Source organism: Tamandua tetradactyla, chromosome 4 (genome assembly GCF_023851605.1).
Source record: "Tamandua tetradactyla isolate mTamTet1 chromosome 4, mTamTet1.pri, whole genome shotgun sequence".
In the NCBI taxonomy this organism is placed as follows: Eukaryota; Metazoa; Chordata; class Mammalia; order Pilosa; family Myrmecophagidae; genus Tamandua; species Tamandua tetradactyla.
This window is the reverse complement of record NC_135330.1, coordinates 82,281,789-82,353,877: the sequence shown is the minus strand read 5'-3', so window position 1 is coordinate 82,353,877 and position 72,089 is coordinate 82,281,789.

The following is a 72,089-nucleotide window of genomic DNA, read 5'->3' as shown; positions in this document are numbered from 1 at the left end:
CTCAGAAAATAATTTACTTTGAAGTCATCGAATCCATGTTAACATCCTCTAAACTTCTAGGGATTGACAAGGTTTCACTATCAAATGGCATTGTCAAATTTCAAGAGTTTCTCTTCTCCCTACATTTTCTACCTATAAAACTCACATGCTGTATTAGTCAGGGTAGGCTAAATTTTGACACAGGGTTGATAGGTACAACAAATCCCCACGTCCCAAAGGCTTACTTTTCACTCTCATCACAGTATGACACAGGTAAGATGGGTCACTTCCATCTTACAACTTTGTTATCTTTGCTTCCAACTATAGGGGCAGGAAAAAGACCTTGCATCTAACTCATATCCCTTCTTTACCTCCCCAGACAGGAAATACTACATATTATTTTCACTCATATTCATGCCCATGAACTAGAATTAGTCATAGTCACATTAATGCAAGGGAGGCTGGGAAATATGGGGATGCTTATAGAATAGTGGCGCACACTATGTTTATACCACACATTTCTTGAGTGTTATTATTTGTGTAGCCCTGTATAACTCAGGCAGGAGTTCAAAAACAAGGAAAAAATTCATCCAACAAATTTATCAGGTTTCATTACATAGAGACCCAAAGATAAATAAGAGCTAGGTCCCGCCCAAGGAATTCACAGTTGGGGGTAGGAAGGGATGCAAATGTGTAAATTACTGGGTAATACATAGGTGACCAAATGTATAAATGCAGTGTGTGGAAAGAGAGAGGAGGAGTGATAAAGGCTGAGTCAAGTAAGGCTCAACACAGGAGTTGTCTTGAAAGCTGTTACCAGGTTGTGGTTTGGGGTGGGGAATTCCAAAGTAGAGAAAAAGCTTAGGGTTTGACTCTCTTTCTTTTACACCAAAGCCAGTGGGGCAGATTCCTTCAGTCCACTGGGTTAGAGCTGTGCTTCTGCTTTTTGTTGTTGTTGTTTGTTTGTTTTACATTTTGTTAGAGAGGTTATGGTTTTATAGGGCAATCATGATATAATAAAGGATTCCCATAAACTACCCCCCCACCAATACCTTGCACTGAAGTGGAATCTTTATTACAACTGATAGCATATTATTGTATTTGTATTATTAATTAACTTTCAAGGTTTAAATTGGGTTTCACTGTGTAGTGTATCTTCATGGATTTTACAAAAATTTTATTTTACTATAAACACAATCTAATACTTCCCCTTTTCATCATGTTCAGATACATATTTCAGTGCTCTTAACAGCACTCACAATGCTGTGGTACCATCACCACCATCCATTCTCAAAACAGTTCCGTCAATCCACATAAGAAGCCTGTACATTTTAAGCCTTAACTTCACATTCCGTATCCTCACTGCATCCCCTGGTAATCTAGATTCTAGATTCTGACTCTATGAATTTGCTTATTCTAATTGTATCAAAACAGTGAGATCAAACAAATATTTGTCCTTCTGTATGACTTATTTCACTGAACATGACATCATCAAGGTTCATCTAAGCTCTTAAATGTATTAGCACTTAATTCTTTTTTACAACTGAATCATTTTCCATTGTGTGTGTCTATATATATAAACTTTTGTTTACCCATTCATCCATAGATGGACACTTGAGTTGCTTCCATCTTCTGGGAATTGTGAATAATGCTGCTATGAATGTTGTTAAGCAAGCATCTCTTCGAGACTATATTTTTAATTTTGGGGGTATATACCTAGTAGCAGAATTGCCAGATCATATGGTGGTTCTATTCTTAGCTTTCTGAAGAACTACCAAACTGTCTTCCAGAGAAACTGCACCACTTTACATTGCCACCAGCAATGAGTGAGTGTTCCTATTTCTCTGCATCCTCGCCAACATTGTTATTTTCTGTTTTTTAAAAATAGGAGCCATTCTAATGGGTGTGAAATGGCATCTCATTGTGGTTTTGACTTGCATTCCCCTAATGGGTAATGATATTCTGCATCTTTTCAGGTGCTTTATGGCCATTTATAGATCTTCTTTGGAGAGATGTCTGTTCAAGATTTTTGTCCATTTTTAAATTTTATTTTGTCCAGTTTTTCATTGAGTTGTATGTTTGTTGTTAACTTGAAGGATTGCTTTATATGTTCTGGATATTGATCTTTTATCAGATATGTGGTTTTCAAATATTTTCTCCCATTGGACAAAGTTGTCATTTTAATTTCATGATAAAGTCCTTCGAGGAACACAATTTTTAAAATTTTGATGAGGTTCCATTTATCTATTTTTTCTTTTGTCATTTGTGCTTTGAGTGTAAAGTCTATACAATACCATTGTCTAACACAGGCTGTGAAGATGCTTCCCTATATATTTTTTCTCAGAGTTTCATAGCTCTAGCTCTTATATTAAGGATCATATTGTAGTTCTATTTTTGATCCCCTTTGAGTTGATTTTTTTATATGGTGTGAAGTACAGGTTCTCCTCTTTTTTTTTTGCAAAAGGAGATCCAGTTTTCCCAATACCATCTGCTGAAGAGGTTATTCTTTCCCAATTTAGTGGTCTTTGCCACCTGGCCATAAACGTGAGGGCTGATTCCTGAGCTCTCAATTCTATTCCACTTAACTCTGTGTCTGTCCTTGTGCCACTACCGTGCTGCTTTGATTACTATGGCTTTGTAATAAGTTTTAAGATCCTGAAGTATGAGTCCTCCAAGTTCATTCTTCTTTTTCAAGATGGCTTTAGTTTTTTGGGACTCCTTACCCTACCATACAAATTTGATGACTGGTTTTTCCATTTCTGCAACAAAGTTTGTTGGAATTTTTATTTGAGCTTGCATTGAATCTATAAATTGCTTTGGGTAGTCTTTACATCTTAACAATATTTAGTCTTCTAATCCATGAGCATGGAATAACCTTCCATTTACTTAGATCTTCTTTAACTTCTTTTAGCAATGGTTTGTAGTTTTTTGTGTACTCATCCTTTACATCCTTGGTTAGATTTATTCACAGATATTTGATTCATTTAGTTGCTATTGTGTATTGAATTTTTTTCCTGATTTCCTATTCAGATTGTTCATTGGTTGTGCATAGAAAAAATACAGATTTTGGAGGTATTGATTTTGTATTTCTCCACTTTGCTGAATTCACTTACTAGCTATAAGAGGTTGCTGTGGGTTTTTTTTCTTTTTGAATATTTTCTGTATATAGGATCATATAATCTATGCATTTTTCAGAATTTTCTGAATATAGGTAATGCTATCTGCAAATAGGGAAAATTTTACTTATTCCTTCCCAATTTGAATGCCTTTTATTTCTTTTTCTTGCCTAATTTCTCTGACAAGAGCTTCAAGTACAATGTTGAAAAGAGTGGTGATAGTGGGCATCCTCGCCTTGTTCCTCAGAGAGAATGCTTTCATTCTTTCACCATTAAGTAGAATATTATTTATGGGCTTTTCATATATGCTGTTTATCATGTTGAGGAAGTTTCTTTGATTCCTAGTGTTCTAAGTGTTTTAATCAAGAAAGGATGCTGTATTTTATCAAATGCCTTTTCTGCATCAATTTAGATGATCATGTGGTTTTTTCCCCTTCATTCTGATAATTTTCTTATGTTGAGCTAACCTTACATATCATGGATAAATCCCACTCAATCATAGTGTAAATTCTTTTACTATGCTGTTAGATTCGGTTTGCTATATTTTTTGAGGAATTTTATATCTATATTCAGGAGAAATATTGGTCTGTAGTTTTCTTTTCTTGTGGTATCTTTATCTGGCTTTGGTATGAGAGTGATGTTTAACTTTTAGGATGAGTTTGGGAGTATTCCCACCTCTTCAATTTTTTGGAAGAGTTTTAACAGAATTATAGTTATGTCTTCTTGGAATGTTAAGTGGAATTCCCCTGTGAAGCCATCTGGTATTGGGCTTTTCTTTGTTGAGAGTTTTTTGATTACTGACTCAATTTCTTTATTGGTAAATAGTTTCTTAGATCCTCTATTTCTTCTTGCATCCATGTGAGTAGTTTGTGTGTTTTTAAGAATTTGTCCATTTCATTTAGGTTATCTAATTTATCGGCATACAGTTGTTCATAGTATCTTCTTATGCTCCTTTTTATTTCTGCAGGGTGTGTTAGTATCCTCCCTCTTTTCATTTCTGATACTTGTTACTTGTATCTTCTCTCTTTTTTAATTTGTCAGCCTCGCTAAAGGTTTATTGATCTTTTCAAAGAATCAACTTTTGTTGATTGTTTCTATTGTTTTTTGTTTTTTTGCTTACTTTTCTTTCATTATTCTCCAGTATGATCTTGTTATTTCCTTCCTTCTGCTCACTTTAGGTTTGGTTAGTTCTCCTTTTTCTAGTACTTCTAGGTTTCTGATTTGAGGCCTTACTTTTTTTTTTTTTTTCTTGGGCAGGCTACCAGGAATTGAACCTGGGTATCCAGCATGGCAGGCAAGAACTCTGCTTCTGAGCCCCCGTCGCACCGCCCTCTTACTTTTTTTAATGTAAGCGTTTAAAGCTATAAATTCCCCTCTCAGCACACACCTTCATTGCATCCCATATGTTTTGCTATGTTGTATTTTCATTTGTCTTAAGATATTTCTTAATTTTGCTTTTGATTTCCTCTTAGCCCATTAGTTGTTTAAGGCTATGTTGTTTCATTTCCACATATTTGTGTATTTTCTGTTTCTCCCTCTGTTACTGATTTCTAGCTTCATTCCATTGTGGTTGGAATACATTGCATGATATCAGTACCTTTGAATTTATTAAGTCTTGTTTTGTGGTCTCTCCTAGAGATTGACCCGTGTGAACTTGAGAAGAGTGTACATTCTGTTTCCACTGGGTGCAGTGTTCTAATAGATGTTATTAGGTCTATTTGCTTTAGTGTATCATTCAAGTCCAGTACTTTATAGATCTGCTGACTCAGTGTTCTATCCATTTTTGAGAGTGGTGTCTTGAATTTTTCTACTATTAATGTAGAACTGTCAATTTCTCTTTTCAAGTCCGTCAGTATTTGTTTCATATGTTCTGGGGCTCTGCTCTTAGGTGCATATGTATTTGTAATTTTTACATCTTCCTGTTGAATCGTCCTCTTTGTCAGTATGTAATGATCCTTGTTGTCTTTTTGATATAGCCTATTTTATCTGATATTAGTATAGCCACCCCATCTCTCTTTTGGTTTCTACTTTCATGGTATATTTTTCCCAATCCTTTCATTCTGAACCTACTTGTATCTTTAACTTTAAGGTGAGACTTTCGGTTCGCATATAGTTAGGTCAAGCTCTTTTTTTATTCATTCTGACAATCTGTGCATTTAGACTGGAGAGTTTAAACCTTTTAATCTAAAGTCACTGATAATACAGGATATTTTTCTGCCATTTTGTTATTTAGACTTCCTAAGTCTTAAAATGTTTTTGTCACTCACTTCTGTTAAAACCTACTTTCCTATTTACTTAATATTTTGTGTTGTACCATATTGAGTGATTTCTCACTTCTCTCTGGATATATTTTTCATCTGTTTTCCTTGTGGTTACCATGGGGTTAAAATGTGATATCCTGAATATATAACTTTCACATTTATTTGATACAAGTTAACTTCAACAGCATCTACAGAGACTTCTCCTACACCTCTCTTTCCACCCACCATTTTTTGTACTTATTACCACTTAAGTCTTGTACATTGTATTTCTAAAAACAGATATTACCTTTGATTCATTTTCATTTTAACATCTGTAGGAAGTAAAAAGTGGAGTTATATACCAAAAAATATGCTACTATAATACTGGCATTTATAGTTACCCAAATGATTATGTTTATGCAGGCTTTTATTTCTTTATGCTGTTGGAAACACTGTCTAGTGTCCTTTCTTTTCAGTCTGAAGAACTCCCTTTGGCATTGCTGATCTAGTGGTGACGAACTCACTCAGCTTTTGTTTATCTGTAAATATGTTGATCTCCCTCATTTTTGATAAAGAGTCTTGGCGGTCACAAAATTCTTGGCTAGAAGTTGTTTCCTTCAGCACTTTAAAATTTCAGCCTGCTGCCTTCTTGCTTTCCATGGTTACTGATGAGACATTGTCCCACAATTTAATTGGGACTCTCTTGTATACAACATGTTGCTTTTCTCTTGTCGCTTTCAGAATACTCTCTGTGTCCTCTGCATTTGATAGTGTAATCGATATGTGACAGGAGTATTTTTCTGCATGTTTATCCTGTTTGTTGTTCTCTGAGATTCTTAGATGTGCATATTCACATCTTCACACATGCTAAGTTTAGGAAGTTCTCTGCCATTATTTCCTTGACTAGTCCTTCTGCTCCTTTATCTTTTTCTCTTCCTTTGGGGTCTTCCATAATGCATGTATCAGTGTGCTTGATGGTGTCCCACAGCTGTCTTAAGCTGTGTCTGCTTTTACTATTTCCTTTTCCTTTCTGCTCCTCAGCCGGACTCATTTCAAGTGCCTTGTCTTCGACTTCACTATTTTTCCTTCTGCAGCTCCAATCTGCTCTTGAAACCTTCCTGGGCATTTTTCACTTCCATTAGTGTGTTCTTCAACTCCAGTAGTTCTGTTTGGTTCTTCTTTAAAATGTCTATCTTTTTACATAGCCTCTCACATTGTTCATTCATTGCTTTCCTGATATCCTTTCGTTCTTTCTCTATATTTTCCTTCATCTCTGTAAGCATTTTTAAGATCATTTTTTAGAGGCTTTGTTTGGTACATTCATTCTCATCTCCTTCATTGGTGTTTTCTGTATTTTTATCCTCTTCCTTTGGGATCATCGTATCCTGTTTCTTTGTCTTCCTCTCTTTTGTTGTACACCGTACAGTTTACTATTTAAAAATATTAAAATAATTTAATAGTTTTGGGGGTGTCTGTTTCTTGGTTTTGCAGCCAGCTACAATAAGACAGAGATTTTCTTGCGCTTTAATCTCCTATCAGGAAGGTCTGTCCAAGGCAAATAAAGTATGCAGGTTTTCCCTGTTTTTCTGGACCTTCGTCTTATCCTGGACTTTCTTTTGTTAGTTGTTTTCCAGTTCCCCTGTTTACAGGAGTTTGTTTGTCTCCTCTGTTTCCCAGGAGATGGACCTCAATCTCTTGCTAGCAGGTCTTTGTTTCAGACCATCTGCCTCTATAGGTTTTTACACTTATTTCCCCATCTCATGCTCCTTTTGCTTGGAGGGCAAATTCTGTAGAAGTGGCACCTTGAAGAGGTTTTTCTTAAGTCAAACCTTCCCAGCCCAGACAGGCCAGGGATCCACGTAAAGTGTGCAGACCATCTCCAAGGTGCCCTGGGGAGGGGATCAGGAAGGCTCCACAATGTTCTCTGATGGCTGCCCAAAGCTGAGCTTTCCTAGCCTGCCCGAGAAATGCCCACCATAGCCCTGAGGAGGCGCTGTGTCTTTAAATCTCCTCTGCCTCCACCCCTGCCTGGGTAGTGTTGAAACAGTGACTGTCTGCAGTCCTTATCTGGTGGTGGTGGTGACGGTGGGGTTGAAATAATTGTTGTCCTCAGAACCCGTGATCTGAATTTTCTAATCAAAAGGGGTGATCAGTAATTGGCTATGCCCTATTCTGTTCTTGGGGTAGGGGCTTTTATGTCTCTTTCTGTCACCACTTGCTATCTAGAGACTGAACCCCGCAGTAATTTCCCCATGGCAGCCTCAACAGAGAGACAGCAATGTACAGTTCTTCACCGTAATCGATCAGCCTCTTCCCACTCTCCCCTGGAGGCTGGTACAGTGTTCTTCTGGCCTCTGGAGTTTTCAAATAGTTATTTCAGACACTTCCTGCCTATTTAATAGATGTTTCGGTGAGAAGACTAATGTCTGAAGCTCCCTATCCATCATATTTTCCCGGAAGTTTGTGCTTCCTTTTTTAAAAAAAGTGAGTTAGTAAATGCAGAGACCTCTATTTCACAGCATTCCAAATGAATAGTAAAAACGAAAAGCAATGAACGAGAGAAAGTAGATGAAATGACACAGTAGTGGAGAGGTCCTTGCAAATCATTTGTTACTTGGGTGGCCATGAATAAAATTTAAGGTGGCACCAGTGACCTTATCTGCTGTCGTATTAAATTATTTTGACAGCAAAGCTCTGAGGATAACGATAGCTGCCTCTACCAAAGAATCTGTCTCACTCCTTATTTATAACCCCATCTTCCAGGAAGACTGACATTTTGGCTTACAGAATTAGGATCCAAGCCCCAAATCACCATTTCCAGAAGAAGTGCCCAGCCTTCTGGTTGGTAAGTGCTCCTAGAGGGATTGGATGTCTATATTATGATGTGGGGCCTTAGTGCAAAGGTTACTGGGCATAATACATTGCATTTGCATGGCAGCTAACAGTTTGCAAAGTACTTTCAGATATCTGTTAAATGCACTGATTTTAAAACAACAACATTGATTAGGGTGTTTGGAAAGGGGCACTTCTGTGCATTATTGGAGGAAAATGTAAATTGTTGCAGCCTTTTTGGAAGGCAGTTTAGCAGTGCCTGCTTTTGACCTAAGAATTTATCCTTCTAACAATTTTATACAAAAGCAAAAGATAAACACACACATGAGTTCATTGTGCTACTTGTAATAGAAAAAGTGGGTGGAAACTTTTTTATCAATCAAGTAGGGAATATCCAAATGTAATTCATTATAGATCAGAACTATGAAATGCTATGTGTGTGTTAAAAAATGAGATAAATCTGATGCCTTGACATGGACAGATATTTAAGATAAAGCTTTTAGTAAAAGTCCCAAGCATGTGTGTACGTGTGTGTATTTGCACACGTATGTATATAAAGTGTATGAACACACATCTCACATCTAGAATTTCAGTGCTTACATTTTGGAAAGTGGGTTTGGAGTGAGAGAGACTAAATTTGCAAAAATAAAACTGACACCTTGACCTGCTTTGTAAGTTTGTGTATCACCACCCACAAACAGAAGGAAAATGAACAACAAATAACAACTCCCACAACCTGTCCATATGTAGTCCCTGAAGGAATGAAATCTTAAGCCATTTCTTGAAAGTTTCTGATACCTTAAAAGAACAGCTTTATCCTGACCTTGGCAATGGCTAGCTGTGCTTATATTGTCACATGTGCTAATCATTTGTGGAAAATGCTTTTTCCTCAGCATGAATAGACAAAATACAGCCTATGTCTTGTCTTTACATATTTGCAATATTTTTATTTGGTGAGTCTTCCTTCTACAGCAGTAGTTCTCAACCTTGATTGCATGTTTAAGTCAAGTGGAGGTTTTAAAAACTATTGATGGGTAGGTCTCATCCCAGAGCTCCTCATTTAATTGTCCTGGGTTGCGAGCAGGTCATCAAGAAAGTTTCTCAGGAGATTCTAATGCACAACCAAAGTTGAGGGTCACTATTCTAAAATCCAGACTTCCTTGTGAAACTTCTTTGCAAGTAGAGGATTTTTATTCCTAAATGCTCTTGTCTGTGAATCTTCTTTTCCCTACACTGCGCGCCCCCCTCCGCTTGTGTACAACTATCAGGAATTATTTTATAATTATAGAAGATAAATGAAGAAAAAGGTTCCCTATGCAAAATATAAATCACATTGTTATAGTGACTTTAGAATTTCAGATTTTCTCAACGCTGTGTAAGGTAGATGAAAATCAATACATAACCTTCATTTTAAAAAGGAGAACATGAAGGCACAGAGAGGATGGATGATTTGACCAAGAACTGTAGCTCTTAAGGCAGCTCTAGATTCAATCCTAAGTCACTCCAGCTTAGGTCCAGATCCTATGCACTTTATTTCACTGCTAGCCCTAATGGGCTAGGATATGGCTGTGAATGCTCCCTACCAACCTCCCCCAGGCCACTGGGGAAAGATCGAAAATCCAGTGGAAACAACTACGCCTTGAGAGCTATAAGTTCCTGGCTTTACATTTTGTTCTTTAGCCATCAGCTGTGTGACCCTTGAGGGCAACTGCTTTTCCTCTGGCCATCAGCTTTCTTTAGCTTCCTATCCCTACCTGCTCAAATTCCCCCAAGGAATTCCTGGAAGACCTTCGTAATGCAGTTTATAATTACATGGATTTGGAAATACCTGAGATTGCATTTTGTCTCCTCAAATCTAATAACAATTTATAGAACATAACATAGTAAGTCTAGAGCCATCGTTCTTCCAAGTCAAGGTGGTGTGCATTCCAATTTGAAAACAGCTTCACTAGCTCTCCAGTTGTCTGAAGATGCTGCACCCACAGTGGAAAGGGCTAGCTTCAGTGAAGGGTACATGCAATTCTTCAGAGGGCAGGAAGAACTTATCACATTTTTATTTTGTTTCTAAAATATTAAAAAAGAAACTGTATTGATATTGGACACTCAAGTTTGGAATATAAATAAATGTATATTGGATAAACGTTCAGAGTTTGTTTTAATGGTGGGAGTATGTGTGATCAAAATAGTTTGTAGCCCATGGTAGAGCAGTGCTGTGCCCAGAACTTCCTACAGTGATGAGCGTGTGGTTTCTTCACGTTCCTTACCCCTACCTTCTCTTACTTCTCTTACCTGATCCACTCTCTACCATGGTGTCCTATATGGGACTAGCTGCGTATGGCTTTTGAGCCCTTAAAAATACATCTAGTGAGACTGAGGAATTGAGTTTTTAATTTTACTTAAATTTAAATAAATTTCAAATTAAAATTTACATAGCCATTTATGTAAATTTAATGGCATATATTGGATAGTATTTTTCAGTGTGGTCCCTAGAAGACACCCCACCCACTCTGAGAATCATCACTTAACAGGAAAGATGTTATTTATTTGATCGCACTATGCTTAGAAATAGTGTGAAGGCAGATTTTTAAAAATTGGTTGAGAACCATTATGTACAGCCTAAAGGTAGACCTATTCAGTGTGGCATCTGGGGGCATTTGCAATGCAGTTGCCTCATTTCCAGACTTAAGTTCCAGCTATACCAACAAACTTCAGCAGCCCCCAAAAGACCATCATTTTTCTTAGGCTGTTCCTTCCCCACTGAATGCCTGCCACCAGCCTCCCCACCTGGCTCCTAGTCACCCTTCAAGGCCCAGGTGAGCACCTCGTATGTGCGCACCACTTTGCCTTCTCTACTGCTCACTCCCCAACTTCCTGGTGAAGTGAATCACTGTCTCCCCCTCTTCCAGCATTCACCTCATTACATCAGGGATAGTGATTCAGGTCTACTAAAAAGACAGGAGACAGACAACACAATGCAGCACAGTAAGACCTGCACTGGGGAGAGACCCATGGCGCGCTGGAAAACCATAGAGGGGTCACGCAGCCAGGTTGGAGAGAGTCGTGGTCTGGGTCCTCTGAGAAATAGCTGTGAACAAATGTGAAAACAAGGTTATGTGTACAAGGACATGTATTTGGGGAAATGCCTGTGGGAGAAAGTAAAGTGAGAGCGGGGAGAGGTTGGAAGGGCCGTTAGACCACGATGTAAACATGCAATGGATTTCAGTGCAGCTTCTGGGCCCTGAGTCAGGTGTTCATCTGAAAGGTGCATTTATGGCCACCACAGAGGGAATGCCCGGAGTAAGATACCTGCGTATTTTGTAAGTCATTAAGCACTATGCAAATACCAATTGTTTTTATCATAAACCTTTTGGAACAATTAAAATGGTAATCGTAGGAGAACATCTTGGAGTTAACAAATTAACCAATTAAACTATGGAATATTTTGGAAATTGAGATGGTTTGTAAAATAAGGGCTTTAGTTCTGCTATGAAAAGCTCTTTTTAGATGGATTTAGATCTTGGTTCTGCTGATTAGTGAGGCTTTTGAAGCTCCTTTCACTTAGGTATCGAAGATTGAGGATAACTAAATAACAGGTGTTGAGTAAGTATGTGCTGGGCACTTAGGACTGTGCTGGATGCCATGGGGATTAGAATTACGAGCAGGAGCAAGTGCTTCTTCTTTGGAGACATAAGACCAATACTCATTCATGACATAAATATCAATGAACAATTCAAGATGGTATAGATCAAATCCAAACACTTGTGCACACCAAGGAAACAGAGTCTTATCTTTGACGAGGTAACCCGCCAGATCTACCCCACGATTCTACGCTCTGCTACTCTTCTAGTAAGACTTAAGTAATTGGCAGGTCCTAGGAATGACAAAAACAAGAAGACAAGGGTGAAATGGAACGACTGGAAATCTGAAGTGAAGTTACTATCATTAGGTGGCTGAATAGGATCTTCCTTGGGATTCAGGAAACAAAGCCCCACCCATGACCCATGCCTCTGGGATAAACTCAGGCTTCACTCTGGGTTCCTGAGCTCAGCTCACTCCATCCTTCCTGCTTCCCAGGTGAGGGGCAGTTTCCTGCTGTCCCAGCCACAGATGGGTCAAACAGGCAGCTCTCCCCTGTCTGGCCTTAGAGCTTTCAGGGAGAAGGAAGCTTCGGCTGAGTCATCTCAGTGATAAACGTTGTAGTCACCCTAGAGAGGTGTCCCCAGCTGCCCCTGCTGGAGGGCAACCAAGCGAGTAACCTTGCCGGCATCACATGGCACCGTTACCAAGCAGTCTGTGCCGCTGTCAGGGCTGTGGCAAAGAACCAGGGTGTTCACCACATACCCAAACCCTGACAGAGTCCCTGAGGGGTGGGAGGTCTGTCTAAGCCCCTGCTGACCTCACAGTTGAGCTTGCAGAAGGAAGGCTTCTGACCTAGGGGACGGGCAGTGGAAACCGACAGGATCAGAGAGCTCCTGGAGAAACATTGCCTGGGAAACTTCGCCCTCACCTTCTCTCCCACACCCTTCCTTGGTCTCCTCACCACAGCGCCAGTACTGACATGGAGATGCCAGCATCTTGCTCACTCAGAGACAGAAGGAGGGCAGTGGCCGCCCCTAATGTCAGGAAGTGTAAAGATTAGAAGTCACTGTAGAGTCAGAAGAACTTTCCCTCTTGGTTGTAGTTGCTGGCATTTCAGGGAGCCACACAGTAGCTCCAGCACAAGGCTTCATCCAGCACGAGGCTGGGGGGCACGATAGGGCCCCTTTGTATTGCCTGCATGATTTGGTGTAGTGAGCAGAAGGGTATTTCTGGAAACCATATTACTGCCTAGTGGCTAGTAATAACATTCCAAGGGAATTTGTTTCATGCTCCCGTATTGCTAATGGCGAGATTTGTATATTTGTTCTGGAGTTTAGAATGCTCCTTCAGCTTCATCTTCCATGCCACTGTTTTGGGTCTTGGCTGTGTACTCAAATCTCCTAAATCTTGTTTTCTCTCTTTCTTCTTTTCTCTATCTCTCTCTGCCCCCATCAGCTGCTCCAGCTCATACAGGCTACTATTCTGGGTTTTTTGCTTCTTCTCCCTCTTTCTGCCTGACCCCCCTCAGTGCCTGCTATTTTCCATGCTGGGGATCAGGTGCAGAGCCTGGAGGCCTTAAGCAGGCAGTAGGAGGTGCATGGTTTCCTGCCCCAGCGGCCAGTGGTGCACCAGGATGCAGGCTGTCACTCCTTCCGGGAAGCCGTTCTCTCCTCTGGTGTGAAATGTAGAGGCCAGGGCTCTTCCTGCCTCGAAGGGGGGACGCCGCCACCCAGGGTCATCTGAGCCTCTCTGTGAAGGGGGGTGATTAGAGCAGCTTGTGGGAGTGTGAACTTTGGCTCCCTAAACTTCTTCCTTCATTAACATTTCATTCCTTCCATAGACATTGTTCCAACATGTTTTATGAGCAAGGCTCTTCCATCTCTTCTAAAGGCCGTCTGGTGACAGAGGACAATGTGAGGACTTCGATGCTCATTTTACAGACAGGCAAATTGAGCCCCATGCAGTTAATGAGGTTCGCCCAAGGTGTTAGTGGAAGACTAGGGTTTAGAGATCAGGCCTTTTGATTCAATTCCTCATAGCCAAGGGCCTCTTCCTCCAGATAAGGTAAAATGTTCAGAAGTTTACACATGGAAGGATTAAATTAGTGAAGATAAAGAGTTTTCGATTAGAGTTCAGGAAACTTGTTCTCTAGACCCAGTTCAGCCATAACTACAATTTGGGCCTAACAGACCTCGTCACTTCTCTGAGCCTCAGAAAAAGTGAAGTGGTGAGTTCAGATGGCTTCCAAACTGTTTCCAAACACCACCACCCCCGCCCAGTGCTCCAAACCTTCCAGGAGTATAGATCCCTAGAGCTTAAGGAAATGGTCTCAGACTGAACAAGAATTTGGGTCTTTCCAGCTGGCCTAGCTCTGGTGTGGTTTGCAGCACTCAGCCTCCAGAACACAACAGCAGCAGTATTTCTCTGGTTGATATCTCCATGTAGAAAAACCAGGCCGAAAGTCTCATACTTGAGGATGGCCATGATCCTCACTTATCTCACAACACCTCTTCAATGGCCTATGTAGGGAACAAGAGATCCCAGAGTGAAGATTTCTTTTGGGGAGGAATATGATGTTTTACTCCCTCGGTTGTTCCATGACCTGGGCATGCCTCCATTAGCGTTCGTTAGCACATTAGCACAGATTAATTCATCAAATTAGGCCTGCCACCTACTTAAGGGAATACTTGCTCAGAAGAAATGAGATTCAGATAGTGGAAGGAAAAGGAAAAACACTAGAAGTAGCTTCCAGAGACATTCAGAAAAGCCAAGAGTGGTGGTAGGGGTGACTAAAAGAGATGTTGGTGGTCCAGGGGCAAAGGAGGCATCACTGCAGCTCTCCTGTGTAGGAAGGGTGGGTCTGTCCCTATGTTTGGAGGGGCCTTTCACCCCATTGCTCAAGGAGGGTGCTGCCACCCCAGTGCTCAGAGACCCTGAACCCCAAGTCCGTAGCCCTGGGTTCATGGAGAACCTGGCCAACATGCTAATGCTTGGAGAAGGTGGAGCCTTCACCTCAGTATTTGGGTAGAGGATGGCCACTGCACAAGCATTTGGAAGGGGTAGACCTCCTATTCCATTAGGCCTGGAGAACAAACATTGACCCATACATGACTCTCAGACCTTGAAATCTAATGGGGTTTGCCCTTCTGGATTTCAGAATTCTTTCAAACTCATGAGACTGGTTTTCTTTCCAATTTCTCTCTATTGAAATGGGAATGTGTAATCTATAGCTTTCCTCCATTGTTTATTGGAAACAGATCACTTGTTTTCTAGATTTCACTAGTCCACAGACAGAGGAAAAATTATGCCCCAGGACAGACCACACTCATTGGATTTTGATGAAACTTTGTATTTAGCATTTTTACTGAAAGGACTTAAGGCTTTTGGGATGTTGGATGCAATGAATGTATTTTATACATAGAAATAACACGTCTCTTTAGAGTCCAGAGGTTGGAGTGTGGTAGTTTGGAGCTGTATGCATCCCAGAAAACATGTTCTTAAATTTAATCCATTCCTGTGATTGTGAACCCATTGGAAGAAGGTTGTGATGAGGTTTTTTCCAGTTAAAGCATGGCCCACCTCAGTCAGGATGGGTCTTAATCTTATTACTGGAGTCCTTTATAAATGTAAGGAAATTGAGACAGGTAGAGAGAAAGCCATGGGAAGTAAGAAGATGAAATTCAACAGCACCTGGAGGAGGGCTGAGAGGCAAGAAGAGGCCACCACGTGCACTAACATATGACAGAGAAGCCAAGGACCAAGGAGAGCCAGCAGCCAGCCCCAGAACACTAGCTTTTGGGAAGCATGTCCTGCATGATGCCTTGATTTGGACGTTTTCCTGGCCTCAAAATCATGAGCCCCATCATTTAAGCCATTGCTTTAAGCCATCCCGTTGCACAGTATTTGCTTGGGCAGCCCAGGAAACTGAAACCAGAATATCAATTGCCTCTCACTCTAGGAATTTACGAAATTGTGCCATATGTGGATGCCTCCCCCAGTGGAGCTGTAATCCAGGGGATTGCCATGAATCCTCAGAGTGGGACAAACAATAGCACCAGAAACAATGAAAACCTGAAAGCTGAGAACAACGTTTAGAATTTTCCTGACCACTCCCAATTCATTTTTAGGTGGTGAGATCTCCTTAAAAGGGGTTTCAAAATAATTTGGAAAGTATTGCTTTCAAAATTTGAAAACTAGTGAGCTAGGGAATATAAAACATAAAGCTAGAAAAGAACAAGTTTCTTTTCTGTTCATTCAGTAAAAGGGGGAGGTAATGCAATGTACTTAGAGTCTCAGAGTATCATGAACTTGGCCATATTTCATAGGCCCCAAATAAAACATATTTAAAGTATGCTTAAAATTTGCCCCTAAAGTTCAAAGTGGAATAGAACAATCTGTTGCCTTATTTTAGTTAGTTTTTATTTTTTTCTGAAAAAAAAGAGAGAGAACAGATAATAGAGTCCATATTAACTTGAAGATATTCTATAAATAAATCCCCCTTCCAACTCACCCCACCCTACTACCAACTAAATTATAAAATAGTATATTTTGAATCTTAACCTTTTAAATCAACACTGCATGGAACGTATTTATTTGAGTAAACATATTTCTTACTTTATTCAACTTATAACCTTTCCTAAATGAAGATTCCTCATACATAATGATCTCAAACTTATTTTTCTAGTTAAAGCCTGGACTTCCAAAAAATCACAAAGACTCCTCCTGTCTGTTGTAACCCACACAACAAACAGGCATTCAGTGGAGAGACTCCGTACCTTGTAGGGTTTCTTGCAATGAAACCTGGATAGTCATCATCCAATTACACATCGAAATCTATTTTATGTCCAGCATGAGCTGGTGACAGCATAACAGGGGTGAGATGGGCTTTCTCATCCCACAGACCTGGGTTTGTATTCCACTTTGCAATTTACTAGCAGTCTTAATTTGGGCAAGATAGTTTCTATGAGTATCAGTTCTGTCTTTCATAAAATGGTTATTATAATAAGTAATTCACCACCTCTGGAAGGATAACATTAAATGAATGTATATAAAGCTCTTATCCCAGTGTTTGGCACATAAAACATGGACAGTAATTATCCTGATAAACAATGGAATAGGGTTTGAGGGATGATATAATATGGTTCCCACCCTTAAAGCACCTCTTGTCTAATTCAGAAATCAAAACCAACATTCCCAAAGCATGATGAGCAGTGGAGGTTTGTGTTGAAACAAAGGCTAGATTATTTGACTCAGTCTGCATAAGCTGTGGGTTTGGTGATGGCATTTGTATGTCTATGCATACCAATGCAGAGTTGCAATATGTGATCTTTTAAGGAAATTAAATACAACAGTAAATTAATTACATTTATTACAGATTAAATTTGTTAATTAAGTCTATTACAAAAAACAAATTAATACAAAATACGTCATACTTAGAAAGCTAGCCAAAGGAGAATGACCATTTGTTTACTGCATAATCTGAGGATACAAGTTGAGCTTAGATGTTGGCTACATGTTGAAGGCGTTTCCAGGTTGATGAACTAAAAATCAGCCTCTAGCACTGTTTTCTTGTGGTCCTGAAGTTAATGTTATGCAGTTGGTTGCAGCTCCCAAGGATGGGTTACAGGCAAGTGGCAAAACTACGAGCCAGGCTGCAGCCCATAATCGAGCTGCATTCAAATCCTGTACTCATTTTTCTAAGCGAAATTTTCTCATGTGAGGGTTCAGGGAAAATAGGGATCAATTGTTGTTCTAAGCACCGTATAACCCTTCTCGTAATTTTAGAGTAAACAAAATCCCAATGAATGGCAGGTATGAAATATTGTAGATAGAGCCCAGACTATTGCAAGATTCTTGCAGAATGTTCATGTACTCACCAGGGTGAGAGGAGTCGTCGCTGGCTCCCGTCTGACAGTGAAGCCACTGCCTTCAGGCATTGGGCAAAGTGCAGGACAGGACTTGGTGTGTGCTGCATGGTCAGGCATATGATCCCTGCTCCCCTGTCAGGCTCTGAATTTAGACTTCCCTCAAGGACTGCAAACCCCACCTCCCACCCTATTATCTGGCTATGGATTAAGACATAGATATTCAGAACTGTATATGGGAAGAAATTTAGAATCGTAGATTCTTGATATTAGAAGGACCCTTAAAGATCATCTTATCCAAGAATATTTCTGAAGGTTGAGTCCCTTCTGCTCCATTACCTCAAGAAGTTGATCAGCCTCAGTCTGAGAACAGCTGCTCATGGAAATTCAGTCTCCTTTCTGAACATAGACCTTTCCCTTTGAGGAAATAATGGTGCATTTCTAGATTGGGAAGTCCTTGAGAAGTGAGTGTGTTTTATTTAATTTTGTAACCCAATACCCAGCATAGAATCTGGCATTCAGTATGTGTTCAATAAGTGGCTGTGGAATAATAATAATAATAGCTAACAGTTATTGAGCACTTAGTATGTACTGGATGCTATACAAATCACTTTCTCTACACCGACTACTTTAATTCTCAGAACAGACCTTTGTGTTAAGTAGTTTTTAAACCCTATTTTTATAGAATAAGAAAATGAGACTCAGAGAAGCTAATCGTCTATGGTCATACAGCTAATTAATGGCAGAGTTGACATTTAATATACATATATATCTCTGAGAATGAATGCAATTGCTACTTTGAATAAATAAATTAAATAAATGAGAGAATGGAGGTGAGAAAAAAGAATAGACATGAATCTTCTGTCCTTAGTCTTTAATCTCCATTTGTAGCTAGTGGAATCCCTTTTCTATGTGACATGTCATGTTTAAATATAGACCCAAATAGTCTCCCCCTCTTCTTCCTCTTTTCAGGCTGCACAGCACTGTTTATTTATGTGTTCCTTATATCAAATGGTTTTAAGTTCCTTCATCCTCCAAATATTCTTTATGCATTCAACAAATGAAATTTTTTCCTAAATATTCTTTGTCTATTAACATCCCACATTTTTCCTGGTTCAATTCCAAAGCCCTTGCCCTTTTCCCATTTGGCAAGCCTCTCCTGACGGGCTCTTCTGGTGGGCTATGCTTCATCCCAAAATAATCCCTGATGGGGTAGTACTCCCAATGCACAGCCAACTTCCAGCTCTCAGCTGACTACGTAGTAGATCTCCATGACCTGTTGTACCCCCTGAGAATATGGGATAATATATTTCTGCCCCCAACCACCTCCTGGCACATAGTCCTGGATTTTCTTCAGATGCTGCAGTGATGAGTCCCAAAGCACTCTCACTCATCACCCATGGTGTTTAGTCCCATCTGCATGGATCCTCAATAAGTTACATGCCTAATAAGAGTGATGCGTCTGGACTCACTTTTATCCTATCCAGTATGTGTTTATACACATAAATTGATGAAAACACCCTAAGCAGGCTACATGACTTGCAAAGGAGACAGAACATTCCATGACAGATCAAAAGCCAAAAGTGAGGTCTCCAGAGCATCAGCCCCTAGTCCAGGCCTTTTTCAGTTTCACAATGCAGTTTCTGAGTCCAGGTGTCTAGAAAGCCATTCCCTATTTGCAAATCTGCAAGCCTCTCAGTTACTGATTTAACAAGAAGACTTCTGAGAGCTGATTTATATATAGGACCCGTGCTGGCCCCAGGAAGGAAGGAGATAAAGTGGTCTGTCAAATTACTGTTTTCCACAAAGGCCCCAGCCACCAGCCCACCACTTCTGAACAACCCCTGATTTCCCAGATTGGTACTTTGATTCACCTCTATCTTCCATCTTCCTTCCAAATCACTGCAGAAATAGAGTTGATTAGGATAGTTGTCTCATCTATATTGCAATATCTTTATTGCCACATCTTCATTTTACCATCCTTGTGTCTCCTAAATATCTTATGAAACTAACGGGGAAAAAAGCATCTGTTGGGTGAAAATGCACTCTATATCTCCAGAAGAAAAGCATGATCTCTAGTGAAAATTAAACAGTAAGGTGAGTTTGATTCTTTACAATAATATTCTCCTATTAAGTCTTCATCAATATAGCAAGCATTGCAAGATTAAATATCACAGAAGTTAGGCAGGTGTGTCAATAAGTGAGGAAGAAGAAATAAATGGAGAACCAGGGACTGTGGTACTTTGGAAAGATCATATACCATTTGTAGAAATAACTATTACTTCACTCCAGCTTCTTGTTGTTAATTTCAACTGAGCACTGTCAGTCCAGCAAACTTGTCAAAAGAAGCCAGAAATTTAGGTTTTATATAAAATTTTCCAGTTGTTCAATGTTGGCAACTAACACAATTAAAAACAAAAAAAGTAAAAACAGTGTGGGACATGCTTGTCTCCAGGTCTCAGATTGCAATCTCTGTACTACAAAGAGGAGGTTGACTCTTACATATTTTCTTCTAATCTAACAAGAACTGCATGAGCTATACACTAATATTTCATTGTCCAGATGAAGAACTGAAGTCAATAGGGTTTAAGTACACTGCCCAAGTGGCAATGGCAGAACTAGGTTTTGCTTAACTCAGAGCCAGCTCTTTCCGCTAGGTCTATTGCCTCCCACACCAAAAAGAAAGTTGAAACAAGACAGTCTCAACTAACCAAATGGTATCTTGACACATAAAGGCAACATGTTGACAAATAACCATCCGCTGGAAATTCTTTGTTCTTTCTGGGCTTCAATTTCCTTCTCTGCTAAGCAAGGCAGTATAACAGCTAAGACTTCTAGATCTGGACTGTAAGCTTCTTGGAATGGAGGTTTTGTCCCTTTTGTGAGGTGTGCCATTCCTCAATCCTAGCGCAGGGCATATAGAAGATCCTTCATTAACATTTCTTACCTGAACGCACAATTTTGTGAGGGTACACCAAAGTCAGAAAGAAAGGTTATCATCATTCATTCATCCCACAAAGAGGAATTGGGAATCTACCATGAATTTGCGGTTTTCTATTTTTTCCATGAAATGACATAGTTCCACAGGAAACATAATAACAATGATGAACTAAGCTTTCTAATACTTCTTATGCATGTGCCAAGTATTTCTTTAAGTACTATAAGCACATTGCATATAGTAATTTGTTCAATCCTTATAACATCTTATTGAAACAGGTATGATTGTTACCCTCATTTTAGAGATGAGACAAAGGCAAGTTAGGAAACTTGCCCAAGATCATGTAGCAAGTTTGGCAGAGCCAAATTTTAACTCAAGTTGTCTGGCTTCAGCATCCATATGTCTAGCCATAGTGCTACATTTTGGTCAAGAAACGGTTTAAAATAGCATTTACTAAATGTCACTGTGTTTCAGGATGAAATGACCTAATTACACACTTCTGCAAACATTACCTACATATTCCTTAAGACAATCTAGTAGGTAGATACTTCTAACCCATTTTGCTATCAAAGAATATGAGTAATTTTCCCAGAGTCACCCAGCTAGAAAACTATAACAGGAGTTAGAATGGACAAAGGCTGCAGGAGAGGAGCAGTTAGAGTGCTGTGGGAGTTGGCAGATAAAAGACAGTGCTCCAGATGAGAGAGTGAATCTCTGCTTTCAGGTGATCCTCTTGTCTTCTTCTTCTCTGACTTCCTGTGGCCTTGGGACATGGCAGTGTCATTGTTGAGGGTTTGTCCCTTCCTATTGGAAGCAGTCAGTTCTGGGTTTTGGACTTCAAGCCCTCCTCTGGGTCAAGATTTAAGATTGTTCACCAAAGGTTCATTTCAAAATTATATGGCATTTCAAATACAGCATGGAATGTTCTAATTCCTTATACAAGGGTGGATTTTCTCTGAAGATATGCTTCCAGCTTCCTCCTAAAAATGGTAGTAGGCACTCCAGGCAGATGACAGGGAGGAGGTATGGGTAACTCAGGGGTCTGGTCTTTGAGTCATGCTGACTTTAGGCTTGAGATAGACAGAAAATCCAGATCACCACACTGGTTTGGGCAGGGAGTATGGGGTCTAGAAGCTGGGCCTTGGATGCTGTGGTCTTTGGGGTGGACAGAAGCAGCAATGACAGGACCATCTCACGAGAGTGAGCTCTGTATGTGTACCTGAGCCTATGGCCTGGGATGGGGGTGCCTTCAGCCAGTAAACGAAGCAGAAAGTGGTACTCTCTGTATTCCTGTAACATTGTGATTTGGTATTAGGAACAAACAAATCAAAACCACTACCAAAGTATAGCTGTGTTCCAGTAGCCATGTTTCTTGATGATGATTGTATGATATAGCTTTCACAATGTGACTGTGATTGTGAAAACCTTGTGTCTGATGCTCCTTTTATCTACTTTATCAACAGACGAGTAAAATGTGGAATAAAAATAAATAATAGGGGAAACAAATGTTAAAATAAAAAAATATATATATATATATGTATATAATACTGGCTTAAAAAAACAAATTTCCCCATCACACAGTTTTTAAATCTGTGCCAAAAATGTGTTTTCAGGGAAAATCTTATTTTCATACTCAGACTTCTGTATCGTGACTCGTTTGTGTAAGCGCACGGGCCCTGCCCCATGATGTTAAGTGATGTTAGCATCAACTTTGTACAGAGCTGAGCTGCAGCTGTACAAAAAGACTGGTGAAGCCCCTCCCCCGGTTACCTGGAGCTCTCCCCCAGCTTCCTAACACTTGCTAATTTATGAAAAAAAAAAAAAAAAAAAAAAAAACCACTACCAAAGCCTACATGCAAACTGCATCTAAATCCTAAATAAAATTAAATTTAAAAATCATTGAGTCTGAAATTGCCCAGATATGTGACAAACATATTTTAATAAAGGGCCTTGTGAGTCACTGAACAATAATGTGTAGATTCTGCTGTTTTAAATTACCTTTGATGGTTTGAAAAATTCACGTCTTATAGTAGAAAGACTATACTGGAGCATTGCAGTCTGAGTTCATGGTAGGATTTTCAGACAGAACTTTTCTGTATTAAAAGGCCACCACTCAATTTGGAGTCTGAAAGGAAAGCTAGCTTCACCACCTCTGTGCCCCAATTTCTAGCCTTTTTTTCCTTTGAGTTTCCCTCATGTTCTATGCTTCCTGTCCTCTCCACTGCCATGAACCTGGTATGGGTCTCATTGCTATACAAATTCACTTTCATTTGTAACTCCCAACTAGGTTCTTTGCTTTCCATCTCTGCCACTTCAAACAGTGCTGCAGCAAACACGCCCTCCTTGCTCCTTACTTTGCATCTGTCTCTCCATTCTGGCTTCTTTTTTTCTTTTCTGCCTTATTTATGGATGTCCCTAACCCTCTGTCAGTTACAATATTGGAGATTAAAAAGTGAGTAAGGCAGAGCCTCTGCCTTAAAAGGCTTACAGAGAAGTAGGGGAAAAAGGATAGGAAAACCATTAAACACAATAAAAATGTTTTAAATTCCCCTATAGAAGTGTATATAAGGTTCAGGTGGAAAACTCAAAGAAAAGCATGCTCAATTATATTTATGGCAGGTGGGAATAGAAAGCTTCATGGTAGAAGTGATATATGAGTTGATTCTTAAAAAAAAAAAGTAGGCTATTTTGGAAGCTACTCTTATGCAAGCTTCAGTTAGGTAATGCTAATTACCATGGTTTGCTAAAATCCAATCAGCATCACTCCTGTTGACTCTTAAGAACACCTAGTCGAACTGACATGCTATAAGAGTTTCCTACCGTAGGTGTGCCTTTCTGGAGCATATAGTTCCTGGAGGGCTCCTAGGCCAGATAAATCCTGAAATTCAGAGGGATAAACCTTTCCAAGATTATCAATTAATTTCATCTCCCTATTCTTCAGTGCAGACATCCCTTCTCAACATGAAAAAGTCAGAATGGGTATTGACCAAAACAGGCAATGACCTTAAATCCCTATAGATTGGAAGAAGGATTAAAGGAGGTAGAGGAGGTATAAAAGAGAAAATGGGATTTAACAAAAGATAATGGCTGCTGAATCATTGTATTAATAATCCTTCTAGCCTCTGGAGTTTTAGAGCATCTAGAAGGAAAAATCTGAGATGGTGGGATGGTAGCCCATGACAAATTTTGGGATCTGTTCTGTAATTGCTTGTTGAAGAGTGCTTTGAAAACTATTGCTTTTTTTTCTTTGCTTTGCATATATATTTTATAATAAAAATATTTAGAAAAAAAAAGAAAAGTAGGTCTTCTAAAGAGAGACAAGGCAGGAAGGAATATTCCATAAAGAGGAGATCCTGAGTCTTGAAGCAACTGTCACCTAATAGGACATGAAGATAAAGTGGTGAAAGATAAGCCTACAAAGCTAGGACAGAACTAGGTTATGGGGAGTCTTGCATGCTATACACTGAGGCCTTTATACTTAGGCATCAGGAAGCTAGGGAAATACTTTAAGAAGGGAGAAATATATGTAGATTCTCATTTTGAAGGGTCACTATGGCTACTGGATGGAGGACAGCTGGAAGGGTCAAAAGCCTAGAAACAGAGTTAGGACTCTCAGACACATCCCAACGATCCATGTGAGAAATAATCATGTCCTGAACCAAGCAAGTAGCAATGTATTTGGAGAGAAGAGATTGGATAAGGGAGGCAGAATAAACAAGATCCAGACTGTGATTGGAACTGAAATATAAAGAAGAGAGAAGAACTGAGTTCAACTTCAGGGTTTCTGGATTTATGAATGGCACCAACATCCACCTAACCACTGAAGTTAAAAACAGAGGAGGAACAAATTGAAGGTCGTGGAATGGATCAAATCTGAGGCCCTGTAGGACACTGAGGCAGTCATGTCCAGCATGTGGTGGGCCATAAAAACGAGTTCCCATGAGCTCCAACCTCTAGCTATAGCTCGAAAGTCATGATCAAAAAGCTGTGTTTAAACCGTAAGAGTATGAAATCCCCAAGGGAGGGCATAAAGAAGTCAAAAGGGGCAAAGGTAACCTAAGCAGTGCCAACATTTAATAGGTGGGTAGAGAAAGAAAAATCAGCAAAAAGACCAGAAGGAAAGTGAAAAGTGAACTCTGATATGAAAATCAGCAAGAATTTTAATAATGAGAATCGTCAAAGAGTCAGTAAATTGAGAAATCACTTGAAAAAAAGCCAGATTTTCCTCACCCCCTGGTCCTATCACTTTCAGTTCTTGGAACATCTGTCAGGGTCAACTCAGATTGTTGGTTGATGGTCAACTCAGCCAATTTTATGGCCCAAAAATATAAGCCACTACTTCCTTGTACTGGCTTCTTCAATGTGCCTGATGTTTGGACTCTTTACTTGCCTTCCTTACTCTTGATCAAGTCCCAACTTTCATTCAAAACTCAGCTCAAGGGTTATCCCTTCCTTTAAGTCACCCATAAAAGTGATTTCCTCCCCTCAGAACTTTGGTGGTTTTCAGTAACGGCCATTAGGCAAAGAACAACCCTGCCCTTGATTGTCAGTGGTAGTTCTACCTTCCAAAGAGATGGAACAATCTTTTGAGATAAAGGAGCTGGGCTTTATGCCTCTAATAACCAGGCCAAGCAGAATCCCACTGCCAGCAGCTAATGTCTGATAAAATTGTTGCAGCATATGAGGTGCTTTGACACATTAATTCTCATAGGGTCTCCATTAGGTCAGAATTAACACTTGGCATTTGTGGAAACCAAGTTCAGAAAGGTCACATCACTCAATGGTAAGGCCTTAATGAAGATCAACAATGATAAAGAAACTCCAGTTTCCCTTGGACACATCCGCTAAAACTATTCAACTGAAGAGATCCATTAGTTTTCTGTTGCTGTTGTAACAAATTGCTACAAAAACTGGTGACTTAAAATGACATGAATTTATTATCTTATAGGTCTTAGATTAGAAATCCAATACTGGGCTAAAATGGTGTTGGCAGGGCTGCATCCTTTTCTGGAGGTTTTAGGGGAGAATCCGTGTCCTTGTCTTTTCCAGCTTCTAGGACCATCCACATTTCTAGGTTCATGACCACCTTCCTCCATCTTCAAAGCCAGCAGCTTTGCATCTATTTGACCCTTCTGCAATAGTCACATCACCAAAGTAATCCAGGAACACCTCACATATCAAGGTTCTTAACTTAATTACTTATGCAAAGTCCCTTTTGTTATGTAACATAAAACTTACAGGTTCTGGGAATTATGACACAGACATCTTTGGGGGGCCATCATCTGCCGACCACAGAATATTTTTCCTGGACTTTAGTTCTTAAATCACAGAGAAGATGAAGAACAAAGTGATGCCTGCTTCTACAGAAGCTCAGATACCTTATATTAGGAAATGAAACACTTTATATTTTATATAGATGTTTATAAATCGTCCATGAAGTGAGGATATTGTGCTCAAGTGCCTCCCACAGCTATACCCCATCCCTGATACGTGGCCTGAGTGCCAGGCCCATATTTCTGAATATCTTCATTGGACTGTTAGCTTGTTGAGTTAAACTATATTTATAGAGTCACCCATCAACCTCAGGCACAGCAGATCCAAAATGGAACATATCTTTCCCCAGTCCCACTTACCTTCTATATTTCCACATCCCAGTTAATTGTGTCATTTTTTCACTCAACAATTATGAACATTAAAATCAATCTTCGCTTCTCTTTCCCCTTCATTCCATTCATGCAATGGACCAATAAATCGTATTTTTCTACCTCAGTTGTATATCTGGAATTTGGTCTTTTGTCAGTGTTTTCATTGAGGCTACTTCATCTTGTACCTGAGTTATTTCAGTAGAATTCTAACTGATTTCTCTTTGCTAGTGTACTTCTAGTCCACTTTTCACTGTGCTGCCATTTTTAACTTTCTAGAAAACCAAATCTGATCATATCTGTCTCCTCCTGAAGAGCCTTCCAAGTAATATTAACACACATGTTCCAAAGGAGGTGGGGGAAGGAAAGACTTCCTCCTTGCCCTCTCCTCAACTCCTGTCAACCTGTGTGTCCATATCCTCTTCAGATCTGTGTATCCTCACATAGAAAAAGATGAACTGTTTTATAATGTTCTGTTTGATTCTTGGACAAATGTGTCATTTTATCCTAATTTTTCTTCTGGACACAGATCTACACTGAAGTTTTAGACCCCAGGAACACCACATTTCTAGATAACAAAAAGAACAGCAAACGTATGTAAATGAGAAGCACTAAATGTCCCCCTAGCCCTTCCTTATGAGCACATGCAAGAAAAAGGAGGGCATCCTGGGGCCTGTTTACACTGGTTCCAGGACTGACTGCTTAGGAAGTATGCGAAGCCAATAATGACTAATGTCCTCAAATATTACTTATTACTCATATAGCATAATCACAGTAAATACTCAGAGGCCCACACACTATTTGTTTGTTTCACTATTTGAACCACAATTTAATGTCTACCCTGTATGGCATCTCCATAAAAGAGCTATTAGCTTGCTGAGCTAAATTGTATTTAAAGAGCAGTCAGTTGTATGGATTCTTTGCTCTTAATTTGCAGCTAAGTTCCAATTAAATTTTCTTTGTATTTAATCAAGTTAAATGGAAGCGACTGTTGAATTAGAAACAAATTTAAAATGACTCTACCTGAAATCCACTTACACTAAGTCTTGGACCAATCCTTATTAGAGATGGATACAGAGATACTTGAAATTATAGGGCATAAATCAATACTTTCTTCAGAAAGTTACCAATATATATATAGGCAATAAGCATTTACTAAAGATTAATTTTTTTTTGCCTGAGAATTGGGGGATCTCCAAAAATATCTACACTGTAGCTCCTGCCACCAAGGAATTGAGACTCTAGTGTGATTTGCTGAGGGACACACCAGTGGAATGCCAATGTGACAGCTTAGGTAATTTCAATTGTCATCATGACCAGTTGCCTGAAATAGACCAGGCTGCTTAGTAATTTATCTGATTTCCTTGTCCATCATGTAGGATGATAAGAGCTGCTTCTATCCACTTTTACAGTGTGGTTATGACACGGCTAATGTTTGCCAAATGCTGAATATGTTTCAACGCTGTTCAAAATGCTGTATTCCTACTAGCTCATTCAGTCTTTATGGCATCCCTACAAAGTAGATATTATTACTAACCACATTTTGTGTGTTAGGGAACTGGAACAGAGAGTTTGAGTCTCATGCTAAAGGTCACATAGCACTTCAACTGATGGAGATCATTTTGTGAATGGCTCATTTCTTGTTGTATAACTCTGATTATTAGAAAGTTCTTTCCATGTTGAACGTAAATATGCCTAAAACTTCTACCCAGCTGTTGTGGTTCTGTCCTCCAGACCCAAACAAAATAAATACAACTGTTCTTCCCCGTAGCAGCCATTCATTATTGAAGACAGCTCCCAAGTCTTCCCTCCAGTCTTCTTCACTCTAGGCTAGTGACCTCAGTTCCTGAAACCAGTTCAAATCTATCTAGTTTGGGGAGCTCATCCCTCTGCTGTCATCTGAGTGGTGGGCACTCTGCCTTCACTGCACAGTCAGAAAGTGGTTCTACTTAGCACTGAGCAGACCACTGCTCCATTCTCAGAACTGAGAAACAAGCTCGTTTTTGTCCCATTGTGTCTTTACCTTTTCTAATCTATTAATTGTAATAGCAAGACCCATAAATACATCCTATTATGTTCAATAATAAGCATAATATTTCATCCTATGAAATATTATGGATTACTACCTGTCAATTACTATTCTACCATTTATGTTTTAATTTACTTAATCATGACAATAAACCTATGGGTTAGATATTTAATAGGAATTTATCTGTTTATTTCTATTTAGATGAAGAACATAGGTAGAGAAAAGGTATGACTTGATTCTATATTACTGAGCATATGATTGCACAATGACTATTACAGGGAATATTATAAGTAAGGATAATATAGAAGTACCACAGCGACTTGGAAGAGTATACTTTAAGGAATTCATAGAAGTGTTTTAAAATTTTTTTTTTAGGTGCATGGTTTAGGAATCGAACAACCCAGGTCTCCTGCACTGAAGAAGAGCATTCTAGTCCTGAACCACCAGTGAACCCAGAAAGATGGCTGTTAAGAGCCATTTTTACTATATACTTGAATTTTTCCTGAGTAACACTTTGCCTTACACTATCTGATCCTCTTCTCCAATATTAAATTGAGTATAGCAGGAATGACAGACCTTCTTGGAACCACCCGAGGACCTCTAGTCCCCATCCCTGCTTTTCAGCCTGCTTCGCTGATCAGGACCTGCCCCAGCGACTAAGGTATAGACAAGCCTCAGCTCAGGAGGGGGCAGGATGTGAACTCAGGAAAGGTGCCCTAATGTGAAGGTGATATGATTGCCTCTGCTTATTGGCCTTCTCAAATATGTTTTGAGATATCAAAGGTGGTATTTTGTTGCTTCAATTTATTTGTATTTCCTGGAAACTGTGTACACACCTGGCCTCTGTAGTTAAGGGTTTACTTCACCTCAGATGATGAGCTTTTAAAGTGAAAATATTCCTGTATGTAGGCACAGATCTGATCCCATAACATGATAGTACAGGGGAAAAGGGAGCCCAGAATTCTAGATAACTTTTCATCTGGGATGAAAGTCAGAAGGGAGAGCACTGGATGATTAAAAATGAAGTTGTAGGTGGGAGGGTTATAGACAGAGAGAGAAAGGAAGGAAACAAATTTGAATAATCCTAAAGCCAGAGGAAAGGGTGGTAAAATGAAACCAAGGCCCTAAGAACAAATTTGCAAGCCCCTAAATACTCAGCAAAACTCCAAAGCCTGAGCTGTGATCATGAAGTGGGTTAGATAGAAACTGCAGACAATTTCAACTATAGTGGCTTGAAGACAATGCAGGAAAAACTCATTCTGCCAATGGAATCATCAGCCCAGGATTCCATGTTGAGTGAATAAAATCTTACTATTTAAATCAGTGGGAAGGATGTTGCACAGCCTATCTGGGTAATTGCCTGCCAGGCAATGTGATTTTTGGGGGCTGGATTTGGAGTGGGAGGTGAGACAAGTGTGACCATGCTCCCAATAATTCTGCTATGTCTTAGCCCTGTTCTCCAGGAACACACATCTTTCCATTCTCCTTATTCTCTGCCTTCCACTGTTCCCTTTCCTGTCCCCACAGCAAACCTGGCTCTCATAGACGTGACATTATAGATATTTCTTTGGTAGACCGTATGATGGAAAGAAAACCTTTCTTATTGAACTGTGACTCTAGGCTCTTTCCACATTGCTTATTCTGGAATGGTGCCACTGGTGTTCTGTGACTTCAAGTACCAAGGTAAAGCATTTGCAGGCGAGATGAGAATATCAACTTTTGTCAGAGACATCTCACCTTTCCATGCATTTACCACTCAAACAGAGCCTCACTACATAAGAAGGAACTAAATCTGCTTCCCTTCATGGCCACCCCAAGACAAGGCAATCATTCTGTTGTGGGGCCCAAGCTGGCCAGCTAATGGGGGAAGTGTTGAGAATGAACTGGGATCTGCTCTCAGAATAATCCACCAGATGTCTGCACAAACTCACAGGCAGACCTGACCTGCTTTCATGATGAACCATGATGTTCGAAGAAGGGAAATCCAGCTGGGTGAGTCAGTCCCAGGTGGATTCTTCAGGCAGCAGCATCTGGAGGCTTCATCTTTTGAGCTGCACATGGAATACACTTGGTCTGGAAGCAGTTAGGAGAACATAATCCCAGAACACCCTGATGTCATCTTTAAAAGGTGACCTGATCCCAGAGCGTAAAGCTGTCCCCCACCTGACTGTCCCAAACTATACACTTCTGGTTGACCCAAATTTTCCAGTGGATGCATTAATCTGTTCACTGTTGCCATGTTTGCAATAATGTCTGTGGTGCCAAAACACACTAATGAGATGATGCTGAGCTTAACTCCAACCATTCCCAGCTGTTTGTTGCAGCCTCCAACTAACCTTTAGCAACTTATTTCTATGTGAACCAGGGTTAAAGAGCTAGCTCCTTTTCCACATCTCTGAAACAAAATGGATGCTGGTCTGGGCCTTTGGAATGTGATCAATAGGCCTCTTCTGTATGGGTTTGGAGCTACAGAGCATGTGGTCCACATCAGAGTTCAGACTCTTTTATGTTCCATCTGTTAGCTTGGTCTTATTTCCCACAGCAGCCTCTCCGGAGGCCCAGCACTCCACACTGCAGGCACAGCTGGCTCATCTCCTCTTGCAACCTTGGCCTTGCTAAATAGACCATCCCAGGGCACAAAAAAATACCTTGGCAATCATTTACTCAATGTTAGCAATTGTCATAGGGAAATTGCCAAATAACTTGAAAGCAATACCAGTTAGGATGGGGTAAGAACAAGTGTGCCTGAAAGCAAATGGCCCATCTATTTCTTCCCTCCCTTCCTTTTTTCTTCCTTCCTTTTGCCTTTCTTTCCTCCCTACCTCTGTCCTACCTTCCTTCCCTTCTTTTCTTTCTTTCTTTCTTTTTTTCCCCTTGTTTAATAGAGATTTTCTGGTTCTTCCTTATACATATTGATTTAGTTTTAATGAACTCTTGAGGTGACTATATTTTGCCAACCAGACACTTGTCTTTCTCTTTTCATCTTTGTAATAATTTAGGCATGAGGAAAAGGTGTGTTTACTTCCTGCTTCGCTTCCACAGGCTGAGCATTTGTGATGAGGTGACCATATGTCTGTGTTTGAGCTTTCTCCTGTATAAAGTCTCAGTGCTCACTCCAGACCATGATGTATCCTTAGAAGTGCTCATTGAAGGGCTGTAACATAAAATACTGGAAATCAGTAAGTTACAAAACTCAATTTATTAAGTTTATATGTCATATCCTTCAGTGCAATTCAAGCAGGTTTAAAATTATATTTGCAAATAATTTTGAATAAGAAAGCTCTTTACACAGTAAATACTTGTGGTATAATATTAATTGAAAAAACAGTGTAAAAGATTTTATACATAATATATCAACTAACTTAATATGCATGGAAAATATAGTGGAGATAGGTATGCTAAAATATTAACAGAAGTTTTCTCTGGGTGGAATAATTATAATTTTTTTTTGTTTTTAATTCAATTTTTTAGAATCTAAAAAATTTCTACCATGACTATATGAATAAACTTTATATTAAAGTATCAAAGACTAATCAGCAATTTTCAGATGGATATTATGGGAATAAGATGGCATATTAAATGGAAAAGTGCTCAAAAGATGTGGGTGAACATTGTTATTTTTGCAGTGATTACTCAACCTTAGGGGAAGCAGTAATAAAAACTTTATTTAAAAAAAGTAATCCAAGAAGAGTTCATGCCATCTCCTTAGCTAGGTGATAATTATATGCCAAATTAGTGCATCCCCTTCCAGTTACTCTTTAAACAATGATGTCAGTGGAGAATATTAATCTATACCTCAGGGTGAAGGATGATACATCTCAACCCATGAGGTCTACCAGTTTACTTTACTTTATCCAAATTCACTCGTTGGTGAGCTTTCAGGTTTTCCACTCTGTGAGCATGCACCATGGCCTGGTTCCCCTCCCGCACTCGTCCAGCCCTGACTTTAGTAAACTTTCTTTCTCTCAACTTTGTCAGTAATGAGATGTAGTGGTGGGTGAGCTCTGGTTTTCCCATCTTCCTCTTTGTCTTCTTCAGCTGTGGTGTGAGCCTGTGACAAGCGTCCCCACTTTGGGAGATGACATTTGCCTAGGCAAGATATTCAGCTTAATCTCGCTTCCTCTTCTTTCATGTCTCCCAAGGAGCATAATCCTGGTCACTAAATATAAACAGCGTCATCTTAAAATGCACTCCATCTTCTGTCAACATTTTTATTTTTCTCCGAGATGGCATTACCAAAGTGTCTATTAATAGAGATAAGGCCAAGTGGCCCAAAACACCTCTCTACACTCTGTGGGCTTAAGGTATACAGATGTGAACTTCCCCTTTATTTTTCTGTAGGAAGCAGCCCACACGACTCTGCTAGGTGCCATCTGGAACACAGGGGCTCACTTCTTCCCATTTTCCCATTCGAATCAGCCTTGACCACCAACACCGTGCCTACAGAGAAAGATCTCTAAGAGATTTGAAGAGAGAGGGTGAACAGTAAGACCCTGCAAAGGTGACTTGGCCCCAATATCCAGCGTAGCTGTCACCTACAGCTTCTGATTCTTTCCATCCATCAAATGCAGTTCTCACCCCATGAGTATCAGAAAGATGCCAACACTGGAGCACTCTAATGACCCATACAGTCCTGTGTCCTCATTTTGGCCATGTCCCAGGGAACACACAGGAAAGAACATGATACTCATTCTCACTGATCTCTGCCTATACCATCCAAGAACCTCTAAATGAATTCTGCTTACTCTAATCCTAATAATAGCCACGTCATATCGAGAGTTTATTATGGGCCAGGCACTTCAAATACATATGACTCACCTTCACAAAAACCCTGCATTAGCCAGTATTCTGTTTTAACAGATGCAGCAACCAAGGATGAGAGAAGTGAAATAACTTGCCCAAGTCATGTATTTCAACATGTTAGAGTCTGGATTCCAATATAGACCAACTAGGTTTTAATTTTCCTAAACACTTCACTTTATTAAAATCCCAGTGTACTGTTTGCAAGTGTTGCCAAGATAGTTCTTATAACTTCAAGGGCAAAGGGGTGGAACAAAGGGTGTGCTATACTTATTTGCCCAAGGATCTAAGTGACCTTGTAAGGAGGACATGCATTTGTAGTCATTCCTTCTAAAACCGAGAAAGAGTAGAGTATTACCTGAGCTGTCCTGGTGGAGATTATCCTTTGGGGAATTAGGACATCAAGCAAGCTTCTTAAAAAAAGGAATTGAGACTGTACAGTACCATTCTATATCAAAGTTTACAAAGGCCAAAGGAATTTGTTTCTAATATCAGTTGCCTCATACCAGAAAGAGTGGAAATGCCTTTCTGAGACAGCATGTGGCCTGGGCATATAAGTCTATGGAAAGATAAAGCTCTGCCAAAATATTTCTATCATGACAGATAGAAAGTGCATATGGATTGGTAGTCCTGATTTGTTGTTCCAGGACTTGGATGACAGCTTTCTGATACATGTCCATTGCTCAAAAATGTAATGTAATGGGATCTGGACTTTCTAGTGTAGTTACATAGGTTTAGGAAAAGCGTGATTGTGTGATCGAGAGTGATTGCTCAATTGCACTGAGCTCCCTCATGCATGGCTCTCTGGTGTTCAAGTTGGAGCTGCCATTTTCACTCAGATGGGGCAGTAGAAAGGTGGGGTCAAGTGACTGTGATGGGGAGGGTTGGGAGGAGCACAAGAGCTTAGGTTCTCGTGGATTCCCATTTAGGACATCCCAGCAGAGGCAACCCTGTCGGGAAGCTGGGCATCACAACCTGCTAGGCTGCCCTTAGGACCGGCAGCTAAGGGTCCTGACAAGCAGCCTCAATTATACTTTCAGTTAAAGCACTTCTACTTCATCCGCCCTTTCCTTGTCTATCCTTATGTGTTTTTCAATATGTTATCAGAATCCATCTCAGACAACATATATTGTGTTAACACCTAAATATGGGAGTGAAAGTAAAGGGATTTGGGAGGATGTGTGGTTTGAAACTGTTATGTACCCCAGAAAAGCCATGTTCTTTTCATCCTAATCCAGCTTTGTGAGACAGACCTATTGTTTGCGTGGGACCTTGTGATTAGATGGAGATGTGACCCCAGCCCTTCAAGGTGGGTCTTAATCCTTTTACTGGAGCCCTATATGGAGAGAATAAAAGACAGAAAACATAAAGAGAGCTCAGAGCCAATACAGAGAGCAGAGAGATGAAACCCAGACAGATACTTGGAGGGCCATTGGGATCAGAAACTGAGAGCAACAGAACCCAAGAGCAAAGGACCTACATTCAGCAGGCACGTGCCTTCCCAGCTGACAAAGGTGTCCCAGATGCTGGCAACCTTTCTCCCAAGAAAGCATCTTCTTCTTGGTGCCTTAAAATGTTCATTTTCATGGCCTTAGAACTGTAACTTGTAACTCAATAAATCCCCTTTATAAAAGCCAATCCATTTCTGATATATATTACCTTCTGCAACTTTAGCAAACTGAGATAGAGGACATACTCCTGGAAAAGTTTAAACACTAGAAAAGTTTAAAATTTTATAGAGGGCATAAGGCAAGTTTCTTGGAAAATATAACCCAAGACAGACTATATGATGTGAGCTTTTAAAAGAGAAAGAGTTATTCCCTCAGAAGGCTAATTCTTACATATAAGACCTCTGTAGAAAAAGAAGTATCTCAATTCAATGGAGAACTGTGGGGTTATACCAACTTCATTTATGGTTGTGTGAAAACTTTGCATTTTGAAAAGAAAAATCAGTGCAGAGCTTCCCCTTCAAACATGCAAAAAATAAGAGTGGCAAAAGGAATTGTGTTTAAAAAGAAAGCCACAAAAAATCTAGAAGATACTAATAGAAATAAGTCACGAAACCTCTTCAAGAGGGGAGAAATTTTTAAGTATAGAAGTAATACAAGAAGTCACAAAAATGATATTGAAATTACAGATTTGAGGCCTTTAACATTTTAAACTTCTGTGTGCTTAAAATCTCAATTAAAATATAACTCAAATGAAAATATTGTTGTCAACTGATTCAGAAAAAAATTGCAGCAGCCCAGACTGAAACAAGGTTAATATTTTTATCCACTTAAATAGTTTACATCAGTTGCCCAGAAATATCCTTTGGAGAGGGGTCTCGTTTTGCAGATAAGAAGCTGGGACACATAGCAGCAAAGGAACTCAACAAGGAAAGGTGAGTGTTCGTTGCACTGGTAGAAACAGACTTCTGGAACTCTTGGCTCGTGGTTTGGATTTTTCTTACCTTTTCTACATTTCATCATCTACCAGGCCAATGTTTTAGATTCAGTCACAGAACTTCACAGGGGTTCCGCCAGCTGGGACTAAGGGGATTTTCGCCTTTGCAGTGGCAAGGATGGTGACCAACCACAGTCCAGGTGTGTTAGGCCTGAGAAAACTCTGTGAAAGAATTTCTGGAAAAGATTGGGATTATAAAGAAGTGGCTATTTATCCCAAAGAAGTTAGATACCATTTATTAAGAATTGAAATAAAGAGGCATAGCCCCCTTCCAAAATCCATTACACTAATCTTTTATACGTATAATCTTTTATATGTATAATCTGATATACAATATTGAGGACCCATGACTGATGACCAGGAGAATGTAGTATTAATCCTGAAGCAGAATAGTTTATTTAAATTCTCATAATGTTTTTGGTAAGAAATGAGAAAATGGTTAAAGAGATATTGAAGGTATTTTGGAGAATGATACAATTAGAGTACTGTTTTACGTATTGCATAGTTTTACTTTGATGATCATTGTTTCTAATATGTGATGACTTTCAAGATCCTGAGCCCCGGATGGAGCCTAATTTTCCTTTTTATCACTGGGCTACATAAACACCCACTGAGGTCACATAACCTGTGGTGTGAGCATTCTCCTTGAGGGGAAGAGAGCAGGGTAACAAGGTGAGCGGGGGATTCAAAGTCTGGTGGGTAATGACAAAAACATTGAAAGAGAAATTTTTACAAGCCCCAAGTGCAACATTCAAAAGCAATGTTTTAATCATGTCATTTCGTATTTTTACGGAGGAGTCATTTTTTATAGGGAAAATATATTTTTTCCCAACACATGAAGAATAGAAAAAAATGAGACCTATATGGGAAATGATTTCTTCACAGTGTGGCTGTCTAACTGATGTTTTTGGAACTCTTATACCATGTTCCTGCATGCTAATTGGAAGTCATTTCTAAGCAGAATCAGCGTGCATGGCAATTGATTTAATGCACTGTAACTGACCTGCCCAGCAATGGAGGACAGTGTGCATAAGAGCCCTGATTTTATTTAAAAAAAAACTTAGAACTCCAGGTATGACAACAGACCTTGGCAACCTTTCAGAACTGGCATGCCAAGTTTTCATTTATTCCCTCCTCACATACAGGATGGTTAGTTTCCCACAGAATGGGGTGAAAGACTGGTGGTAGCACTTTCTGTCCAGAAGTCCTCCCTACTGGGAAGTGGCCTATCTCAAACTCAATTCCCATGTTCAAAATATGCTTTATGGAAAGATGGATTAAATAGCCCCATTACCACCTACTAATTACAAATACCTGATCCCACACCATCATATTTCAGGAGGAAGGTATAACTGAGAGATGACACCTTAAACATTTATTGGCTAGTCTGTGATTTCAAACACATAGCTGAAAACGAGAATGGTACTCAGACCAGACACCTGGAAATTGGGAATCATACAATCTTCATGAAGGAGAAAAGGAACAAAGAGGAATAAAACCAGTCTGATCATGCTTTATCTGTCTTGCTTTTCTCCTTAAACATGGATAGCATTGAGGACGAAACCCCTGATTTTGGCATACTCACACTTTACCTATTAGATTTACCATAAAGCTTAGGAAGGGGTGGTAGTTCACCATATATATTTATTAACTGTAAAATGGATCCAACGAGAGGATTTTTCTGCCTCCTAAGAAATTTTTTTTGTGGGTACATGGTCCGGGAATCGAACCCGGGTCTCCCACATGGAAGATGGGCATTCTAACCACTGAACTACCCGTGCACCCCTCCTAAGAAATTTAACTGCAGAACTTGCAAGCCTTGTGTCTCTGTATTAAGTAGATGATATGATGATGTGGTGCCCATATGCAAACACATACACACTCTTCTCTACCTGGCATTTTCTTCCAAAAACTATTCTTTGGCAAGTTTCAAAGCACATATATTGATACTAAATGTTTAATAAGCAATTTCAGAAGCAGGTGTTGCTTTTAATGTAATTTGATAAATTCTGGTATAAAACATTTTCTGTGGCATTGTGGCATCATTGGGATGAATAAATGGTGACAAATTGTGACCAGGAATATAAGGAGGATCTTATGTTTTTCTTCCAAGACAAAGTCAGTTGCTTTGAAGTTTAAAACTGACTTTAAATTCCAGTTACTAACAGTTTTGCTGAGAGACAAGGGTTATGCAGAAAGTGTGCAAAAGGCAGTTTGAAACATGAAATTGTCAATTGTTTTATCTATTTATCCAGACCCCAAATTTGAATTACTTTCATGTGAATTCACTGATGTGAAGGGATGGTGTGCTAGAATGATTACTTGCTTATTAAACTACACATTGATTTATTCAACATCTTCTTAATGGAGCACCTTCTATGTGTCTAGCATCTTGTGAAGTTCTGGATTCACGAAGATGAATGGAAAAGATTTTCCTTCCAAAGAACCTACAAACCAGTAGGTGATAGACCATAATTAAAGCTGATATGGAGGAACAAGCAATGCAGAAGAGGCACAGTCATTAGTTTCTTCCCTGAAGGAAAGGCTTCCCGAAGAGATGGCACGTGGTCTGTCCTTAGAGAACTAGTGAAATTGCCATCAAGAAAGACTGAGATGGGGGATTTTGAGGAAGAAAGAACAGGATGAGCAGAGGCACAGAAGTAGAGGAGGATATGTAACTGCAGGTGGCTTTATTTGATTGGAGAATACTCCGTGAGAAAAGGCTCTAGGAAAGGTGGAATCACCTAGTGAGGAACCAGTCTAGGGAATGTGGCAGTCTCATGGTTAGAAAGAACAAGCGGCCATAAGTTTTTTTGTGATAATTAGGTTCAGATGTCCATTTGGCCAGGTGATGACACCCCATTGTTCTGTTGCAGTGGACTTAAATCATCAGCATGTGAAATTCATCTAGGGCAGATTACCTCTTCAGTCAGCTAAGGGGAGGGCCTTCCACAATGAGTGAGGTTTAATTTAATTAGCTGGAGGCTTAAAAGAGAGAGGTCAGAAGAGAGCTCAGAAGCTCAGCAGATCTCATCTCAGTACTCACAGCTCAGCGCACCCAGACATTTGGAGGTGCAGAAAGGAATCATCCTGGGGAAAGCCATCGGAACCCAGAAGCCTGGAGAGAAGGCCAGCCCACATCGCCATGTGCCTTCCCATATAGAAGAGAACCTCAGGAAAGCCAGCTGCCTTTTCTCTGAAGAATTATAAATTTGTAACTAATAAATCCCCATATTTAAAGCCAATCCATCTCTGTTGTGTTGCATTCTGGCAGTTTTAACAAATTAAAACAGTTTTTGTAAAGGGAAATGGGGTGATCAAGTCTGTTTTAAGACAATTCAGATGGAGCAGAGATGGGGAAAGGACATATGATGGGGGACAGGGAGGATGACTCAACTTCAAATAGAATCATTTCAGAATTTAGGTAGATTTAATCTCAGCTAATGAAATTATAATAATAATAACAACAGTGCAATGAAGAAATGCACTGAGATGAATTCACAGCCCTAGATTTACTACCAATGAATTCTGTGTCAGGATGAGACACTTCGGGCCACTGACCCTTGATGTCCCATCTGCTTAGGCTGGTGGTACGGATGTGGGCTGGGTTGATTCACTGCTAAGGTGAGTTGTGTGTCTTGTGTGATGAGAACATCCATCTACTCCTCCTTTGGTGTTTTCATCCTGAAATATACAAATTTATTTAAATGGAGTATTTAATGATTTTTTACTTATTCTGAAACAAGCCATCTCTCTTGAAATGGTTACACAACATTTACCTATCACATCTTCTCTCATTCTGGTTTTTTAATTTGTCACTTAAATATTTTATCCAGGGGAAGAAGAGTCAGGCCACACCCTATTGTCATCATCTCTCTCTAAATTTTATAGTCTCTAAACTTTAGGGGTAATGGTGGCTGTTGAACTGGACCACAAAAACTTTTGGGCCTGATGAAGCATTATCAATGACTACTAATAGTTGAAAAAAATAGAAAGGTAGTGAGTTGGGAACAACTGGTCAAGAGCAGAAGAGTGAAAGTTAACTTGTTCTTTCTTCCAGAAGTCAGTAGGATAAAGCTTTCATGGATTAAACTTGATTTAATCATGTGTGTCCTGCAAAAGACAATGTGCATTTCCTTAAAGAGCACTTTGTGGACAGCTTTGACTGCTATTTCAAAATGGAGAAATATTATCAAGAGGAAAATTATGGTGCAAATATATGTGAATAAATATGTTATAATGGAAGTCACTTCTATAAAACATTCAAAGCTTAGGAAGAAATGAGAATTCTGTCAATCAACTAAATCTCTGTATATTTGGAAATATCTGCCGTAGATTCTGTATTTTTTTACTTAGTTTTCTATCCAGATGTTTATGTGTATTTAAAATTTTAAGTTTATTTTAATTTATGTTTATATAGCCTTTTTATCAACCCATGTAATCCACAAAAAAAAAAAAAAAAAAAGAAAGCAATCCTTTCTGGGCTGGGGGAATTTGGCAAAATGACAGAACCATCAAATGCACTGATTCTCAGCTTTTTATACTATACCATCTTAACCAACTGCCTGTCAAATTCACTCTTGCAACCATGGTTTTTCACATTCAGATGTTTTCAATTTGTCTTCCAATATGATGTTGACTCGAACTTTTGGCAGATTTATGATTTCTCTATTCTCCCTTGTCACTCATTCCCAAATTTTATATTTTCTCATTTAATAGTTGTAGCAGTATTTTACATGTTCTATAAATCTTCCTGAAGTTTTGAAACCCAGTGCTATGCAAGTTGAGAATTACTATCTAACATTACCCTTTGAGGAATGGAGTGCTTTGTTAGAGTTCTGTGCTCACTAACCCCCTGCCTGAGGTTGTGAGCAGGTAGGATGCTACTTTGTAATTTACAGTGCACACAACCTCATACCCCCCCACTGGAAACAGAGTTGGGGACAAGCAAGAACTCTCCTTCGCCCTAAGCCTCGTATAGGAGCCCCTACTTTATCCATCCTAGAGACAGGAGAAATCGGTACCTGAAGTTTCAGTTTTGCTGTCTTCCCATCCCTGTGTCTATAGTACCACAAAGAGCAGTCTATTTCTGACTGCCTCTGCCTCTGTGCAGGCAGCAGTTTCCTAGCCTGGCATATTTGTCCCTTATATGAGTTCTTGTCTGCCCATGTCAGCCACCAAGAGGTTCAACTGCCTCTGAACTCCTCTAGCACTGTCTTCACCAAGTGTTCAGTCATGCTGTGCCTTGTACCTGCTTCATGAACCCGGTCTCTGGGGTTGACTGTTAAGCTGTCAAATTCCCAAAAGGTAGGGAAGAGGTCCATATTGTATTGGGGATAGTCTGCTATGTGTCGCAGCATTTATTATGGGGGTAGGCACAGATATATGCTCCCCAAATGCCTGAATGTAAAATGTAAAATAACTGGAAAAAAAATTTTTTTTAAAGGAAACTGAATGAAACTTCACTAATCCCAGGCAAACTTCCCAGTTGACTCTCTCTGGGACTGTTCCCAACACACCCAAGTTGGAAAGGCATCAGAACTGAAGCTGTGATCTTCAGGAGATTCAGAAGAGGCTTTCAACCTCTCTCTCTCTGTGTGTGTGTGAGTGTGTGTTTGGGATTCATCTCAGGAATTTCTTTGTGTAAGTTTCATGATCAGTTAATGGTTGTTATATAATTATGTGAAATATTATGCTTATATTTAGGACATCCTGACATTTTATGTGTCTTCACTTAAAAGGAGGCCAGGCAGCCCTAAAGTATCTCCCAAAGCAAGTGCCCCTCTGTGGTTAGCTGTCAGCTATTGTATGCCCTGCAGCCCGTTACAGCCCATCGAAGGGCTTCTGTATTCTCAACTAAAATGTGGACGCAATGACCTCCAAGTTTCCTTTCTAATCTGGGTCTGGAGTACCAAATCATTGCTGCTATTGTTTCTTCCTATCATCAAAAACTTAACAAAATGTCCATGCCACATGGGCTGCAACCATAAATGTCCCCTCTGAGATTCAGCAATGGAGACCAGAAACATACCTTGGACACATTGCTCCATGCTGCCCCTGTCCTGTTACACTCCTCTTCACAAATAAGGAAGTCGCAGTGCCCTTGCACATCATTTGGCATACACCTGCTCTCCCCGTGTCATAAACAGAAACTTCAAAACTAAGGAGCTGTTTTCCTGCCTTGTATTTTTAGAAACACAGAAGTGTTGAGGGAAATGATGTAGGGGAGGCTTTTGTATCCTGGTATGTGAAAGAGCAGGACCTGTGATTATCCTGAACCACTCGGATCTGAGGTGGGGCCTTGGGTTTTCGTGTTTCTGCCTTTTCTTAGCATCTTAATTCAAGTAATACTTACTGTCTATCCTCTGGTGTCAAAGATTTTACTTGGCAAGCAAAGATGTATGAGAAGCAGGCCTCCCTCCCAGAAATCCACGATGTTCTTGGAAAGTGAGACACACACAAATAATACTGATATGAAGCAATGTGGGAACGTGGAGCACACGGAGACGGAAACAGCATGTCACATCCAGAGACTAGGAGGCTTTGACTGGCTTCAGGGAACCGCTCTGTGGCCTTCCCTGAACTAACCTTGAGTCTGAACTGACCTTGAGATCCTTGAAAAGAAAAGGCCAGGGAATGCATAATGTATGTGAGAAAATGACCAGGATGGGTCAGCCATTCACCTTGTTTTGTTTTCAGCAGACAGATATGTTTGTGGTTGGGACACTGGTTGGTGCATACAAATGACGTTTGACTGAATCCAGGAAACTTCTCCCAAGATCCCGGAGAAGGATATTCTAAGACTGAGAGTGTGCTCACACTTTTGGGAGGCTTTTCCATGAACTGAAACCTAGTGGGGAAGCAGTCCTCTCTGCCATCAACAATGACATTAGAAAAGAAGCACTCAAATCTGAAGTCCCCAGTGCAGCTGCTTACCATGGAGACAGGCAGTGGATCAGAAGGCAACACAGGCTGAAGCTTTCCATGGTGCTCCAAACACTGTCAGTGTCCCATCCACATCCCTTGCCCTTCCCATTTCGGCATACAAAGGGCCACCTTCCAACCATCAATACTTGCATTCCTTTGTGAATTTATTCTGACCATCAAAGACTGTTTTACTTACCTGTGCGGCAGACCAGAAATGCCAGGGAATTAATGACCCCTCACAAGAGCTCTCAACCCAAACAGATGGATTGGTATGTCAATGCCCCACTTTGCCTGCTGGATACTCTGACATTTGTGTTCTCCAGCAGCATTAAACTTCAGTTGCCAACACTGGTATCTTACTTAATCACAAACTCTTTATTGCTTCCCTTGCCTTCCCTGTTTCACATCTCCATGCTCCTACCCATGTTTTCTTGCCATCGCCTCCCAAATAAACCACTTGCATACCATTCCTTGTCTCAGCATCACCTTCTTGGGGGAGGGGAAGACCCAAACAGGTGAGACAGACATGGTGAGGTAGCTGGAATCAGGCAGGCACAGGAAGGGACTGAAACGCTAAGCCATCAGATGCCCAGCGACCCCATGGGTTGGAGGCTCAGTGCTGTAAATGGCTTTGGCTACCATCATGGTTTTCACCTTTGCGGTTGCTTCTCCTCCAATGGGAAGGTGTGGTATAGGGATGCAAGGATTTGGGGAAGTGGAAACAAGTATCATAGAAGTAGCAGAAGGGCTGGGACAGGACAAGGAAAGAAAATGAGGTGGATTTCTAGTACAACCACCACCCCCTGTCCCTATCTCAAGTGTGACATTTTCACCTGCATACTAAACCTATATACAAAATGATGTTGGCTACTTCCTGTTCTTTATGTATAAGGAGATGAGCACTCAGAGCCTGAAAGCCCCGGGCTCAGAAGTTGTTTTTTTTCCTTCATGGGCAGGCACCGGGAATCAAACATGGATCTCCAGTACGCAGGCAAGAACTCTGCCTGCTGAGCCACTGTGGCCCAGCCTGGGCTCAGAGGACTTTGCCTCCAGTTACAAGGATCCTGGCTGGAGAAGTGGGGCTTCAGAGTCAGGAATGCCCTAGATAGAGGTCTGCAGAATCTTGGCTTTCCTAGCTCTTCTTCTCTCAGCATTTCCCTATAGGGATTTTCAATTCTGTTCTTCACTAGGATGTTTCCTACATGATTTATACTGTAAAAATAAACTGGTGATGACAATGAGAAAAGAAGACATTTAAAAATAACTGTAATGTGCCTGATTTTTCTGCTTAGAATTTCCCTAAACCCATTTGAAAAAAAATGTTAGTAACCCCTGATTTCGCTATGCCACACCTTTATGTCTCTCATCAGCTTTGGGCAACCTTCCCTTTAGTTATTTCTTCTTTCACCCCCGGAGGACTTGGTTTCTCTTACTAAGGTAAGTGTGTTTAGGTTGTCTCCTAGGTCTGCTGGTTCTCCCTTCTACAGAGCCTACTTGCCCTCCCCAAAGCAGCATATTGGAGGTGAGAGATATTGGATCATCTCTTTGCCACCGTCCTGGAGACCTGGACCCACTCAGGTTCCAGGCCAAGTACTGCCCTCACTGTCGGGCTGCTGAGGCTGCTTCTAGCATGTTCCGGTTAGCTAGGGTTGAATGGAAGCCACGGAACAGCAGGTATGAGGGCTGGAATCAGGGCTGAAGGAGGGAGGTCAGGTGAGGTTGATATATCAACACTGTTGCCTCAAAGCAAAATATCTCGGGTTAAATATAACTTGCCAGTTGTGCAGTCTTCATCAAGAACACGAGAAGGAAGGCTTATCTCAAGCCCATGCATCAATTGAAAATGGACATAACTTTGTTAGAAGACAATAAAGAAGAAAGGTGTATTTTTGAGCATCATTATTATCCTTGAAGGCATCAGAACTGTGGGTTCACCTGGCCCTTTTGCCTATGACACCCCAGGGTCGGTGATAATTGATGATCTCGTATTTTCTCATTCTATCCCAATCGAGGCAAAGAGTAGTCTGATTAGGATATGTCATAGGTGCACTGCCGATGGTGCAGGAGCAACTAAACACTTACCAAAGTCGCACAGTAAGTGACTGATAACACTTTGATTCAGCTAAGGGAAAGGCATATATAAAGAAAATTTTAAGATTATTACATTGCCATGATTGAGATAAGTTTTGAGTACCACATGTTGAGGATCAAGTTGGGTCCTTCCGTTGTTTTTACTTTTTTTATTGTATAGTATAACATACATACAAAGCAAAAAAACAAAAAAGCAATAGTTTTCAAAGCACTCTTCAACAAGTGGCTACAGGACAGATCCAAGAGTTGGTCATGGGCTACCATATATGATCCTCTCAGATTTTTCCTTCTAGCTGCTCCAGAATATAGGAGGCTAGAGGGCTTAAATACTTTTTATCATTACAATGGACTTTTTTTTCTGTTTTGTGAAAAATAACATTCATACAAAAAACGATAAATTTCAAGGCACAGCAGCACAATTAGTTGTAGAACAGATTTCAGAATTTGACATGGGTTACAATTCCACAATTTTAGGTTTTTACTTCTAGCTGCTCTAAAATACTGGAGACTAAAATAGATATCAGTTCAATGACTCAGCAATCATATTCATTTGTTAAGTCCTATCTTCTATATATAATTCCACCATCACCTTTGATCTTTCCATACCTCTTTTTAGGGGTGTTTGGGCTATGGCAATTGTAAATTTTTTATACTGGAAGGGTCTGTCACTAATAGAGGGTAGAGAGATGGAACTATCTGATGTTCTGGAGAAGCTGGGCTAGGTTTCAGGACTTATCTGGACCAGGGACCCCTCGTGGAGGCTGTAGGTTTGTGGAAGTTACTCTAGTGCCTGGAAGGCTTGAAGAATCTTATTATTGCCCTAGGTGTTCTTTAGAATTGGCTGGAATGGTCCTGGTTGGGGTTTGGCAGATTATGACAGGTAGCAAGGTCTACCTGAAGTCTTTCTAAGAGGACCCTCCAGAGTAGTCTCTTGACTCCATTTGAACCCTCTCAGCCACTGATACTTTATTAGTTACACTTCTTTTCCCTCTTTTGGTCAGGATGGTTTTTTATAAAAGAGGGTTTTTTTTTTTTTGGTTTTTTTTTTGCATGTGCAGGGTCAGGGAATCGAACCCAGGTCTCCTGCATGGTGGGTCTTTTCATTTTGATTGTTATTTATCAGAGCAGTGATAGACATTTAGAAATTTCCATAGGGTTTTAATAATATTATCTACTGTAACTACTGGCCCATTATTTTAAACAACATGTTATCTCTGGATTGTGGTCATCAGTAACTATGAATATATGAGAATCTGTTTGATTCTGTACAAGTACATGTGGAGTTTGCTGATCTGGAATTGCATAGCAAGAGCCCAAGGTATGAACAGTACCTTAGGACACTGTAGGAATTTTTTTCCTTTTTTTAAATTAGAGAAATTGTGGGTTTACAGAAAAATTCACGGAAAATACAGAGTTCCCATATATCCCCCTCAAACATGGCTTTCCCCATTACTAACACTTTGTATTACTATAGTATATTTGCTACAGTTGTTGAGACAATATCATTACAATTAAACTATTGCCTATAGCCCATAGTTTTCACCAGGGTTCACTGTGTTGTGCACAGCCGGTTTAGTTTGCTAACGCTGTCAGAAAGCAACACACCAGAAATGGAACAGTTTTTAGAAAGGGAACATATTAAATTATAAGTTTACAGTTCTAAGGCCATGAAAATGTCCAAATTAAAGCACCCACAAGAGGTTACCTTCACTCAAGCAAGGCTGATACCATCTGGAACACCTCTGTCAGCTGGGAAGGCACATGGCTGGCATCTGCTGGCCCCTGTTCCCAGTTCCATTGTTTCCAGCATCTGATGCCAGTGGTTTCCTTTCTAATTTTCTGTGGGCCTTGGGCGCTCCCTTAGCTCCTCTGGGACACAACTTTGGGTTCTGGTTTACTTAGGATTTCACGGAAAGGCACATGGAGATGCCTGCTGGGCTCTGCCCAGATCTGGGCACCTGCTCTCTCTGTCGGCACTCCAGGCATCTCCAAATATCTGTGTCTCTGTCAGCTCTGAAGCAACTGCTCTCCAAGTGTCTGCATCTGAGGTTTTTCCAAAATGTTTCCCCTTTTAAGGAACTCTGGTAAACTAATCAAACACACCTTGAATGGGTGGAGCCACATCCCCACCTAATCAAAAGGCCACACCCACAACTGGGCATGCCACATCTGTGGAAATAATCTAATAGTTTCTGCCCTACAATATCGAATTAGGATTAAAAGAAACAACTGCCCCCACAAGACTGGATCAGGATTAAAACATGGCTCTTCTGGGGCACATAATAGCTCAAATCAGCACAACTACTACGAATTTTTTAAACCCTCATTCAAGCAAGATATATACAACCTAAAATTTCCCCATTTATCTACTTTCAAAAATAGATTCAGTGGTGTTAATTACATTCACAATGCTGTGCTACCATCACCACCACCCATTAGCAAACCTTTCCATCACCCCAAGCAGAAACATTGTAGATTTCAGCATTAACTCCCACACTCTCCCTCTACCCCGGCCCTGGTAAGCTGGATTCTAGTTCTTATGAATTCATGAATTTGCTTATTCTAATTATTTCACATCACTGAGATCATACATTATTTGTCCTTTTGTGTCTGACTTGTTTCACTCAATGTGATGTTTCCAAGGTTAATCCATGTTGTCACATGTATCAAAACATTCATTTCTGTGACTGTAATATCTCATTGTATTTGTATACCACCTTTTGTTTATCCCTTCATCTGTCAATGGACACAGGTTGCTTCCACCTTTTGTCAATTGTGAACAAGGTGGTACAGATATCTATTCAAATCCCTCCTTTCAAAACTTTGTGGCATATAACAAGAAGTTGGATTGCTGGGTCACATGGGAATTTTTTACTTAACTTTCTGAGGAATTGTCACTGTGGAATTTCACTGTGGAAAATAACTAAGAATAAGTGTTTCTATTTCTCCACATCTTTGCAAACATTTTTTATTTTCTATTTTTTTAAATAATATTAATTCTAGTATGCATTAAAATGATTTCTCATTGTGGTTCTGATATGAATTTCCCCAATGACTAATGATGTTGAGCATCTTTTCATATTTCTACTGACCATCTGTATATCTATTCAGATCTTTTGCCCATTTTTAAATTGGGTTGTTTGTCTTTTGGCTGTTGAGTTGTAGGATTTCTTTATGTATTCTGGATATTAAACCATTATCCAATATGTATGTGCTGGTTTGAAAGAATGTATGTCCCCTAGAAAAACCATGTTTTAACCTAAATCCCATCTTATAAAGGCAGAATAATCCTTCATTATTCTGTATTCAATATTGTATGTTTGAAACTAATCAGATCATCTCCCTGGAGATGTGATTTAATCAAGAGTGGTTGTTAAACTGGATTAGGTGCCGACATGTCTCCACCCATTTGGGTGGGTCTTGATCAATTTCTGGAGTCCTATAAAAGAGGAGACAATTGGAGAATGAAGGAGATTCAGAGAGAGCAGAGCAGAATGACACCATGAGAAACAGAGTCCACCAGCCAGCAACCTTTGGAGATGAAGAAGGAAAACACCTCCTGGGGAGCTTCATGAAACAGGAAGCCAGGAGAAGAACCTAGCAGATGATGCCATGTTTGCCATGTGGCCTTCCAGATGAGAGAGAAACCCTGACTGTGTTCACCATGTGCCTTTCCAGATGAGAGAGAAACTCCGACTGTTCGCCATGTGCCTTCTCACTTGAAAGAGAACCCTGAACTTCATCAGCCTTCTTGAACCAAGGTATCTTTCCCTGGATGCCTTAGAATGGACATTTCTATAGACTTGTTTAATTTCATTTCTGTAGAAATATGAAAAGATGCTCAACATCATTAGTCATCAGGGAAATTCAAATCAGAACCACAATGAGAAATCATTTCATGCATACTAGAATTGATATTATTTAAAATATAGAAAATAAAAATGTTTGCGAAGATGTGGAGAAATAGAAACACTTATTCTTAGTTATTTTCCATAGTGAAATTCCACAGTGACAATTCCTCAGAAAGTTAAGTACTAAGTTACCATATGACCCAGCAATCCAACTTCTTGTTATATACCACAAAGTATTGAAAGCAGGGATTTGAACAGATATTTGTACCACCTTGTTCACAATTGCCAAAAGGTGGACATTTTCTCAGCCTTAGAACTGTAAACTAGCAACTTATTAAATTCCCATTTTTAAAAGCCATTCCATTTCTGGTATATTGCATACCAGCAGTTAGCAAACTAGAACAATGTGGTTTCCAATAGGTTATCTTTGTACTCTCCTGATGAAGTCTTTTGACGCACAAACATTATAAATTTTGATGAAGTTTACATTTATCTATTTTTTTCATTTGTTGCTCATGATTTTGATAAAGTGCGTAAGAAACCATTGCCTTTCACAAGTTCCTGAAGATACCTCCCTGTATTTTCTTCTAGGAGTCTTATAGTCATATATATGTGTGTGTGTGTGTGTGTGTGTGTGTGTGTGTATGAATCAAAATATATGATTAATATATAATATATATAAAATAATAATAATTAAAAAAATACTTCTTGCATAGGGTGGGAAGCAGGTGTCCACCTTTGCTCTTTTGTACACTGATATCCAGTTTTCCCAGAGCCACTTACTGAAGAATCTATTCTTTCCCAAATGAATTGACTTAACACCCTGCCAAAAATCAATTGGCCATGGACGTGAGGGTTTATTTTGAACTCTCATTCAGTTTCTTTTCTCTATATGTCTGTCCTTGGGCAGGTACCATGCTTTTTTGATAAATGTGTTTTTATAGTAAGTTTTTAAATGGGGAAGTATAAGTCCTCCAAGTTTATTCTTCAGTTTTTTCAAGATGGTTTTGATTATTTGGGGCCACTTAACCTTCAATGTAAATTTGATGATTGGTTTTGCTATTTCTACAAGAAAAGGCTGTTGGAATTTTAATTGGGATACATTGAATCTATAAATCCCTTTGGGTAGAATTAATATTATAATGATATTTAGTCTTAGTCCATGCACAGAAAATGTCCTAACATATTTTTAGTCTTTTCTGATTTCCTTTGGCATTATTTTGTAGTTGTCTATGGACAAATCCTTTACATCCTTATTAAATTTATTCTTAGGTATTTGATTATTTTTACTTAATATTTATTCTTGAATTCCTCTTCAGATTGTTCATTATTAATGTATAGAAACAATCTTGACATTTTTGCATTTTGATATTGTACCCTATCACTTTATTGAATTTCTTTATTGATTCTAGGGGCTTTGTTGTGGATTTTTCAGGATTTTCTATATATAGGATAATTTCATATGCAAATAGCGGACATTTTACTGCTTTCTTTCCAATTGGATAACTTTTCTTTTTCTTGCCTAATTGCTCTGGCTATAACACCTAATACAGCAATGAATCACAGTGATGACAGTGGACATTTTTGTCTTGTTTCAAATCTTAGAGGGAAAGCTTTCAGTCTTTTACCATTGAGTATGTCACAGAGGTGAGTTTTTCATATATACCCTTATCATGTTGAGGACATTCCCTCCTATTTCTAGTTTTCCAACTACCTTCATAGAAAAGGGATGCTCCATCAGTTGAGATGATCTTGTGTTTTATTTTTCCTTCATTCTTTTATTGTGATGTATTACATTAATTGATTTTCTTATGTTAAGCCACTTTTGTATACCTGGGATAAATTCTACTTGATCACATGTATAATTCTTTTTACGTGTTATTATATTTGGTTTGTTTGTATTTTGATGAGACTATTTGCATTATAAAATAAGGTATATTATTAAATATGTCTGTAATTTTATTTTCTTGTTGTATCTTTATCTTGCTTTGGAATTAGGATGATTTAGGCCCCATAGTATGAATTAGAGGGTGTTCTTTTCAATTTTTTTTGAAAACTGAGTGGGATTGGTGTTATTTTTTGAGTGTTTGGTAAAATTCACCAGTGAAGCCTGGTCATGGGCTCTTTTTTTTTTTGGTGGGAGGTTTTTTGATGACAGCTTTAACCTCTTTTCTTGCTATTAGTGTGTTGAAATATTCTATTTCTTCATGAGCCAGTGTAGGTACTTTGCATGATACTAGGAATTTGTCCATTTCCTCTAAGTGATCTATTTTGTTGGTGTACAGTTGTTAATAGTATCTTCTTATAATCATTTATGTTTCTGTGGGGTTAGTAGTAATGTACTTCCTTTCATTTCTGATTTTAGTTACTTGTGTTCTCTCTCTTTTTTCTTTGTCAGCACAAAGGTTTCTTGATTTTATCAATCTTTTCATGGAAACAACTTTTGGGTTTATTGATTCCCTCTGTTGTGTTTTTATTCTCTATTTCATTTATCTGCTCTCTAATTTTTGTTATTTCCTTTCTTTTACTCAACTTTGGGTTTAGTTTGTTCTTTTTTCCTAGATCCTCTAGCTGTGAAGTTAGGTCTCTGGCTTGAGATTTTATTTCTTTTTTAACATAATCATTTAGCTATAAGTTTCCCTATCAGTACTTTTGTTTTGTTTTGTTTTGCTGCACCTATAAGTTTTGGTATGCTTTATTTTAATTTCCCATTTTTCTCAAGATATTTCCTAATTTCCCTCATAACTTATTATTTGACCACTCATTGTTTAAAAGTGTATTGTTTTGATGGTATGGTAGCCCATGACAAACTCTGGGATCTGTTATGTAGTTCCTTGTTGAAGAGTGCTTTGAAAACTATTGCTTTTTTCTTTTTTGTTTTGTATATATGTTGTATTATACAATAAAAAGTTTAAAAAAAGTATATTTTTAATTTCTACATTTGTGAATATTCCAGTTCTTCCTACATTATTTATTTATAGCTTTATTCCATTGTGGTCAGAGAAGATACATTTATTATTTCAGTATTTTTCAATATTTGAGACTTGCTTTGTAACCTTATGTGTGGTCTATTCTGGGAAATGATCCATGTGCACTAGAGAAGAATGCGTACTCTGCCTGCGTTGGATGAAGTATTCGCTATATAAATGTTAGGTCTACTTGTTTTATAGTATTGTTCAAGTCTTTTATTTCCATATTGATACTCTGTCTAGATGTTCTCTCCATTACTAAAAGTGATGTGCAAAGGTAGAATCATCTATTTTTCCCTTCAAATCTGTCAATATTTGTTTCATATATTTTGGGGCCTCTCTATTAGGACATATATATTTATAACTATTATGGTCCCTTATTGATTTGACCCCTTTATCAATGTATAGGGAGGGACCTTCTTTGTCCCTCCCAACAGTTTTTTACTTAAGTCTATTTTATCTGATATTAATCCAGCTACCAAAGCTCTCTTTTCAATACCATTCACAGGTCATTTTTTTTCCTGCCCTTTCACTGTCAATCTACTTGTGTCTTTGAATGGAGTGAATCTCTTGTAGACAGTGTGTGTGAGTCATGCTTTTTATCCATTCTGCCAATCTCTGCCTTTTGACTGGAAAGTTTAATCCCATTTATATTTAAAGTAATTACTGATAATGCAGAAGTTTCTTCTGTAATTTTACCATTTGTTGTTTGTAAGACATACCATTTTTGGTCCTTAATTCTTATATTAATCCCTACATTCATATATATTTGAATTTTTTATATTGTACCATTTTGAGTTCCTTCTCACTTCTTTCTGTATATATTTTCTGTATATTTTTTGTGGTTAACAAGGACTTTAATTTATCATCATAAATTTATAAAAATCATTTTTCGTTTGATACAAACTTAATTTCAATAGGGTACACATATATTATTCTTATAACCCGAATTCCCCACTTTCTTGTTGTTCTTTAAAAAATTATATCTTTTTACACTGTAGGTCCCAAACTATTGATTTCTCATTATATTTTATGCATTTGTATTTTAGACATGTAAGAAGTAGAAAGTGGGGTTACATACTGCTCTAGTTTGCTAGCTGCTGGAATGCAGTATACCAGAAATGGAATGACTTATAAAAAGGGGAATTTAATAAGTTGCTAGCTTACAGTTCTAAGGCCAAGAAAATGTCCCAATTAAAATAAGTCTATAGGAATGTCCAATCAAAGGCATTTTGGTCTTGATTCAAGAAGGCCAGTGAAGTTCAGGTTTTCTCTCTTAAGTGGAAGGGCACGTGGTGAACATGGTGTCATCTGCTAGCTTTATCTCCTGGCTTCCTGTCTCATGAAGCTCCCTGGGAGGTGTTTTCCTTCTTCATCTCCAAAGGTCTCTGGCTCATGGACTCTCTGCTTCATGGTGCTGCAGCATTCTCTGCACTCTCCGAATCTCCTTCCATCTCCAAAATGTTTCCTCTTACATAGTCCAGAAGCTTATTAAGACCCACCCAAATAAGTGGAGACATGTTATCACCTAATCCAATTTAACAACCACTCTTGACTAAATCACATCTCCAGGGAGATGATCTGATTACAGTTTCAAACATACAGTACTGAGTAGGGATTATTCTACCTTTATGAAATGGGATTTTGATTAAAACATGGCTTTTCTGGGAGACACACATCCTTTCAAACCTGCACACATACCCAAAATTACAAAATATTCATTGTATTTATAATTACCATTGGCTTTAACATTAGTAATAGGGCAGATCTGTGGTGACAAATTCCCTTGGCTTTTGTTATTCTGAGAATGCCTTAATCTCTCCCTTCTATTTGACATACAGTTTTACTGGATATAAAATTCTTGGTTGGCGGTTTTCTTTCAGCACTTTAAATATTTCACCTCCCTCCTCTCTTGACTCCAAGGTTTCTGATGAGAAATCTGCACTTAGCATCACCAGGACTCCCTTGTGTGTAACATATTGCTTTTCTCTTGCAGTTTTCAGAACTCTTCCTTGCTACTGGCATTGTTTCTACCATGTGCATGCTTCCTTTTGAGTTCATCCTATTTGGGGTGTTGGCTTCTGGAAAGTACATATTCACGTCTTACATTGAAATTGGAAAGTTTTCCACCATTATCTCTTGGAACATTACTTTTGCCCCTTTCTCTCTTTCTTCCCCTTCTGGGATTCCCATAATATATATATTGTTATGCTTGATGGTGTCTTACAAGTCTCTTAGACCCTGACCACTTTTTTTCTGCTTCTCAGTGTGAATCATTTTAGTTGTCTAATTTTCAAGTTCACTGATGCTGTCTTCTGTCAGCTCCAATCTGCTGTTGACACCCTCTAGGTAATTTCTAATTTCATTTATTATGGTCTTCAACTCCATTATTTCTGTTTGGTTCCTCTTAAAACTTTCTACATCCTTACTAAGACTGACAGAATGTTCATTCATTGTTTTATGACATCCTTTAGTTATTTCTCTAGGTTTTCCTTTATTTACTCGAGCATACACGAGGATCACTTTTTATAGGCTTTGTCCAGTATGTCCATGATCTGATCCTCTGCAGTGATGGTTTCTGGATTTTGATCTCGTTCATTTGAGTGGGTCATCATTTTCTCTTTCTTTGTCTCATAATCTTTTTTTGCACACTGTATACATGTTAATATTTTAAAGTGTTAACTCCAGGACTTAGTCCCTGTGCTGTCTGCTCTTTAAGTTTGCATCTAGTTAGTGATATGACAGAGATTTCCTTGTGTGCCACCAGTTAACAAATCAAACAAACACAGAAAACATCTTTGAAAATTGGCTTTGTGTTGGCTGGTGCTCTCCTAAAGAGTTTAGCCAAAGTACCGAGAAGATTAGCCAAAGACGAATGTGAAGTGCAGGGTTCTCTCCATCTTTTCTGGGCTTGCATCCTGCCCAAGACTTGTGATCACTCATGGCCTTAAGAAGTCCCCTAAGGGGAATTTGACAGCCCCTTCTAGCACTATGAAATAGACTTTCTCCTTATCCTTGGCACTGTATTGGATGATGTGAAATGGGTAATCTTTTTCCCCAGGCCACTTTGACTTAATTGTTTCTTTCACTGGTGTAGTTGTCAGCAGCCTATGTCTGGGCAAGTTCTGGGAGTGTAAGCCAGAGACAAGTTCCCAGATTCAGTCCTTCAGGCAACCATCTGATAGATTGGCCCAGACATATATGCACCGTAGTATGTGTAGAGATGTTACTTTGTTCCCTGCACAACAGAACCAAGGAACCACACTGGGATTATAAATTGGCTTCCCACCATGCTGGGAAGGAGGTGGAGGAAAGGCCAATAAGAGCACAACAAATTTCCACCACTTTATAGCTGTTTTCTGGATTCAGCAGAAAAGCAAATTACTTGCCTAGTTATCGCAACAATTAAACTCTGAAGAAAACCATTTAACACTTAAGAAAATGGTTCTGCCCTGTTTTTGCTAGTTGTTCAAAGAGTCTGTGAAGGAATGGCACCCTGGAGCATCTTATGCTGCATCTTGGTCGATCAGAGGCCTCTATGATTTTTCAGTTCACAAATTACTTTAGCATATATTTCACTGGTACTATTTCAGTTACAAGAAATGCGAATAGTAAAGTGTAGGGAAACAACATGAACCTGCTGGTAACAGATAAATCCAGATTTCCTTGCCTACCCCTACCCCTCCTCTAATCCAATCATCTACCATAGCACCTCTGGGGAAACTTCACACTAGGGGAAACTTAGTTCCTATTCTTAAAGTAATTCCTTTCTAGGTGGAGAAATTAGTTGATATTTAAAGTGTTAAAAATGTTCCAAATGTCTTCCACCTATCTGGTTTACTTGGCTACAGACTAGTGAGACTTAGAAAGGATTTACTATTGATAATACTGTATTCCAACTCTGCTGTAGTCTCTGAATTAGTAAGGCAAAGAAAATATATTAGTATATCAGATTGCTAGTTATCAAACAACTGAAGTCAGGCCACAAACCAAGAATTTTCTTGACTGTGGAAGCCATGGATGAAACTGGTTTTCAGTCAAAACATGTTCACACCTGCTAGCAGTTTCTAACACATCATATTTTCAATGGTAAGGAAAGCATATTTCCAAGCATTAGTCCAATAGGCCCCGGGGGCAGCAGATGGAAATAAAATGACATAAGTGGATACTTATGGTAGATGAGTTTAAAAATAGTCATTCATAGTTCTTAGACCCTGACTCAAAACTCACATCATCTAGAATATCCTTCGTGATTAACTGTGTACATATAAAATGCATACTTTTAACTCTCTCTACTCTTAGCGTGTTATCGTCATATTCCTTCATCCTGGCTAATGGAGTACTTTTAATTATTCCAGAGACTTTTCACTTTCAACAATCTATTCAACATCTGGAATATCATCTTTAAATTCCCTTTATCCCAGGAAAGGAGAATATCAAAAAGGAACAAATACAGGATCTACAGTTAGAAGATATGGGGCAAATTCCAAATGAGTAGAAGGGATTTGGGGTCGTTACTTAGTGCTTTCTGAACCCAAGGATCTTTGTCTGTGAAATAAAGGTAATAACATCTCCCTCACAGCATAGTTGGGAAAATTAAATGAGACAGTATATGTAAAACACTTAGTGCAGTGTCTAGAACCTGGTAGGTCTTTCTAAGGGTTTCTTGTTTGTTGCAAAACTCCTCATATACCCTGCATTCTACAGATACTAAAATAAATATTCATTCCACATATGTACCCTGGACTTACACATTTGCAGATGTGATTTCTTAGCCATTAATGGCTCTCCTCTAAACCCATGAAGAGCCCCTTTGAACCATTTCAGAATTAGAGCTGCCTTCCCTCTTCAGTTGTTCTATAAATGGGGCACTTATCTGTTAGCTCCTTGAGGTATTTGGCCCTCAAGAGGATACCGCTTCCCAAATGGTAACCCACATGAGATCCCATCTTTTAATTATTAGGTAATTTGCAGGTATAATTACCCATAATTGCCTGAACACAGGTAAATGACAAGATGTGTTTGCATGTCACTGGCCATGTGATAAATGGTACACAGTTCACATTCCTCTCAGCCAGCATTGACTAGTGCTTCAAAAATTTAAATTCTGGCTGCATTCAGAAGGAGCCTAAACTGTCTCACTCATTTATGTTCAGTGTTTCCTTCAAATATGAGTCTTCCTTCTGAAGGGCATCTTAATCATGGCCTGAAGTCATTAATTTGGTCCTCTGCTCTGAAAACTCCAAGTCAGCTTTACTTTAGTGAATACGTCAGTCACCTAATATGCTGAGGTTGATTCATTCATTTCTCTGTGGATAGCAATCAGAATAGACCCATGTTAAATAGAGAAGAGCAGACAGTATTGACTAAGCGATGTCTGCTTGTAGCTCTGTGATTTTAGCATGACTACATGTATAAAGGACACTTAATTGAGATGTCATTAGGGCCAGACATGAGAAAATAATTATGCAAATACTGGTCAGAGTGAAACACATTCGAGCATTAGAATCATTTGCCGAAGTGTTTCTTACAGTCACAGCCATCAGTGGTGAACGTGAGGACTTTAGAATGTGTGTTTGCAATTGAACATCAGCTCCACATGGTCCTCGTGATCAAGCTAAGCTTGGGGGAAATTAAACGCATAGTGTGGTGGAAAGTCTGGGGATTGAGTTTTAAATCTAAGCTCTGCCATTTGCAAGTTGCATGACAACATACTTCAATTCATTAGACTCCAGTTTCTCCATCTTTATGATGATGGGTTTAGAAAAGGTTAATGGTTCTCATACAACGATATACCTGTACAGTCCTGTGGCTTGAATTGGGCAAGGTTCTGGTTCCCCTCTGTTTGCCTCAACAGGTGAGCCCTGCTTTCATCCATCTGGCATACTGAGCTTCCAGGTTAGATTATTATGATTATATTTTAACTAAAGGATTATGCTGTAAAATTGTGTTAGACTCTTGTTGGACTAGATGATAGCACTGTCTCTCTGAGTAGTTCTCATATTCATTGGGCTAAGCATGAACTCTAGAATGTATAATTTGTGAGGCCCATACAGCAGGAGTTGAGCTTACAAAAAAAAAAAAAAGGTCATGAGGAGAAAGAGGAAAGAGAAACACAAAGGGCAAAGAAAGGTATTGGGTCTTCTCTCTCTATGAAGTCTGGGGAGAAGGCAGATTCATCCTGGTCTGGGGTTCAGCCACATCAAGGTCAGCTTGACCACACTGAGGAGTCATGTGGCAGGAGGCCTTGAGGCTTAGCTTCTTGGAGCGTCCTTTGGTTCCTGTGTGTCAAACACAGGACCTGGAATTAGTCCCCAGGGAGCTGACCAAGTAACACTAGACTATCACTTCTGAACAAATGACAGCAGGGTCAGTGGCAGCCAGTTCTCTAAGAACCAGAGAAGCCCAAGGATTCATAGCCCTCTCCTCTGCCATAGGGTAGCATCAGCTGCCCAGATATCATCTGTTATGGATTTAATTGTGTACCCAGATAAGCCTTATTCAAGCCTTCAAAGACATTAGTTGTTAAGATGAGGCTAAATTGGATTAAAGTGGGATTTCGTCTAACATTACTGGTGATGTGATGAAAAGGGGAGAATTGTACACTGTGATGGTTTGGAGGTTTTAAGGACCCCAGATGAGATCACATTCTTAAAACCAATCCACTCCTGCAGCTGTAGACATACTGTGGGTGGGACCTTTCGGTCAGGTCAGTGGAGGTGTGCACCAGGTGGGTCTCAATCGTCATACTGGAGCCCTTTTTAAGAGCATGAAATACAGAGTAAGCCCAGAAGCCTTTGAGAAATTACACACAAGCTCGGAAAGAAGCCACAGTTGGAGAAGCGAGAAGATGAACGCACAAAGTCTGGGAGAGAATGACCAGCAGACACCGCCATGTGCCTTCCCACAGGACAAAGAAATCCTGGATCTCCAGCAGCCTTTGTTCGGGAAGAAGGTAAGTGTCCTGTTGATGCCTTGATTTGGGCACTTATAGGGACTCGGAACTGTAAACCTGTAAGCTAATACATCTCCATTGTTAAAACCTATCTGTTTCTGGTATGCTGCATTTGGCAATTTTAGCAAACTAAAACAGACACAGCAGACAGAGAGAAGAAAGCCATGTGACTGAGGCAGAGACCACTGTGGAGTGTGAGCCAGCCAAGGCCAGAAGCCAGGAGAGAGGGAAGCCCGGGGCAGGCTCTTCTCTGTACTTCCAAGGGAGCAGGAGCCTGCAGACATATTGACTTGGGGTTTCTGGCACCAGAACTGTGAGAGAATTAATTTCTGTTATTTTAAAACACCCAGTCCATGGCACTTTTTTGCAGCAGCCCTAGGAAACTAAGACCCTATTCCTGAAGTGATCACCTGCAGGGAGAAAGGCAGAAGACAGAGGTATCTATCAGCTGAGCATTGGACCCAAACGTTCTCCAAGGACGGTTTAAATGACCGAACCAAGCTAGGCTTAAACCTGAAGACGGCTCTAAATTATTTCCCCCCTCCAAACTGTCAGTGAGCCCTCAGGGAAGAAACAATAGTTATAGACAAGGCAAAAGGCTGCATATACTTTGTGCACATATTTGAATGATAGAGTGAGTTAAATTTGTGATTTCACTGTGCTTAGAAACGGTTACAATAGTTTCTCGGGAATCTGGAGGACTCAGTTCAATCGCACGTACCTATCCTTCAAGTCAGAAAGCACCAACTTCCTTTTGCTTTCCCCCACTCTAAGAGGAAGATCAATTTTCAGCATGTAAGTCCTATTTGACCCCCCGAGATTGGCCTTCCTTCTGCATGGACACTTTGCTGAACCTGGCCTGTGAATGAGAAAGCTCCATTTTCCCCTCCAAGCAACAGCAACTAGAGTGAACACGACGGGTCATTCTCCTCCTTGTGGGACTTGATGTCCTGCCAGGAGCTGCAGAGAGCTGCCCACAGGTAGTCCCGCCATGCCGCTGGCTCGCTGCTTCCTACTCCCTCCTTTCCCCAGAAGAACATGTCCACACTTACCTTGGAGCCAGAAAGGGCCTCACTCTTAGACTCAGCCTTCCCCACAGGTTTGTGGGACTGTAAACATTGAGTTGCAGCCAGATAGTTTAAATGCTACAGGAAACAGCGAGTGGTTACAAAATGACCTCACAAACTGTGCCTGCCAAGTGGAGACATTAGACATCACTGCTGGCAGGCAACATGGTGGAGAGACCAGCAGCAGAGAGGAGCTTTTAAAGAACGGTCTCATGGAGAAGGAGCCGCCCTCGCTGGGTGCACCAGGCTGCTGGTGGCTGATGGCCTGCGAGTAGACCAGATGTCCATCCGGACTGAATTACCCAAGGGGAGCACTGAATCCATCCCAGCCGTCTCAGTGTTAATCACAGGAAGAAAGTGCAGTGACTAAATTGTGCTATGCTGGCATGCAAGGGAGGGGAGAGTAAAGCCCACTGTAAAATGCACTCAGGGGTTTCTTCTGTTATCTGAGACATCTTAAAGAACTGTCCTTAGTAGGAGTAAAAGAGAGGTGAATGACTGCTGGATCCTGTATATGGTTTTTGAAAAAAAGGTTAGTAAAAGATCTTGAAATGGAATTTGCATGCTGACAGAGGGAGATAACGTAGTTGAGTGGTAAAGTCACCACCACAAGCTGTACAATCACGTAATACACCTACGTGCTCAGGCTGTGCCAGGAGGGCTGTCAGCCGGCAGGCAGGAATGGGAGATAAGGAGTGCAAAGGGATTTGTGCCTTCAGGGACTCAAAATCCAGCTCCAGAAGTCTTCAAGGAGGGCTTCAAGGGATAAGAGATGGATTTCAGAGAATGGCTGGGATGCCTGTGGACAGCTTCCATTTGTGGACATAGCGAACCAGTGAGCATGGGCTCTACTGGACGGGCTGCAGTCCAGCATAAGTGCAGCGAACAAAGTATAGTAAGTCAAGTGCAGTAAACAAAGTCTACGAAACCAAACTCTGCTTTTCAAAGGATAGGCTTTCACTCTTAATCTCCAATAGGTTTGCTTTTATTATTACCAAATTTACCCAGTTTATGACAAAGAGAAGATGCCCTTGTTTGGGTCATAACCTGTACATTGCCAACCACACCTTGGTCTCGATTCTGCAATTAGACCCAGAAAAGAACAAAGAGGGAAAAAGACATGCATCTGCTGGTGTGGGGAGGTTTTCTTTTCCTTCTTCTTCATCTTGAACCTGGGGTGTGTCTCTCTGGCCCCTCATCCCCCTGAGGAGTTTAGAGGAAATAAAAATCAGCTGAATGACCGTCCCTTCTTTTCTCCCCACGTCTTTCATAACCGTGGGCCTGAGACTTCTCCCAGGGATGTGACTGCGGGGTCCCTGGGGCTCTTCTAGGATCCACAAGGAGTCTCTGTATCTTAGTTAGGGAAAGAGAACAGAGATGCTCTGTCTTGTGAGGTCTGAGTGTGTCTTTGTGTAAGTGTGTGTATGCGCGTGCATTAATGTGAGAACAGCCAGAGTTGGCAAATTAGTTTGGGCCCAAGAGGTGGAATAGTGAATAAGCTCAGAGTCTATTTCCAAGCTCCAAAGAGCACAAGCCCTTTAAAATGCGTATCCAAATGAGTAATTCACACATTACTAGGTGTTTCCTTTCTTTTCACATACTGTTTACTTACTTGCAGTTCACCATCCTGGAGCTGATTCTGCAAGTTGAAATGGGGCATCTACGATAGATATGAAGAAAGGGCCTCTATAATAGATATGAACAACATGCCATAGGTTCCCATTTGTACCACTGGGAAATATCTCAGACTGTCTGTTTTAGTTTGTAAGTTGCCAGAGTGCAATATACCAGAAATGGAATGGACTTTAAAAAAGGGAATTTAATAAGTTACAAGCTTATAGTTCTAAGACTATAAAAATGTCCAAACTAAGGCATCCAGGTAAAATGCTTTGGCTCAACAAAAGCTGCTAGGTCCAGAACATCTCTATCAGCTGGGGAGTCACGTGGCTGGTATCTGCTGGTCCCTTGCTCCTGGGCTCTGTTGCTTTCAGCCTCTGTTCCTGTAGGGGTTCCTCACTTTGATTCTCCTGGGCTGGCTTTCATCTCTTGGCTTCCCTTGGCTCTCTCCAGGTTCTATCTTGCTTAACATCTCATGACAATGTCTGCTGGGCTTCAAGCATCTCCAAATATCTGTGTTTCTGTTCTTCAAGTGTCGGCATTTATGTCAGCTCTGCCAGCTCTGAGGTCTCTTCAAAATGTTTCCTCTTTTGAAGGATTCTAGTAAACTAACCAAGACCCACTTGGAATGGGTGGAGTTACATCTCCATCAAATCAAAGGTCACAACCTCAATGGGTGTGTCACTTCTCTGTGGAGATATTCTAATAAAGTGTTTCTGCCCTACAATATTGAATTAGTATTCAAAGAAATGGCTGCCAGGACTCAGCATTAAGAGATTGAGAAAGCCTGCTTGATCAAAAGGGGAAGAAGAGAAATGAGACAAAATAAAGTTTCAGTGGCTGAGAGATTCCAAACAGAGTCAAGAGGTTATCCTGGAGGCTATTCTTACACATTACACAGATATCCCTTTTCAGTTTATGGTGTTTTGGAGTGGCTGGAGGGAAGTGCCTGAAACTGTTGAGCTGTGTTCCAATAGCCTAGATTCTTGAAGACGATTGTATAAAGATTTAATGTTTACAGTGGGACAGTGTGATTGTGAAAACTTTGTGTCTGATGCTCCTTATATCCAGGGTGTGGACAGATGAGTAAAAAATATGGATAAAAAATGAATAAATAATAGGGGAGACAAAGGTTAAAATAAACTGGGTAGATGGAAACACTAGTGATCAATGAAAGGGAGGGGTAAGAGGTATGGCATGTATGTTCTTTTTCTTCTTATTTCTTTCTCTGGAGTGATGCAAATGTTCTAAAAAATGATTATGGTGATGAATACACAACTATGTGATGATATTGTGGGCCATTTTTATATACCACATATAGAATGTATGTGTGTGAAGATTTCTCAATTAAAAAAAATGATAAAAAGAAATGGCTGCCTCCACAAGCTTGGGCCAGGATTAAAATATGGCTTTTCTGGGGTACATAATACTTTCAAACTGGTACACTGCCAGAGCCGTTTCCTAGGTAAACACTGGGGAAAATGGGGAATTGAGATAACAACATCAATTACTTTCATTGAGTGTTTACAATATGCCAGGTACGGTGCTAATGCTTAATTTGTGTTATATCATAAAGACAATCCCATAACATCTATTTAATAAGCGATAAAACTGCAATTCGGAAACGTTAAATACTTGCTCAAGGTTATATAGAACAGCTCTCTGTTTCTTCAACACAAGCTTTTAGCATAATTAATATAACATATGTTTTCCAGTTCACAGAGTATTGCTCAGGAATGTGAATTTATGCAATCCTTGGTGAAAGGAGTTAGACCAAGGGACTATCCAAGATTATATAATCATAAGTGGACCACGTGAGACGAAAACCAGTCCTTGTCAAAGAATGGCAATAAGAAATTTAAGTTCAGATATTCTTGTTATGTGAGAAGAAAGAAATATCTACTGAGTTACACCTATGTCTTTGGTAATCATAGACTTCTTTCTAAAATGAAAGATTATACTATTTGCCAAAGCCATTGGTTTGGTCATTATGGTCAAAAGAAAATCCTCTTGAGTGCAGAAATGGATAAGGCCTGAGGACCCTGAGTTAAAAATAAATTAATTAAAAAAATTAATTAACTAATCAAAAGCACATATTATATATTCTATATACATTGTTTTAGAGCATATGAAATTATTTTTCGGATTTTTTTTTTTATTAATTAAAAAAAGAATTAACAAAACAATTAGAAATCATTCCAATCTACATGTACAATCAGTAATTCTTAATAACATCACATAGTTGCATATTCATCATTTCTTAGTACATTTGCATCAATTTAGAAAAAGAAATAAAAAGACAACAGAATAAGAATTAAAACAATAATAGAAAGAAAAAAAAACAAAAAAAACAAAAACAAAAAACCTATACCTCACATGCAGCTTCATTCAGTGTTTTAATATAATTGCATTACAATTGGGTAGTATTGTGCTGTCCATTTCTGAGTTTTTATATCCAGTCCCGCTGTACAGTCTGTATCCCTTCAGCTCCAATTATCCCTTCTCTTTTTTTTTTTTTTAATTAACGGAAAAAAAGAAATTAACCCAACATTTAGAGATCATACCATTCTACACATGCAATCATTAATTCTTAACATCATCACATAGATGCATGATCATCATTTCTTAGTACATTTGCATTGGTTTAGAAGAACTAGCAACATAACCGAAAAAGATATAGAATGTTAATATAGAGAAAAAAATAAAAGTAATAATAGTAAAATCAAAACAAAACAAAACAAAACAAAACAAAAACCTATAGCTCAGATGCAGCTTCATTCAGTGTTTTAACATGATTACTTTACAATTAGGTATTATTGTGCTGTCCATTTTTGAGTTTTTGTATCTAGTCCTGTTGCACAGTCTGTATCCCTTCAGCTTCAATTACCCATTGTCTTACCCTGTTTCTAACTCCTGCTGAACTCTGTTACCAATGACATATTTCAAGTTTATTCTCGAATGTCCGTTCACATCAGTGGGACCATACAGTATTTGTCCTTTAGTTTTTGGCTGGATTCACTCAGCATAATATTCTCTAGGTCCATCCATGTTATTACATGGTTCATAAGTTTATCTTGTCTTAAAGCTGAATCCATTCTGCCATTCTATGTCTTTTGATTGGGAAATTCAGTCCATTAACTTTTAGTGTTATTACTGTTTGGATAATATTTTCCTCTACCATTTTGGCTTTTGTATTATATATATCATATCTGATTTTCCTTCTTTCTACACTTTACTCCATACCTCTCTCTTCTGTCTTTTCGTATCTGACTCTAGTGCTCCCTTTAGTATTTCTTGCAGAGCTGGTCTCTTGGTCACAAATTCTCTCAGTGACTTTTTGTCTATAAATGTTTTAATTTCTCCTTCATTTTTGAAGGACAATTTTGCTGGATATAGGAGTCTTGGTTGGCAGTTTTTCTCTTTTAGTGATTTAAATATATCATCCCACTGTCTTCTAGCTTCCATGGTTTCTGCTGAGAAATCTACACATAGTCTTATTGGGTTTCCCTTGTATGTGACAGATTGTTTTTCTCTTGCTGCTTTCAAGATCCTCTCTTTCTCTTTGACCTCTGACATTCTAACCAGTAAATGTCTTGGAGAACGCCTATTTGGGTCTATTCTCTTTGGGGTGTGCTGCACTTCTTGGATCTGTATATTTAGGTCTTTCATAAGAGTTGGGAAATTTTCAGTGATAATTTCTTCCATTAGTTTTTCTCCTCCTTTTCCCTTCTCTTCTCCTTCTGGGACACCCACAACACGTATATTTGTGTGCTTCATATTGTCATTCAGTTCCCTGATTCCCTGCTCAAGTTTTTCCATTCTTTTCCCTATAGTTTCTGTTTCTTTTTGGAATTCAGTTGTTCCATCCTCCAGTTCACTAATTGTAGCTTCTGTCTCTTTAGATCTACCATTGTAGGTATCCATTGTTTTTTCCATTTTTTCTTCTTTGTCCTTCACTCCCACAAGTTCTGTGATTTGTTTTTTCAGATTTTCTATTTCTTCTTTTTGTTCAGCCCATATCTTCTTCATGTCCTCCCTCAATTTATTGATTTGGTTTTTGAAGAGTTTTTCCATTTCTGTTCGTATATTCAGCATTAGTTGTCTCAGCTCCTGTATCTCATTTGAACTATTGGTTTGTTCCTTTGATTGGGCCATATCTTCAATTTTCCGAGCGTCATCCATTATTTTCTGCTGGTGTCTGGGCATTTGATCAGATCTCCCTGGGTGTGGGACCCAGCTGGTTGAAAGGTTTTTCTGTGGAATCTCTGGGCTCTGTTTTTCTTTTCCTGCCCAGTAGGTGGCGCTCGTGGCGGTCGTTTGTCTGCGGGGCAGTCGGCCCGGGAAACCGCGCGTGGAGGCGGGGGTCGCTGGCCGTGGCTTGGGGGAGTGCCGGTCCTAATTGCCCAGCTGGCCCGAGACGCCAAGTGTGACGGGAGGGCCCCGCTATCCAATGTTCCCAGTCAGACCGGGGAGCCACGTGCGTGGAGGGGACCCCAGACGCCAGCCACCCCAGCCGGGAAAACGTGCACCCCTCGGGTATCTCACAGCAGTGGATTCTCCCTACCCGTTCAGCCGTTCCAGAATGGGGTACGCTGTCTTTTTTGGTCTCTGTCGTGACTCCCGGAGCTGTTTTGTATTGTTTCTGTTTCTTTAGTTGCTTTTCTGGGGGAGGAACTAAGACCCGCGCGTCTTACTAAGCCGCCATCTTCTCCGGAAGTTGAAATTATTTTTATGAAACCAGTGAAACATTGATACTGGATAAAGATAGCACACACACACACAAATCACAGAACAATATGACATAAATATTTCTGTAAAAGTCAAAAATAAAATATTGGCAAACAGACTCCAAAACCACATTAAGAAAATAACACACCAGATCCAAATGAAGTTTATGCTAAGAATTTAAGGATGGTTCAATACTAGAAAACCTATATATAATATACAAATATATGATATAATATGATAATGCAATTAATTAGTATATCCATTAATAGGCCTAAAGAGAGAAAACATCTGATTATTTCCATAGATGCTGAAAATCATTAATAAATTTAACATTCCTTCATAATTAAAACTCTTGAGAATATAGGAATGGTTGAAAATTTCCTTAAAATGCTTATATATATATATATATATATATATATATATATATATATATATATGGCAACATCCTACTAAATGGAGAAATCCCCAGAGCCTCTCCCACTAAGATCAGGAACATGACAAAGGTACCCACCATCGGCGCTACCGTTGAACATTGTTCTGGAAGTAGGAGCCAAATTTAGAGAAAACAATTATAGCCACAGGAATAGAAGAAGAAGAAGAAAAATCTGGTTTTGCAGATGACATAATAGGAAAGTCTAGAGAATTAATGACTAGGAAAGTCTAGAGAATTAATGACAACACTAACTCAACAATAAAGTAATTCAGCAAGATAGAGAGATATAAAGTAAACATGAAAACTAATAGCATTCACATGTCAAAATAATGATTAGAATATGTAATGAATGAGAAAATCCCATTTACAATAGAAAAGAGGATAAAATAAAATATTTAGGAGAAAGGATATATCTCTTATTAAAAACATGTCCACATAGATTCTTGCATGAGAATATTCATAGCACCTTTATTTATAATAGCCAGAGACTGGAAACAACTCAAGTGCCCATCAACTTGTTTTATAAATAAGCAAACTATGGTATGTTCATACAATGGAATACTACTTGGCAATAAAAAGGAATGAACTACCAATTTATGCAACCAAAATGAATCTCAAAAACCATTTTGCTGAGTGAAAGAAACCAGACTAAAAAACTTATTACTGTTTGACTGCATCTGGATAAAATTCTACAAAGGCAAAGCTATAGTGACAGAAAACAGATCAGTGGTCTCCAGAGGTCAAGGGTAGGGAGAAGCGCTAACCTCAGATGGGTGTGAAGGAACTTTCTGAAGTAAAGGAACTGTTAAGTAGTTTGATTGCAGTGGTGGTTACGTGACTCTGTACATACATCAAAACTCATTTAACTGTATAAGCAAAAAGACTGATTTTTGTAATATATGTTATACCACAATAAGGCTGATTTTAAAAATAACTGTAGGTGTTTATAGAGTAGTTTGTTTTCTAGAAATTCTCAGAAAATCAGCCCAGGCCATCCTGGAATGAAGCTGAAAGAAAAATGGGTCACCTTTCTACAAAATAGCCAAGTAGAATGTTAAGATACAAACTGGATGTTCTCAGGCAGGAAATTCAGTGTCTACAGGTCATTTCTCTTGAATTTACAGATTATGAATATCTCAGCATTTCTGGTAAAGCTCAGCATAGATGTAAAGTGATGGAGAAAGTGGAGAACTTTACTCATGGTGCTGACTCACTTGTGTCACTCATGGTTTTCTCAGCTGACCCTTCTTGTGCTCTCCATTTTCCCCGTGACTTCTCAGTTAAAGTCACAAGTCTGTCGCTAGGGGTGAGACAGGCAAGACTGGGGGCTATGGGTATGTGGTGCGTGGGTGCTGTGGGGGTGTGTGACTATATTTCCTTTTCACCCTTGTCTCAAATCCAGGATTATTTCTTGCTCTTTCAAAACCATACAATCCTAGTTTTGCAACAAAAATATTTACCCTAAACAATTTTCTGTTTCTGTGGCCCCCATCTCCAATAGAGAAGAAAATAGGAGAAACTGCTTTCTGCATAACTGTGACTATGCACATGCACATACAAGCTTGTTAATATGTTTTACCATCGTAGGCAAGACTGCCTACTGAGATTCAATGAGTTTTGTTTTTTTTTTTTAACAATATCAGCCTGAAAGTAAAGTACTTCGCTGGATAAAGAACTAAATGCTTAGTTTCAGCTTCCTTTGTTCTCATTTTCCTTTTCACTGTCTCCTTTACTCCAGGACCACTGACACTCTAAGGAAATAATGGCATACTGAACCCCAAAACAGCATACCAATATGGCTGCAGTCACGCCTTTCTTTTTCTCTAAAATAATAAAAAATTAAAACTACCATAAATTAAATTCAGGCATGAAACAAACTTGAAAACAAAGTGTATCTTAAAAATGAATGTCAAACTTACTTTTTGAATCACTTTGTCTCCTCTGTCCTTTTTTTTTTTTTATCCCCTCACTTGGTTTGTGTGTGTTTTCTGTCTGATTCCATCATTTCAATTCACTGTTTAGAATTTTTAGCTGTCGGCGTTGCTGTTATTATTATTGCAGCTGGTATTGTCTGTTTAAATATAGTGGGAACCAGGCTTGAGACTCTGTCTTTTGCTTCCAGCTTTCACCCATAATTTAAGATAAGAACTCCAGAGTAAAGAAAAAACAGAAAGACTGGATCAAGCCCGACAAAATATAGCAAGTAAACATATCCAGAACCATAGCATGAAATGCTGGGAATCCCACCATTAAGGCTGTGCGCTTTTCAAAGTGGAATGTAGCCCAGTATCTTCCGTCCACCAGTTACTCAGCAGTGACGCCCTCTGAGTGTGTGGTGGGGCTGGGGGGGGGGGGTGGAATGCAGGGGTCTCCTGGGATTTCTGCATCTCTGATGTTGGTGACCATGAACTTGCATCGCAAAAACATTTTATTTTCCATGGAAATTGCTTTGCAACATTTGCCACACTATTTTCTTTACCAAAGTAGCTCATTTTCTAGAAGTTCTCAGGAAATCGGCAAAGGCCATCATGAAGTGAAGCTGAAATGGGTATGGATCATTGTTTTGTTTCTCAGCCAAAGTGAACACATTGGACTAGGAGATCTTAGCCTCTGGAACCCACACGGGAGAGAAATCAGGCACAGCCTTGTGATGGAATACATTCTCTACTTTCTAATCTATTTGTTGAAATCCTGGTTTTTCACCCAGATAAATACCAGGATGAACTCACAGAATTTGGAGTCAGCCACTGTTTGAATTCCAATTCCACTGCAACTCAGATAATTGTTGAGCACACTTTGAGCCTCGGCTTTTTCATTTATAAAATGAGTTTAACGATAGAATTCGCTTTAATGATCGCTAAGCCTCAGTTTCCTCATTTGTCAAATAGGTTTAATGATAACATTTATTTCATAGGGTTGCTGAGGGGGATAAATAAATAGTAAACATTCAATAAGTGCGTATTAAATCAAATCGTAAAGTGCCTAATGCATTGTATGGCATATATTATTGTCTGTTTAATTTTCACAGGCATCTGTGACTGCGTGTGAGAGTTTGAAATGCCTGGTTTGCCTCCAACAAATTAGAAAGTTGAGCCTAGAGGTTTTGAAGGGAAAAACTATTCTGATTCTTCTTTCTGTCCTAACACCGTTTTCCCCCTTGCTCCGTGCCCTTCTTCCCCAAGGCCAAGGGTGGTGGTTGGAGGTGGTGGAGGTGGAGACAGGGAACGGTGGCCAGGACTGCCAGATGGACGAGCCAGGCAGGGCTGCACTTCCCTCTACCAGCCACGTGACCGGGCACTGTCCACGTGGTCTCACAGGTGGGTACAAGGACCGCAGAGTCCCCAGGCCTCCCTCAGCATCGCCCAGGCCTGGTGCTTGTACTGGGCCTGATTGAGAACAGTCCAGTTCCTTTCCCTCTCCGCCCTCCACTGCTCAAGCTTTTAAACAGTCTAGAGTTTCCTTGACCTGACATTAGTGATGATAGGAAATGAAATGTCAAAGACAGGAAAGAGAAGTCAGGGCAGGAAAGCCACACTCTCTGGATGGGTCCAGGACACGATTTATTTGCCAAAGAGATTTTTTTTTTCTTCTTACATTCATTTAAAGTCACTGGAAGATGACAGTGGTAGAATGCTTACCTTCCAGGCGGGAGACCGGGACTCGATTCCCACACCACGCATCCCCAAACAAAACTAAACAAAATAAAATAAATACCTATACAGTCATTGGGAGATTAACTGAATATCTATATTTCAAAGTGCATTTTATCATTATATGTAAACATTTATGAAGACAAAATATTTTGCTTCTAAATCAGGAGATAGAAAGGTTCCAGGAACACAGGTTTCCTGCTTGACCTACCATTAGGGGCTGGTGAAAGTAAGGGGGATAAGGATGCAGAAATAAGTGGGGCCAGATGACAGAAGGGCTTCAGAGCCTGGGGAAAGAGCCCGGGCACGTGGCCTGCCTTTGTGGAACGGAATGAGCACTTAACAAGGGTCCCTCCACAAAACTAACTCATTCCTGCAAAGCCAAACACTGATGAAACTATCAGAGACTACATAAATTTAATGAAGAGAACGTAATTCACTATTTAAAAGATCCATTTGATTAGGAAAAGAATTCTCACTAAAGTTGGAATAATACTATTTCATCCAATTTACTGGCTTAGCAGGTTTGGATTTGTGAGTGTATGATTTCAGGGCCCTTTTAATCTCGAGTGGACTCTTTCAGAAGCCATAAAACTGGGTTTGCGAGTTGGTGGTTGATCATCCTAGTCAATCAGTCAGTCAGTCAGCCAATCAATCAATCAATTCATATGGTACTAGCTCCGTGCCCAGAATGCTGATGGGCCCTCAAACATGAGAGGCTCCTTCTTGCGTTCTGCCTTTGCTGTCACCTTCCCCCTGCCTGAGCATCCTGCTTCCAACACACTGTGTGCTCCACTTATCCATCAGGCTTGCCATTTACTGTCTGTCTCTTGAGGGCAAGAGTCTTTGCCTGGTTTGTTCACTGATGTATCCCCAGCATCTAGACTGGTGCTTGGCACACAGTAGGTGCTCAATAAATATTTCTCATGCATGAAAGAATGGTTTCTATAGTTAACTAAAAATCTTCATACTCTCCTGTCTTCCAGCATCCTTTTGCTGTCATGCAGATAGTGCTTCATGACTGATGTTTTCAGGGTTTGCCCAACACCCCTCCCCCCAGCTTCCCCTACCCCCACCCCCATCCCGGTGTAGGACAGGGATGCACAGACCTTAGACTCAAGTGCATGGCCTTGGGCCTGTCTCCTTATTGCTTCAAAGGGAACAATAACCACCACCTTAGAGGGTCACTCATGAATCAGCATAAGTGAAAGTGGGATGCAGATACGTTTTCCTATTTAGAAACACACACAATTATTAACTGCGGCTTTTAAGCTACTGTACATAAAATTTTCTGGCATGGCTTGCTCTTTCAATCCTGGGCTAGTTTTCACAAATAATAGTTGACTCTCATCGAAGATCTACTATATGGCAAATCTGCTGCTAAGCAATTTGTATATATCATCTCCTCACTAAGCAAATTGAACATCATTGTCCCATTTTATAGATAAAGGAGAGGAGGTTCACAAGTTAGCAAAGTCAGCGGGGTGGTAAATGGCAGATCCGCAACTCAAGCCCATGACTGTCTGACTTATTAGCCGCAGCCTATCCCATTGCCTGTTTCACCTACTCTCTCTCTAGCAACAGGTCCCGTCCCTGTCCCAACCCCATTCCTCTCTGCCACCCACCTGCTTTCATCCACTCGTACGTACACACAAGAACACGTAAACCCCAGTCACCCTGCCCCAGAGGTCACATCATGGAGTGATGCATGATTAGCTGAGTCACCTGTCTGATATTGCATCTTATCTCACCGGGGTTCTTTTCCAGCTGATGGTGTGTGTGGCGTCATCACCGTTAAGGGTTGGCAAAGGATCACTTAAATTTTGAGTTACACTTTTTGACAGTTTATGGGGTAAATGATGTGCCATGATGGTATCTGACAGACTTGTAGAGACCTCTGAATGGCGAGGAAATATATATCCTACAGGCTGTCTGATCAATGGTTGTAGTAATGATGCAACTTTACCTGGAGAATGACATAAAGACGACAGAGGAAATCAGGACAGCTGAGGCAGGCGGAGCCTTGTTCTATCACCCAACCTTCAGGTCCTCAGGGTGACGATATCTGGGGTGGGCCTGGCTCCTTGCTCACAAGTGCTTACAATACCCAGTGACCTTAGAGTCTACTTGCACGAGGTAGGAGGAACTATTTGTTCCATTCTTAAATTCCTCTTTTCTCTTACTCTCCCTAGGCTCTGGAAACAGCCCAACGGGTAGGAACATGAGGAAGGGGATGAGGACCTGCGTATGCGCAAAACTTTGAACCATACCTGTTTTCAAATAAAACCTCACTGGTGCCCTGGAGATGTTTTACAACCGTGGGGCCTGCCTGGATGG